Source organism: Anarhichas minor, unplaced genomic scaffold (genome assembly GCF_050575085.1).
Source record: "Anarhichas minor isolate MPS153535 unplaced genomic scaffold, ASM5057508v1 ptg000058l, whole genome shotgun sequence".
NCBI classification, from domain to species: Eukaryota; Metazoa; Chordata; class Actinopteri; order Perciformes; family Anarhichadidae; genus Anarhichas; species Anarhichas minor.
This window is the reverse complement of record NW_027466504.1, coordinates 7467873-7539961: the sequence shown is the minus strand read 5'-3', so window position 1 is coordinate 7539961 and position 72089 is coordinate 7467873. Positions and strand designations below refer to the sequence as shown.

The 72089-nt window shown below is 42.6% G+C and overlaps 1 protein-coding gene across 1 annotated transcript; it reads right to left on the bottom strand.

Moving 5' to 3' along the window:
- Window positions 1-17556: 17556 nt before the first annotated feature.
- plpp4 (phospholipid phosphatase 4) lies at window positions 17557-53858 on the bottom strand. Its single transcript, XM_076077142.1, has 7 exons — window positions 53648-53858; window positions 36429-36537; window positions 30998-31088; window positions 27927-27990; window positions 27650-27774; window positions 19386-19556; window positions 17557-17765 (listed from the first exon to the last, which is right to left on the bottom strand). The coding sequence occupies exons 1-7, from the start codon at window positions 53734-53736 to the stop codon at window positions 17557-17559; spliced, it is 858 nt and encodes a 285-aa protein (XP_075933257.1). The 5' UTR covers window positions 53737-53858.
- Between the last annotated feature and the right edge of the window lie 18231 nt (window positions 53859-72089).

Below are 72089 nucleotides of genomic sequence, written 5' to 3'. Positions count from 1 at the left end.
TAAGTTACTGTCGTGTTATAACGTGTTATTACGCCAGCATCGCGGGCCACGGAGTCCCGTTATATTGTGTATTTTCTGCTGTAACCGTTCGCATTTGATCCGTCGCTGTTAGTGGAGGTGGAGCTTGTGATTCTATCACTTTAAAAACTAAAACTACGGTGGCCGACTCTCGTCTGGCGGACCGGGTTTCGGGGTGATAGGGAGACAAACTCGCATTTCACCGCAGTGACAAAGATCTGTTTGTTTTGGGGATTCTTTTATTTGTTTTTGGTTTTATTCTCTCCTCTTTAAATCGGCTCTGCGAGTGAGATCTAGAACCGCAACTATCACCGTAAAAGCGTGCTGTTCCTCACTGCCTCACTACTGCGCAGAGCACCGCGCTCAGCTCGATTTTCTCTCTCTCTCTACTAACCCGCACACATACGTAGTTAGCGCTACTGATTTTGGGTGAACCTCTCAGACCCGTGATTACGTAATCTCTGACCCCAACCCACATGGTACACCGTCCCACGTGGTTATAGTAGCCACCTCTGCGCCATTTTGGTCGCCGGTCTCTAGACGCCGCCATCTTGGCCTGTAGGCTCACACGCCCCTATTGAGATTACCCACCATTACTGTTAAGTAGGCCTCCCCCCCCTTTCTTTACACACACACACACACACACACACACATACCTACATGTACATATATCGATACACATATCCTTACCCCACTTTATTCATTTGAGTTTAGGTATTAGGCACATAATTGTATGATAGCGTTTGTTGATTGTGATATTACTTGATTTGATCATTTATTATTTTGATTTAATAAACTCTGTTATATTTTAAAGAGCAGTCGTCTGTGATTACTTGTGCATAAGTGTGTAATAACAACTGGATGTAGTGGCCTGTGCTCGAACTTAACCCTTCACTCGCACTCCAAACGTGTAATAGTATTCAGACTGTTAACATCGTGAGTGACCACTAATTATGAGACTTAGTTTATAGTTTTGTTATTGGTCCCTGTCCGCAGGGTGGTGCCCCGTTATTATTAGTAATTACTAATTAACTTATTGATATTAATAACTCCATTGATGTTGACAATTAAGTTTCATATTTGCTGATAACCAAACACGCTCCTTTACGTTCCCAACAATTCTGTATTTCAATCGCTACTGAATTAGTTAAAGTATTATTTTAAAAAAGAGACTGAAAGCCAAAACCAACACAAATCTGACTATTATATCTATATTATATCACCAAGTGAAGAGCAGACATGTGGCTGCGTCGTCATTAACTGCTAATGCACTTTGGATCTTACTTGGTTTTTAACATTTTGTGGTAGCGTGCGTTTGTCTTAAAGTTTTAAATGTCACTCCATGCACTTTACTTTCAAAGTTTGCTTAATGGCTCAGTATATTTCATCTTGCAAACCAAAACATTGAAAACTTCCTTTTTCTTTCTATCGCCAACAACAATCTTTTCTTACTATATATTATGTTACTAACAGCAACAAAACAATCCTTTGATAGTTAAAACACAGGTTTACAGGTTGATGATATGACGGTTAACCGGACTGCAGCTATAGATGACAACACTCACTGCAGCTCCATCTGTGAGCTGCTGAGACCTGAGAGTCAGCGCAATCGAAATAAATCAAGAGCAGATTACCTTACAGAGCAGTTGTCCGCAATAGTGTTGTTAACGTAGTGGCCGCGACCACACTGACGCACAATACCTCAAAAACCAAACACATTATTAGTCTACACAGTAACCTTCTTAAAGGTTAAGCACGGTGGAAGTGGTCTTTTCTCTGAACAGTATTGTGAGGGTTTCCATTATAGCAGAGCAACAACAGCGAGGCTGCTGGAGTGGATCTGCAGCTCATTAACACTGATAGAGTAGTAACCAAGGCAACAAGTAGACATGCTCCCCTAACAATTAAAGCACAGTTATTCTGTAATAATGCATTTTCTCCGTAATTTGTACGAGTGCTTTTAACGGTGGTGTAAAAAGCTGGAGAAACTATTTCATTCAAATGAAATCCAATCATAGAGCGAGTACAGCTTATGAAGAGCACCGGCCGTCATGCCAGTCGACCTCGCTGTGTGGGAGGCATAGCTGGTCAAAAGTTTGTATATATTCACTTATTGTATGATTGAAGTGCTGTAACTTTCTGCACGTAGAGCAGTTCCAACTAACTTTGACACCTTTTCCCTTCCAGGAGAACATATCGAACATGAACTGCCGACTTTATTCCAGCGCTTTCTCAGGCTCATAGCTCATGCCCGGAAGCTGCCCAGTACGAGCACAGGACCTCCCGTAATGACACTTATAGGTGATGAATTAGGGGAGACATGTTTCCATCATCCAAATGCACACGGCGGTCACAGGCTTTCTGTTTTATAACCTCTATGATCATACTCACACTAAGGAGAGAACTTTGCTGGTTAACAACCAACAACCACAATTTCTGCCACAGAGGAGTCAGGGCTATCTGCTGTATTTATTTAAACAGCTATAATCAATAGTTTTAGTATTACAGTAAGAGTGGATTACATCACTACTTGCATGTGAAAGCTGTCGCCTGTAGTGGTAATCATTACCCGACTCTGCAGTTACTCAGCTCTGTAGAGCGTTTTAATGTTTCACCTTATTGTTTGGGTTTTACGGCGTGTAACTTTACTGTTTATGCATGCAGGTTTATGTAAAACCTGCATGCATAAACAGTAAAGTTGCTGACTATTGTCATTTCATGACCTCTTGTAAGCGGGCGGGCAAGTGAGTCTGAGTGGGGACTTGCATTGTCTTAGAGCCTTATCTATGACCATGGCTCTGGAAGAGCAGCACTTCTAAGAGTACCTCACATCCGCAACAAACAGCACAGGAATAAGAATCGAAACAGACTCATTGTGGTGTTCATATCGCTTTAACAGAGAGAATAAAGGCAGTACAAAGAGTTGGCAAAATAGAGGAGTACACGTCCCAAATGCAACATCTGGAATCTTGGGGCAGATGATGAGACATTCACAATTGTAACTGACTTTAAAAAGCAAACGCATCAGGCAAAAGAACCTTTTACACCAATCTTTTCACACTAAATGAGAAAGCAGGGTGACTTTTTGTGATATAGTAATACTGAAAAATCCTGCTGTGTTCTTCAACATTCACATTCTTTAACCCTTTGCACAGTATAGCCATAGGGACATGAGTAGAACAAAAAGCTGAGACGGATTCAGCTAACTGTGAAGTCATCTCTCATTGTTTTTTCCCCGTTCTTTGCACGAATCTGACATTCCCACACACCACGTGAGTGGTTCTGACGTTGCATTATCATCACAGTATCAGATTGGCTCAGATGTCTGCAAATGTATTTTTTTACAGTGTTTCACAGAGTGGAAAACAACAGCATCATCAGTATTCTCCAAGTGTCCCTGGATGGCCCAAGTATTCATATTCCCATTGAAGCCAGGTTGCTGTTGGTCTTGACTGAGGATCCAATCCAGGGCAGCTGTAGTCCTCTCCTCATGCTGGGCACCTCATGGGTTTGCCAGAGTAGCGGTGCCAATGCCCCATCAGCGCTGAACATCAGTCAGTTCATGCCCCAGATTCACACTTCATCTCCACTTCAGAGGGCCGGTCGACTGCTTGTGCGTGTGTCTGTGTGTGTACATAGAATGAATAAACCAAGGCAATTAGAGATTTCATGAATATCATTTTTCTGTGAGAAGGGCCCAACACAAACAAAGTCGATACAATTCTGCCATCTGATTGATGCAGAGGAGATGCAGTTATCTGTGTTGAGGATTGATTTTTAATCACAGTTTGCATATTATTTAAACGTTGTTTAATAATGGGAATCTGATATCTATCGCAGTTGCTCCCAAAATGACATGAAAAGTTTTTGAAAATACCCACTGACAATTGGAGAGAACTATTGCTTTCTTCGTGGGAGGAAATCCTCAAAATTCTTTCACAAACTCACCTTCACCGGCTCTTCAGGGGAAGAAAAAAAAAACAGGCTGCAGTTCATCTGTGATTCATCAACTGGAACCAGGCAAAAGGACTGAAAGCCAATTAAACAGTGAATATATAAGGAGGGAGACAGGTAAATATTCATGCAGTCTGTTGAGTCCCTTTGCTCAACACGTCTCTGTTTTGAAGTGATGTGCTGCATTCACTCGGAGATCTTAAAATATATTTCTTGAATGCCAATTTTTGCTTTTTGTCTTTCGCTGCTTTGTTTTGAAAGGTATCACCGGCAACATCGACTGAAAAAAAAAACAGCACCATCGTTCATAATTCATCGTTCAATGTTTTTTTTTTTTTTTTAAATGTACAGGTGCATTCATGTGTGGTATTTACCTTTACCTGTGAAGTCTGATGTTTCCTGAGAGAAAGCGTGAGAGAGCGAGCTTCGGGGCGCCTCGGGGCAGTGGAGCTGCCAGGCTGAAATGAGGCACTTTTCTTTGAGGGACAGGTATTTTTGAGACCATTTTATTTTGTGCCTCGGGCAAGATGAGTCTTTGTCGTTTGCACAAGATTTTTTGGGTTTATTTAAATACAGTACAAATCAAAAGTAATCCAATTTACGGTGTTTTTCAGTCATGCTTCTTGAATGAGGACCAATACATTTTTTTTATAACCTCTCAGCTCAACCGTTTCCGAGGTCGACTGCCTTGTCCAACTTTTTTTTATTTTTTTTTATCTTATAATAAATGGTGCATAAACCTGAATGACTTTGGTGTAAGAAGTTGCGGCAATCATCCTAATTCTAAATGTGTGAGAGGACTCATTGTTGCTTTGGGTGTGCACGAATCAGTTGTTCAAATAAAGATGCAGTTGTTTCTGCTGCCTCCCTGGAGTTTAGCAGCTTTACACACGATTTGCACCCATCAAAGCGGTGTCATACCAACCAGTGCATGTTGTATTGTGTTCAGTGACTGAAAACAGTTTAAAGCCTTTCTACAGGGCCAAAGTCTCATCTCAAACCCATTATCAGCGCACTGATGAAGTCTGACATGAAGGTTATTTCACCGTCTCAACCCCACTTGTGTAGGAGCAGGCTAAGTGCAGGGTTTTTAAACACAGCAAGAGTATGTTAACCTGCCTTTCACTGCACATATTATATGAGCATATTATATTCTTTTAAGATGTAGCAGACACCAAAGTGCAATATAGTACATTTTGGAAACAAACAGTGAGGCAACAATCAAGATAAATCCACAGTATTTTATTCAGCAACACGCAGTAGGAGGTAACAGCCAGCAGCGTAACATAATTGTGATTGTCCCCTGTGGAAATTATTTTCTTAGGCCCTTTCCCCTAAACACAAACACATACTTGTGTGCGTACACGCAGGCACACACAACCACTCCAGTACAATTGCAAAGCAGACAATTGCTATGCCGCCGTGATGAGGCTCACCATCCAACTCCCATCCTGCAAACCAGCCGTAGATCAGCACCACGGACAGCAGCCGAAATGCCACATTTTTTCAACACTAATTTCACAGCCTGCCCTGCTCAGCGGCCAAATGTTGTAACAACAGACAAAGATTACAGGTGGTCATTTTTCACCATGTGAGAAGCAAACGATTAAATTGCTATAGATTTAAATCCCCGATCACACTCCATGATAACATGGAGAAATCCCTGCTCCCCCTTTAGAAGTTCAGCCATACGGGCCCACGCTCAGCACAGTCATCAGCAACATCGCTCAAGAACCAGGTGCTTTTCTTTTAGAACGGACAAAGAATGGCAAGAAGTTGCAATGAGGAGTTATCTTTGCAATGCCACCTCATTTTACCATGAAAAAGTAAATAAGGTGGCAGCTGCTTGGAGGGACATCGACAGGGAGCTGAAAGTTTCCAAATTGCTGTTGGTTGTCATACCAAGTAGATATCACATTATAAACTGTGTTTCCTCTTTAAAAAGAACAAATGTGGGAAGAAACGTGGTTACATCTCCAGTCCAAATGTGGTTAGTTTACAGTACATGACATATTAGTGCTAACAGATTCAGTGAGGGTCCGATGTTAAAGGACGCTCACTTGCTGACGCTCACTTTTCCAAACAGTTTCCAATGACGGCTTCCTGACTCGCCAGATGGTCTGTTACACAGAACCATCTGGCGGGTCAGGTTAGCTTCCGGGCCCCTGTGCAGCTGTGCAGCTGCACCAGTTGCACTGTCGATATTTACGCCGTTGGTGACGGCATCCATCCCACGAGCCGTGACTAGGGTTATGATACCAGAAAATATCTGCTAGAATTAGCAGAAGTATCTTTGTCAGATCTCAGAGCTCCGTGTGATAGTGAAAAACACAGCGGCAGGATGTTGTAAAGCGGAGATACGACCAGACACTCAGGTTTGTAATCCGCGGTGAACAATTGTACTTGTTGAATTATTGATGTTTCTCTGCTTTTAAGAGGCAGGTGGTGCTACTCATGACACACTAGTTATTCTCTTTACGTCCGTCCTGCACACAGGCAGACTGGCTTGTGATGGAAAGACACAGATATACATGGGTGTGCACTCACCCAAATAAGTGCATGGGCTACTGTGTCTGTGAATCCTGTGGTTTCTAATGCTCCTCCAGTCATTCAGCAGGGAAAGAATGAATTTCAGGGCTTTTGGCATGAAGCTTCACACAGACAGGCAGCTGCATATTTTGGGGGGGATCTGTAATTTTACTTTGCACTTGTGAATGTCGTACATTAATAAATAAAAAAGGTGGATTTTAGATGTCCCATGAATATATAAGTCGATGTGTGACGGTAGCTAACACTGTGCCAGGGCGAGGACTGTGGGTTTTGTCCCCCGTCTTTATAGGGCCAGTATGAGCATGAAGAACATTTACAGCAACCAATAACTCTCTCCGTGAAGATATGGAAATGTGAGCATTTTTTTTATTTTATTTTTTTATTGTGAACTTTGCCTTTTACATCAACCCAAAAAATCACAGAAGTCGTACAACTTTAAGTAGTGGCACATAATGAAAATCCAATTATTTCATTATGAGCTGATATTTTAAAGGTATGATTTCTTTTCCAATTTCCCCACCGTGCATGCGGCAAAAGTGAATGACTGCAGATGTCGTCTCAGCTGGTGTGCTGAATGTAAAAAAGATAAATCTGACAACCGATGCTTGCCAACATGTGCTTCTATGGGGATTTGAATTTTGATTCAACATAGAATATCTCTCACAATAGCTTTAGATGTTTGCGATTGGATTTCCTGTATGGGTCAGTGTGGACTCCTGGATTCCACTTCAGCATTAGCAGTCATGTCCACCAGCCTGCTTCATGTTGGTCCATAACATTTGGTGATCATGAAATATAAATTTATTCCACTCTAGGCTTTTCTACTGCTCACTTCATCTCTTTCGATTCTAGTTGTACAAACACACGTATTCTGTTGGAGCACGCTGGAGATTTCGAAAGACCTGCCGCGTCGCTTCATTGTGAAAACCTACAATCTGGCGTTTCATCTTTACATGAAAGCATACAGGAGTCATCCGTCATGATGCTGGAGAGGTTGGTGGAGCTGAGATAAACCCGTCATCCTCTCCGGGGCACCTTCATCCCACAGGTCTGCAGATAGCAGATAAGTCCATATTTCACTTGAGTCGATTAAACTTTTACTCTCAGCACAGATTTAAAGAAACTGATCAAGAGATCATGGCCATAAAAATGACTCATCGTACGAAATTATCCATTCTGAAAATAAGTGCCCTGGTGCCCATCACTCAGCCCGTAAAGGTGCCAACCATGTGGCTACTGCAGATAGAAATGACCTGCTATCATTTCCCCCCCCTAGACTCATAATTTACAATATTGTGCTATCAGCTGAGCTGGTGTCACTTTGGCAGACATGTCGTTTTGAAATGCAACTCCTGAGATGAATCATCAATGTTGGCAAAATGCAACTGTTACCAAAAAACGTAAATCATTTATTTATCAGCAAAGTGTTGTTGAGGAGCAGAGAAAGAGGGGAAATGTAGGCCTGCAACTCAAAACATGCTGTTTGGGTTTTGAGGATCTCAGGGTCATGAAAATAGAAATGTTGATCTTTCATGACTTTTCCTTAAGAAATGCACAAAATCTCTAAAAATCCCAAAATGTTTCAGGTGCATTGCTCTATAACTGCTACTGAGACAAATACAAGTCAATGTGACCTGAACACGGCAGAAGAGAGTTTAAACACAAACGATTGCTTAATAGTCTCATATACGTGTGACTTTTATGCATCTGACCGATATGGTGGCATGTAGGTAGAATGATCGGTTCCAAAAATGAGCATGGTTATGATCAACATGAAAATAAAGTTTATAACTTTAAAGTTGCTATTTGTATGATTGGGAGCTTTTCTATTCTTTTCATTTCCATATCCAATTTTCGTCGCACACCGTTTTCTCAGTGTAACAGGCTTTTCAGTGATGTCAGGAGGTTATTTCCAGTTTCTTTATACACAGTACAGGCAATTAAACATGAGAACAACTTTACAATGACCGTTTCAAAAAACAGTTTAATTAATATTATACTTAATTGCCTTAATAATAGACAAGGAAAGGGAAATATATCTGCCATAAATAATAGATTTACATTATAAACAACATTCATATATTTTCTTTGGGAGGTTGAAGGCCCATTTTTCAACACAAAGTAGCAGATTCTGTACTCAAAACACAGTATTCTAAAATCTGTCTTTTAAAAATTCCACAGCACTTCAAATCCAGGTTTTTAGTATTTAATTTAAACCCGAGAGGATTATATGCCTGGGAAAGCCAAAATCTCTCATGTTCTCCTCTGCTCCGTTTTAGGAGCAACTTCTCCACATCTCCCTCTCTGTTTAATAAAGATATCTTTGCAAGTGTGATATATTTAAAAGGAAGACACCGTGTCACGGAGTGCGGTGGCGGACCCAAACGCAGACACAGACCAGGGAGTATGAGAGTGTAAGGGTTTTATTTCTGGGAGGACACAAAGGAAAAACTGTCAGGGAACAGCGGGGGAATCCGAGGACGAGAGGGTGAGGGTGGAAACCAGGCAGGACGAGGCAGGGCAGGCAGACTGGGGAACCGGGAGGCTGATCCAAACTGCAGGCACAGGAAGACAAGGTCAAAACAATGAAAAAAAAACACTTGGATAAACTCTGAAATAGAATCTACACATGAAGAACCGGGGTAGATATACTGTTGAGTGATGAGTTGATGGAATATATATACAGTATATATATATATATATATATATATATATATGAGGCAGGCTGAGCCGCTCTTCTGGTCCTCCACTTCTTAAAAGTTCTCACAACTAGGTCAGAAGCTTTTAGCATAATGCAATTCACCTGTGGCTGCTGCACCTGGAGCAGAGCAGATTCTTTTTTTGTAATCCTTTAGCGCTCCTCCAGGAACGCTGCCAGTCACTTCAGCTGCGGGAGGGAACGCTGTCTGTGGTGTTGACAGTATTGGCTCACTGCAGTAGTGCATCACAGTGTTACCACAGAGATTACATTTATTGATTTACACTATTTCTAACGGCTGACTCCTGTTCTTGAGCAGCCCACTGCACACTGACGTCTTTGTAGAGGGAGCTTGATGTCTTTTGTTTGGTCTGTCATATGGCCTTGTCCATGGGTGAAAAACTCATTTAACACAGCTTACAGTGTGAAAAAAAGATTTTTCCATTAAGTCTAGATGATTTATCTTTCCATTATATCAATGGTTATCAACCACATTGAAGCATTTACTACGTAACGAATAAAGCTCTAAATGACACCAGTTTGTGAAACCTTGCGTTGGTGTTTTGTGGTTTGTGAAAGGTTTCGAAGTAGAGACTGGGTTTGTTCTCTCAGTGTGTCACGTAGCTCTTCTCCCACCTCAGCCATCAATAACAGCCACAGCAGAAGAAGAGGATATAACAGTGTCATCCATTGTCATTGTATAACAGGGTTACACAACAAAATCCCATTTTGCTACACAACAAAACACAAAGACACACAGAAAAATCTCAGCTGAGATTGAAACTTCTGAACTCCAGGAGCTTAAACATTCACTGTTTACGCAATAACACAGAGGTCCGTGTTCCCGCTGTGTGGGAGTAAACTCAACAACAGAATACAGTGGAAGTTCAGCAGACAGAGGGGAGGCAATGTGAAAGTAATAGAATCATATAGGATCACAGAATAAAAGTGTGTTTCTTCTGATAATAGTTCGAGCAGATTAGGCAACGAATAGCAATGTCTAAGGGGAAGGCAGAGAGGGCAAGGATTGCAATTTTATGCGGGAGTTATACAAGCTTATATTCAGATCTTACCTTGGCTTTTTGTTGGTTAGGGTATAAAGAACGAGCATAATGGGTGTAGAGCCTAATGACTAGAGAGAGCACGAGACCCCGTGCCTCTAAATAAAGGATAAATAGAAAAGATAATATCGAATAAACACCAGAATGGCAATAGGTCTCCCCAACTTATACAAGTCCAGACCTTTCTTACTGATAACGGATGTAACAAAACAGCATTTTAAGGGTTTTAGTTCCCATGATTTTTTACCACAGAACCAGAATAGGAGCACAACAGACATTCCTATTCAAATCAATGAGGCTGAATTGATCTGAGCGCCAGCCGTTGCGTATAAACTAAACCGTCTTATGGCAAGTTCTAACTCACTGAGGGGAGGTTTTGCAGTAAGGACCAAAACAAGCAGGGGAGCATTAACGTTACAAAGCATAGAAACCCAGAGTAATGTAGTAATATAACAACCTAAGCTTCATCAGAAATATGCGAAATGACCACGACCTCTGGCTAGTGTATTAAGTTGTGGAAACATATTTAGGCAGCAAAACCACTTAGTTTGGTTTCGGGAAAACACCATAAACGTAACTTTACAATTATTCAACTTTGGGACACAAGCACTAGTCTTGAATACCACCATGTCACCATAAACAACAAACGCCATTTTTTTGTACTCGTGAAATGACCACAGAAAACATGTCAGTTCATCTCCTTTTCTATTTCTATGTTGGACACGCAGTCATCTCACTGACCAGCCTTCAATAAGAAGCAAAAGTACAGGAACGTGGCCTTCTCGGCATACAAATTGATTTTGCCTGACATTTGCAAAGATTTGAGCAGATATTTCTCAGATGACGTGTCAACCAATCAAACCATACAGCAGATGTAAAGGAATCGAGGCCTATTTATACATAGAAGAGCATGAGGAAGTTACTTTTAAGTATTGCTGAAAGTGAGTTCAAGTTGACTGTGCACCAAAAAAGAATAGTTGATAAAGTTTCTCATAATTAATTGACAAGATTGAAAAAAAAAAGCCGCTTTTCTTCCATTCAAGTATGTTTGTGGTTTGTTAACTTGTATGCCACGTTTCTGAACGATATAATAATAGCTAGATGCTGATTAGGCTGCTCTGAGTGTGAGTCAAAACACAGACTTAACGAGAGCAAGTCAGCCACTCACTTTCCCCACACCCTTCCTTGAGGGTTTATACTGAATGTTGCACTTGACAGAATTGTGGTTTTGTGTATTAATGAGGCAGACATGACAGAAATCACTGAGTTGTGCGATATAGCACAGTACCCTCAGGAATTTACAGGAGTATGAAAGGTACAACTACAGCTGTCTGTTCATTGCTATTGATCTATTATGAATGTTAGCTTCTACTTCCGCTATGATTCATGCTGAGTCGATTGTGCGTGCTACCTTACTTAAATACAGTTTTTGTAATAATATTAAATAGTAACCGGGAGGAAGAGCTTTTTCAACCCAGATGATATTGAATACAATATGAACGGGTTTGTTAATGCTGTCAGCACTTATCCTAAAGCTGCAGACCTGTAGAGAACCTCATTTCATATCATTAATGTGCCTTGTGTCCACTCATATCCACTTTACAAGATGTTTTTTTTCTATTTTGTTTAAAACTTTTGACTTCTGGGGAGCCCCAGCAACACGGAAAGTTTTTTTTCCCAATATCAGTTACAACTCCACAGAAGAGACTTCTAACATATGAGTCTCACATTCCTCGGCTGAGCCATTAATTATGAGCCAATCTGATGATGCCACATTCTTCCGAATCCAGATCCATTCATTATTCAGACATGCAGCATATCGTCAACAAAGCAACACCAAATTATAGAGTAGGGAAGGAAAAAAAAGCATTCATTATTTAAAGCTTAAGTTGTAATGAAACACTTCCTTACAATGGGCATCACTTACTTCACAACCAAAAAAGAAAACTCTAACTCCAAATGAGTCCGAGGTTGATTGTTTCGAAAAAAGCTAAAAATGCATCTTTGTTTACACGGTTTAGCTGAAATAAAAACACGTAGCAGAAAAACTTCAAAACCCAAAGGTGCTCTCCTCTAATTTAACACATTAAGATCCGGCATGAGGAGCACAAACGCCCAATGACTACTTCCGACTATGGAAGTGCAAATTAATGTACACCAAGACCTTTACCAGCAAAACAGTTGTAAACACGGATTAACCATTGCAACAAAGCAGCAGCTTTGTTCACCTTAAAATGTACATATTTATTTATTTTAGTTATTTAAAAATGTACAATATCTAATTACCATGCTACCGACCCCTGTTTCTGAATGGTGTCAACGATGCAGGTCCATGAAATCTCTTTTTACATACCCCTTTGAGTGTGATGAAGTATGCAGCATTTTGAAGGGTACTGCAATGTTAAGTGGTATTAGGCTGTTGGTGCCTTAGATCCAGGTTGATTTGACTGCCACAATGGCGCTGCTCATCCAGAGGCGGGGAGCTGTCCTTGACAGGAAAACAATATGGATGTTTTGAGGGACGACACACTTGCCTTTCATTGAGCACTCTAATCATTATCATACTGAAAGACTACCATCTCTTCTACTGTTCAAAGGCAAGCAAATACTGCTATATCAAATATTAGTCTTCTGCAATGCTGAACTGTATTTTCTGCATTATATACCTCAATAGAGCACATGATCTCTAAACACGTGGGTTCTCGTAAGGTTTCACTGTGAGGGTTGCTCAGGAGATACAATGGCTGTCTGCGCAATTGCTGCTACGTGTGTGTTTTACTGTGCAACTATAATACCAAGCAGGAGCCCAGACTCTCAGGAAAATATTGTGCCATTTTAACAATTCACTGTCAACTCCTAATAAAGTAAAGTAACATTTGCCAGATGCAGAAAGACTTTGGGGCAATTATTTAGAAACGCGGTCCAAATTGCCGATTCGTTTGGAGTGTGAGGAGAAGCCAGGATATTTCAAGTTGTGCAAGGCTCTCCCCGCACTGCAACTTTCTCCACTTGTGACAGAAGTGGCTGCTGCTGCAGCACTCCTGGGTCTGATTGAATGGGTTGTTACCCAACATCACACAGATTTCTATCAACCGAAGAGGGCAAATGTCTGAGAGTAACAACGCTATTGATCTGTGGTGTCTTGCTGTTCAGCAGGAATCATTTGTATGAGTGACAAGGCCGCAAGGGTTAAAAGCCTGCACGAAAACTTTCGGGGATTCAATTTTCAGCTCCTTTACTTTAAATTACTGAATTTATTTCAAACTAAAGGCTATAACCTGCAGTTTTGAAAGTAATGCATTGGAAGGATGATCATTTTGGCGTACAATTACCAAAATCAAGTTCAAATCAAGTTCAAAAAGTTCTTAAAGTGCGGAAGGCCACTTGTTAACGTACAAGAGGTCTGATGCTGATTTTAGAGACAGACATGTCTTAAGCTGAGTGCTAACGTCAGCATGCTAACATAACGACAATGCCAACATACTGATGTTTAGCAGCTATACGGTAATGCTAACTATCATAGTTTTGCTTTAGCATGCTAATATCTTCTAAATAGCACCGAACACAAAGTACCACAGAGGCTGATAGTTATTGGAAACGTTTAAACTTTGACAACATGCTGCTGCTAACATGCTTTCAGTGGCAGCTAGTATTTACCAGCTTGACCAGCTTAATTCGTTTTCTTTTAATGTTTAATTGACACGAAAGAGGCTAGGGCTGTCCTCGACCAAATCAATTCTTAGTCGATTAACACTCACACGATTTTGCCAACTGATCAAGTAGTGGATTTAATCAAAAAAGCCCTAAAACTGAGGTTCTCCACAAAGAATAACACAACAGCAGCACTGGGAATCTTGTGTTTACCAGAGATGTGCTCATTAGTTTCTTGGAAATAAGTCATTTCAATTTATTCTAGGGACAGTGAGTCGGGACCAAAAGGATGGAGAGCGAGATACATTGCCGTTGGCTAAAAAAACCCTAAACTCAACAACAAAGTTATTGACAGCAGCCTGATTCCACAGCGATATGAAAGGCAACAGGCAGTCTTAAGCATAAACACGTTTATTGGAAACTCTCGAAACAAAGTGCAACACAACCGATTCAGTAAAGCACAACACACACTTAGCACAGAGTTACATTCATACACACACACACACACACACACACACACACTCTCGACTGCCTCAGTAGCACATCTGGCCGCAGGCCCGTTGAAGCATAAATCCATTGAACTGAACTTGGGATTTAGCTCATTCAAACATCTGTGGATGCATAATGTCACATTGTTCATTTGCATGTGATAAGAATAACATCGTGATACCTGTGTTTCTGATTACAGGGTGCACATTTTTCACATAAACGTCCTCAAACCTTGATTTGTTTCCCATTAGTGCGTTGAATCCCAGTGAAGAGGGAGGCTCAGAGTTCCCGTCACAGCAACGAACGTAGGCTCCCACGACCACACTTAGACAAGGTACATTAGGCTTCTTTGTTTTCTGCATGGACACATTTCCCACAGCTGTAGTCCTTTATTGTACATAAACTATATAAACAGCAAAACACAGCTCAAAGAGTTCTCAAGGCCAGACATGCTTATTCATAGAAAACACTCTTTTCTCACATATGGAACTGGCATGCCATGAACAAAGATTCTTCAGACATCTATTCATTATAATTTTAAAATCATTTCATTATTCTTATTTTTTTTGTGACTTTTATCCCTTGAGTCCTTGGGAAGGTGAAATGATTGAATATTCACAGAATTACACACACTGGTTGCCCTTGTGCATCTGATTTGAAAAAGAGAAAAAAGGAAACATGGACTGTATTATCATCTTTTTTTCGGTCTCCGTAGAAAAGTACTGAACTTTCATTTCAAAATGACACATTCACCATTTGAAAAGACTGACACCTACTGCTACAACAGTATCCATAGCACCAAATGATAACAAATCGTGGAATGATTTGAAGTGGGAAAGTGAAAATACTGTTACAGACATGACCTCTGAACAACATTGTTTTTTTTCTCCAATACACACTGCACCATCTAATAGAATAATACTAAAATGACAAAATACAAACGTCAGGCTGCCAAGTCAGGCGAATGCAGGTCTATGGAACATAACGAATCCGTGTCACGATCATTTCATCCCCAAATCTGCCTCAAGATGTCAAACTCTCGCAGTCACAGATCTTCAGGTGCGAGAACCAGCGAGGAGGGTACAAGTTTCTCTCCAGTCAACTCTCAGAGTCTCGTCAAGTCCCGTCACAGAGTCTGGTGTGCAGAGTCGAGCACCTTTTTCCTCTCTGGGGAGGAGTTCATTCTGTGGAAAGTTTTTATTTTGTATCGCATCCGTGCGGGATTGGCCTCGTCAAAAAGCCGCACGCACGCGCACGCACGCACACGCACACCCGCAGTTTGAAGAAGCTGCCGATGGGGTTGCTTTAGTGATGGAGGCTTGATTGTGGCTGATTTGAGTAAATAATGTTTAAAATAATATCAATCAGAGAAAAGCTCTCCTTGTCTCTTTTAAACAATTAAGCAGCTGTTTCAGCTGTTACTGTCTACATAAAAACGCACACGTCTTTCGATAGTGGACACAAACGTACAAACAGGCTCCACCAACATTCTGCAACATAATACATGCAAGATAATAAAATTACAAATCAACCTCCTACATTTGGCTTGCTGCTCGTTTCGTATCACTGGGCCATCTCCTGATGTTAACACTTCAGCTTTCAGTGCTATATAGAATCGTTGCCTTCCAACAGCATGAAGTCTGGTTGGGTTAGAGGTTGGGCTGAGATTGCACCTTCCCATTAATGTCACAGCAATGGGAAAAAATGACATAGTAACCAAGGCAACAAAATGACCCATCCTCCCTAACAAAACTTGTAAGAGGCTACTAATTGCTTCGTGCATGATAGGGAATGTGTAATCTCGTTTAATAACGCATTGCAGGGTGCATGCAACCCAAGCAGGAAATAAAGACGTTGGTGTTTGTTTGGACGTGCTGTACCTCAATTAAGGCTGGACATATTAATATGGATGTGGATGAATAATACATCCCAATCGCTGCCGCGGGTTCAGGCCTGTCGAGACCTGAATGCTAGATTGTCTATTTGTGGGGCCACAGTAGAGCTGAAAGTCAGTTGCAATGCCAGTGGGGCACCTCATATAGTCCTAATGTGCTCATGAGCTGCAGTGGCGGAGCGCCCTTAATGAGCATTAGTGCAGAATTACATAGGAGCTTGTGCCTGTCCCGACACACTTCCACCTGCTGGTTTCCGATTGGACTCATTGAGCTACAATTTGGGTTCATGTCCCCGTGAAACCTCTGAGGGAACACGCGTCAAATGCAGGGATTGTGAAAAATATAGTTGGATGGTGACAAGGAGGGGAAGAGAATTGAGAATGGGCCGATATGCAGGACTGCACTGGAAAACTATACAAACCCCGAGAGAACAGGGAGGAATGGAACGATAATAAATGGGTGAATGTAGAAGAGAAAAGTTTGGGAACATTGGATCCTCTCTTTTTCATAGAGCAGTGCTTTTCTCCAAGAGTTGTTTGTTCTATATATATTTATGTTGCAATGGCACAACCAAAAATAACTGTAAGCAGTGTCCCATGTCCTTGTGTTTTAAATGAACATGCATCTAAAAGTCTAACTGAAACGCACAGAATGTCAGTGGATTTCTGGCGCTACAGTTACTGACAAATATCCCATAATTTCGTTCTTAGTGTCACATATAACAAACAGTATTCTAATCGTTACACTGGTTTGATTTCACGGTTTGATTGCTGTGACATTTCATGGGGCTTGCGGTCCCCATTCTTTAACAGCCAAACATAGTTAAATGTATCCCAGCATGAAACAAGCTGACAACATTTCTCATTAATTAAGCAATAATCCAGCAAAAACCGGCGATATTTTCATCTTCCTTCCCAGCCATTAGCAAGACGTGTTTCCTCAGGTTTCCAACATGTTTTTCTCTCTTCCCTCTCTGCGGTGATGTCCCATATTCGTAGGTTCCTCTCACACATCACATCTAAATATAGACTTTCAAGGCTGCTGCGCGAGAGCCAGATATTTAAAAAAATAAATTAATGAATGCAGGTGTCACCGAGACGGGGTGCAACAGCATGGAGATGGGTGGGGTGTATTATTGTCCACTGGAATGTGTACGAAAGCCAGTCAATCACTGGGCACGAGGAGGTGGGCTCGCTGGCTTGGTGAGGGTGTTGGGGGGAGTCTCGGTGGCAGCCACTAGTCATACTGGCCCTTCAGTCAAGCCCTCCAGGGGAAGGGTGGTGGCATTGTCTGTGGGCTGCGGGTCGTCCTGGGGATGCGAGGGCGTGTGGGCGGCGGCAGCCAGACTGGCGTAAGGCAGGTGGCAGTCCATGTGCAGGAAGGGGGGGTAGTGCTGGCGATAGCAGAAGTACGCAAACAGCAACCCGATCACTCCTCCGACAAAGGCGTCTGCAAAGTCACAAAAACACATATATCTTAAGATACGCAGTCAGAGTTAAATAGGGCCCATGTGGAGGAAGAAAAAACAACAACACCTGCTCTTAGAAAGAGCACAATCGATTAGGCATTACTCTAGGCTGCTGTATGTGCAACAGTGTTCCAGTGAGCATTCATCACGCCTGACTAGTTTATAGAGCGTGATGAAAGTAAACTGAAAGGCAAAGCGATGGATCTGTTCTACTGAGGCTCAGCTGCCTCTGGACAGGCTGTCTCTGTCATTTTGTCATCTGCGCTGAGCACTTGCGTATTATACCTTCTCCCCTTTAAGCTACGATATGTCATGTATTATCACGCTGCCACGGTGGAAATTAAGCCTATATTGCTGGGTATAGATCAAAATGACTCGACCAGCTGGTGGCTGGAACAGCTGAAGTAGAGGATTCCATAATATCAAAACCATATTTCTCCACAGGGCGCAACATGCTCCCTTTATTTTCTCCTACTGTGTGAAAAGGAAATATAAAACGAAATCGATTTCCCCCGTTCATAAACTAAGCAATGCATGAGCTTGCTGTGAATGTCCCATCGACTCCCGTATGAATTTAACAGACTGTGACTTGATGCAATATATTAGTCTGGTGGCCTCATCGAGACAGCGATTGGAAGCAGAGCCCCCCCCCCCAGCCCCCCCACCTGCTGGAGGACAGTGCGCACCTCCAAGGTACAAAGGGATGGTGGGGATATTAGAATCCATGGCTCAGCAGCCAGGCTAATGGTGGCTCTCAGCTCGTGTTTGCACTGGGTGCAGACGGGGGCCCCTCCAGTTTAAGGGGCTGCACCATTGCTGCTTACTTACAGTCTGCCGGGGAGAGGGAGGAGAAACCGTTTTCATGAAATACTAAGAGGACTCAGAGAGTGGTCGGCTTGCCTGTAACTCCTGCATGTGTTGCATTTTTAATGTAAATAAATCCTGGCTGTTAAAAGAGTTGCCTGTTCTGTAGCTGCCCTGCTCCCCGGGAACATATGGCTCCCTAAAACTAATCAACACCATATGACAGAGCTGCCATCATATTACCACAAATTCTCTCCCACACCACACCCACGTAGGCATGCCCCCCCCCCCCCCCCCCCCCCCCCCCCCCCCTACTTCTTCCAGACCATATGCAAAACTAAGACTTGTAATTATAATTTTCCTCCCAGGCTGCTGAGTTAAATGCCACCTCGCTGTCATCTGAAGCATGTTTCAGTCATTATGCTGCAGCAAACAGAAAACAGCCTTATACGACAACATGTTCAGTGTGTTGGACAAATAAGCTTAAGCTGCCCAGTCGGATCTACTGTACAGTTTCTAGCCTTTCCTTGATTTTCCAGCCATGCTGATTAAGGTAAAAATGTGATTACAGCAGTACAGCTGTTTAAAATGGGCATCACCCCGGGTTTGCCTTCTAAATTATGTATATTATAATTATAAAAGCGCCTTGAGCCAGGCGGGATTGAAACAGACTTCTGCACAACAACCCTTTCTCAGGCTGACACAAGCAGATTTAACACTATGTTAGTGTAAAAGAAAGATAGTAAATCTGATTAACGCAGTGTCCCTGTGTCCCGTGTCTGAGCTGTTTTGCGGACCTTGCCAGTGGTGTTTGTAGTCGCAAGTCCGGGACAACGCGATCATCATGGCGCTGTAGAGGGGCAGCACCATGGCGCAGAGACGCCAGCTACGCCCTCGACCTTGATCCGTAAAACACTGCAGCTTCCCCGCCAGGTAGAAGGAGGTGAAGCCAAGGCCGGAAAATGCAACTATAGCAGGCAGAGAAGTGGGCAGACAAAGAGAAAGAGGAGGGGGGAGGGGGGGGTCAGGATTGAACATAAAATGCAGCGTCCAGATTATAAATAATATTGTGTATCAGCAAAAACATAAACCGTGACCATTTCTCAAGAGACTTTCTTGTAAAAGTCAATTACACTGCATGATGGAAAAGTGTGCAACAGTTAGAGTGCAAAATAAGAAATCAGAGATGAAACAAACAGCTATATTGTGATGACAAAGCGTTTTAGGCTGAACAAGGTAATGAAGAAGGCAGATGGGAGACTTGCAGTTTGTCCACTGCCACCCGCTGGCGGGTAAACTCACTGAGGGATGAAACTTCAGTCTGTTAGGAAAATTCCTCCAAACTAAATCCCTGTGTGCGACACGACATCCACATCTACACGGCCACACTCGTCACGACCCAAACGCTGATGGAGACTTTCTTAGCGCATGGAGTGTGTCTCTCAGTGTGCATCCCTGAGCCAATACAGAGAACAAAATGAGATTCATAATGACCCATTTCTATGCAAACACTGCCGTACTGAGATAAGACAGGAGGCCCTGCCAGTCCCAAATTACATCACATCAGATCAGTATGGGGCTGATGCATTAATACATAGCTGATGCAAAATGCTCATTTCGTCCAGCAGCTCCTTCGCACAGGCCCACCAACGGCCGGAGAGTCTGAGGTCACAGTGAAAGCTAAAGCTCTGTAGCAGAAACAAATGCGACTGAGCCGCTGGACCAAGCTGTGTGGAGTTGATGGTGGTTGGTGGAAGAAAAACAGCGGGGCTCTAATTATATGAATCATAAGCTGTGGGGAGCTTTAAAAAAAAAGGTGGTGCTGAGGCAGGGTCATTACTTTACTGCTGCAAACAGCACATGTGTCCCTCAACCCACAAACTGGTCAAGAATACTGGTCGTAATGCAGGACACATGTGTAGCCTGAGGAGAATGAACGAGGCAGAGGTCCAGCCGTCTCAGTGGCTGTCCTGCTGTCAGGGAGTAAGAGTTGGCTCCATTAAGAACTCAGCATTTGTCCATTAGGCAATTTAGCCCCATATATTGGATGGCTGGTACAGGCTGATAATGGGTTTTGAATAAAGAATGGTTATACAGTGTCACACACCTCGGAAATGATGGCTATAATGTTGTTCGCTTGATTGCATTTTTACTTTAAAGTTGACTCCTATATTGAACACTTAAACAGCAATGAATCTCATGTGGGTTGGATTCCACAAAGGTATGCATGGTGTCCTGAATGTGTTCCTGTCGCTGCTACTCAGCCAACATACAGTTTCCATGTAAGCTCTCAAGCTGGACACACTGTCCAAAAATATGGTCCACAATCCACAAAGAAAAACCACTAAAGTGCAAAGCACACACTGGACAAGTTAAGACAGATTTTAGCCCGGGATTGGTCGCCAATTGGTCCGTTTAAAACTTTACTGGACATGTCACTGGACAAAACCCATTATCAATAAGTACCAGCCATCTCTGAACGACACCCGTATTTTTAACATCTCCTGGAAGAGGCCCAACTGACGTGAATCAAATGGATCCTGTATTGCTGACTGTACGGGCCAGTTGGGTGGGCTATACAATCTCACTTACTGGTAGTGGTTTAAGTGGCAACATTACATTTGGCCAATTGGTCCCTTTTAATAGTTTAAGCTTTAAAGTGCACCAGTAGTTCAAAGCTTCATGGAGACATAATGCACCCTGGGCTAGATTAACCAAGTTAATACATTCTACCAGTTTAATCAATCTACATGGAGAGCAGGGACATTATAAAATATGCAAAAAACGAATTGACACACTGTAGTATACGGTATAACCCTATCCTGCACAGAGACGTCATTATCAACCCCCACAAAGTGTGCCACAGGGGTTTAACAGACAACAAAAAAGCACGTTACTTCCATGCTTGCTGGCTCAGTTCATCAGTCCAGTCCTTCTGTTCAGAGGTCGTGAACAAGCCATCTGAGGTCCTGAGCATCCCTCAGTGCCCATACATCTCGCGTCTGGGCAACCTCTCCACATTTCCAATCACACAGCAGCTCACACCATTCATTTTAATAGCTCTCGAACCATAGCTAAGAAGATTACAATGCTCATTTGGATAGACAGAGCAAAATTATCCGTGAACCAGTGACTCAGTGTGAAGAACACTTCAACTGTGGAAAACTCACAGCAGTTACACATGGGAAAATCCCACGTTTCCATACCACCCGGTCTCCCTTTCAGTTTCCCTACAGATCTAACTGCAATTTTATAATGCTGACAAACATGTATTTGTTTATCTTAAAGTGCAATGCCATCTGTATTATTTTAACATTAATACAGTGCTTATTGTTGTTTTCTTACTTTGTTTTTGGTTATTCATTGTTGGTTTCACGATCTAAAACATGCTCATGGGCCATTTAAACCTATGTGCTTCTGTTTTTTTTTTTCTTTGAGTGTGGGGCTTTTATATAAAGTGGTAAGCTGGCGACAACTTCCGGTTCTGACGAGTGAAGCCATTGCGGAAGTGTCTTAAAACTTGCATTCGCTCTACTAACCAGCAGTGGCAGTGGAAGTCTCTGAGAAAAATACCCTACCTCTCACTTGATTTATTACCTCAGTTAACATTATAAAGATACGTTTATGGTCACTAGATCGCTAGATTCAAGTCTTCTTCAATACAGCATGATGTTCATTTAGTAAATGATGGTCCCATTCAGAGTCAAACAGACCATAAAGCGGAGTATGCTTTAGGGCGGGCTTAAGTATGCTTTAGGGCGGGCTTACTGTGATTGACAGGTTGCTACCAGAGCCGTATACGGCATCTCTACGTCACTCCTCCGCATTCCAAAGATCGTAACTTCTGTTCATTGGTTGCAAAAAAACAACACGGCGACGGCCATATTCCAAGATGGCGAAGGCTTTATAACGGCAGTCCACTGACCAATGGATGACGTCCCGATGACTACGTCCACTTCTTATACACAGTCTATAGTGTTAATTGGTACGAGTACTAAATATTCTGTTGGCTTCTCTAATGGTCTGTTTACTAGTTTTAGAATTGAGCACAGATATGAAGATATTTAATTAAACTCAGCAAAATCGCATTGTATTTTTAAAGGTCTCATAGGGAGGAATTGTTTACTGTAGCAGCAAACGTGCATGCTTCATTTCCGCATTGCACACAAACAATATGTTTGCAGACGGTGAGTCAACATCTTGAGGATTATCCTAGAATTGCTTTGGGGATATGCATAAAACATGAGTGAGGACATTAAGTGTGTGTCCCTCACTCGCATCTAAAACACAATTCTATGAGTAAAATTAGCATAATTAACATTTGCTGCGGCAGGGTGCGCAGTGAGTACTAGGTGTGCCCAGTAGACTGCTGAAGGATGCTTCCCAAGAGGCAGCAGGACTCTCTGAAAGGCCAGAGGACAGAGAGGAGGCCAACAAAGGGGAAAAAACATCTCGGTAATGAATAAGCTTCGTGCGTTTAAAAAGCCTTGACGAGTAATTCCCCCGAGACAAAACAAAGATGCCTAATGAGAGTGATGAGTGCAGTGCGATTGCTTTTTTTCATCTTCAAACGAGCACAAGGTTTGTTCAGAAGATGCAAGTGAAGAAGTCTGAATGGGGGATTTCTGTAAACATGGTGGAATTGAGGCACATAAGTGTCTATATGAAGAATTTCCAATCAGTAATTCCATGTGTGTAGATATATTATGAAGGCATATAAAAACCAGTATGAAAAGAATAACAATCCTCCCTGTGACAGTGGAGGCATGTGTAGCATTGTGTATGAATCCTACTGAGCATCGTAATAGCTTTGAGGGAGCTACACTACTTCCCACAAATGATTGTTGGGAACATACCAAGCTTGCAGAGGTCCTATAAAACAGCCCGGTATTCCTTTCGGGAGATGCATGCGGCAGCTAACGGTGGTGGTAGAGCAGCACGATGAATTGAAATGGCAATAACTGAGTCGTCAGGAGTCTTACGCACATAACACGGCTTACATTTCCTGCGACAGTGAAATATTTCAACAGCTGGTGTTCCACTAATGATAAATTACAAACACTTTGGTGATCCTCTGAATATTCTTCCATCGCCATCATCAGGTCAAAATTTGAATTTGTCCAATAGGCTGCTTTGGTTTTTTGGCTTTTGTTTACTTGTTTTTTTGTGACTGGGGGGGGGGGGGGGACACGAGCTAAGTAGCCTACAGCCAAATGATGAATACGATATTTTTAAGAGACCAAAAATGTTGAAGTTAACTTTCATGAACTTGTAAGACGAAAACACGGAGACGAAAACACGGAGACGAAAACACGGAGACGAAAACACAGAGACTGTCACGAGGTAGCCACGCCCTAAAGCATACCCTGCTTTATAGTCCATTTTGCTCTAAACAGGACCATCATTTACTAAATGAACATCATGCTGTATTGAAGAAGACTTGAAACTACAGATTGAGACCATAAACTCATGTTTAAAATGTCTACTGATGTGATAAATCAAGTGAGGGTCATTTTCTCATAGATATACAAAGACTTATTTTTGCAACCAGGGGAGTCGCCCCCTGATGGCCGTTTAAAGTTTAAGACGCTTCCAAACTGGCTTCACTATTCAGAACTGGCGGTTGCTGCCTGCTGAAACAAATGACGTTCCCATCAGCCCCAGCTACTTTGTGCTTACTGTTATTAAGCAAATGTAAGCATGCTAAAAAACTGAACAAAGGGAGCGAGCATGGTAACCATTATACCAGCTAAACAGTTAGCATCGTCACCGAGAGCATGTACTGTTAGCATGCTGACTTTAGCATTTAGCTTAAAGTATCACTGCGCCTAAGTAAATCCTCGCAGGGATGCTAACATGGCTGAAGACTCTAAAAGCACACATTTTCACTATTTTCAAGTTGCTGTTAGCTTCATAATTATCATTATGTGGGACAATAGGCTCCATCAACACCACACCACATGAACATGCATATTCTAAGTAGACTTCATTTTGTATATTTCCCACTGTTAAAGTATACATCTGAGCAGAATATGATTTAATTTTGTGTGTGAGTACAACCGGGCAGACCTTATCGTAAAAAGTTCTAAATGAAATGAAGCATGAAAGAATGGCTGACAAGAGGACAAGTACCGCAGACTGTGTAGTGAAAAAAGAAGGTGATGTCTTGGACCTGTTAAGGTTTTTGTCAAGTGAACACAGAGGACACATTTTAAAGGTAAGTGCTCTTTAAAGTACAGGGTTTGGCCCTACTCAAAGAGTGGAGTCAAGCTCTGGTCAAAGCCTCTGCAAAGTCTAGTTATTGTGGTAATATCAGTCTCTTTACCTTTCCCCCCGGGCATTCTGTTGAAATGTCTGTCATTGACCACACACAGACACAAAGTGTCTCACCAACCTCTGGCAGGAGCGGTTCTGTTTTTTTTAATCTCCCTTCACTCTCATTTCTATTTTGACATTTGACCCCTGCAGGAACCCGTAGGGCACCCCTCTGTCTCCCGTCACAAGCCATGCATATTAACCAACCACTTGAGCTCTGAATTTGTCACAACCATTAACATGCAAAAGCCCAACAGGAACTCGTTATTAGCGCTGCATAATTGCTCCAACACGAGCTGTTCCTCAAACTCTTCGGACACTCAAGGCGGCCTGAAGTGTTCCTCAGCGGGTAACAGTAAATGTACGAGCGCACACTTTGCAGAAGTCTAACTCTCTTTAGCTGCTGAACTAATTGGATGGGACATCCCAAGCTGCGGTTCATTTAATGTAGATCGTTGTGTGCAAGTGAAAGAAGCAATGTGGAGATTCAGAGATGTGATTAGGTCCGTCTCGCGGGATGCATTATTTTTTAAAAGGGCATATTAATTGATCATATCTAATATAATTTATTTATGATAATATGCACAGTGGGGATGATGGAATGAATATGATTAAGAGGGAGATAACCTACAGCTAATGCTTTTGGGCCGGCTTGATTCACAGCCGTCTATAATGGTGCAGTGGGTTCAGGGGAGTTTGTTTTTCTCTTTCTGAGACCTGTCTCCTCCAATTTGGGTTACTCTGTTATTTTGCTATCAGGTGAAGAAAATAAATCAAATCACAGAGGACCTGAGTGGCTTTAAAAACTTTGAAATGCAATAATAGTTTTTGTGCTTTAGAACAAAGCTATCAAACACTGAAGCCTAAGTGCATATTTATATCTTTGTCCTGGCTGATTCTAAAGGATAATCCAGCATGGTTTTGAATTTATTTTACCGATAGTCCGCGTCTAGGGCTTCATACCGGTCACAAGAGGTGTTGCATTACGTCCAGATGCCACTTTGATTAAGGCTACATTCACTCTCGCTATCAGCCTGCCCCTATTCCCTGTCCGTTCACACATCCGTCTGGGCATAAAGCTCTGTAACGTCTGCGTGGTCCAACAACCGTGGTCCAGCTGAAAGGGGACACAGACAGGAAATTGGATTTCTTCTGCTCTCTAGACGTGCTGGCATGCGGGTGTCCTCGCTGTGTCCCCGTCGCACAATTCTCTCAATCACTTTCTCACTCTCAGCGCAACAACACAAGGCCATTAGAGCTGCCGCGAGGGATGGATGTAATCCATACACAGCGCTGCAGTGACGTACAGAGAATGGTCCCTCTCCGCTTTTAATGGGACACAGCCAGGACTTCAAAGCAGTTATATTTAAAGCAGGTGTCTGAGAAGCTGTAAGTGTGCAACTTTAACATTATGTCAAGGCATCGATTTGGAATCAGACTTGGACCATGAAATTACAACAGCGGTGAAGTCTCATTGTTGTAAAAACACAGAAAAGGCCGATTCATCCCGGGTTTTAATTTTTCCGTCCTGCTACGGGGTAGTTCAAGGCAGTCACACCCACAGCAGGATTTCAATTTAACACGTTCACAAACCATTTCACAAGTGTTTCTTGCACACACACATGCGCCCTCCACCTGCCGAGTGCACTTCTTCTTCCTGAACTTACATGAAACATTTTAAGTTTAATTGGAATATGAAATTCAAAAGTTCAAAATGTTCACGGTGCCAGGGATTTTCATATCTTTTTTAAATTGTGAGAATTAAAATGCTTCAGTTGGATGCAACCATTTCCATTTTAACACATATTGCTGCAATACTTGGGAATTCTACATAATGACCTGGTTAAATGTGAATGTGCATCCAGAGTGGAAATGCAATAAGGGTTTTGAACAAAAGTAAACAAGATAGATATAAAGGGTGCAACAGTCCGGGCACAGCTCGCTGGAGGATATGAAGATTTTCATTTCTTTTTCATGATGCATAATAGATAGCAGGAGGTTCGATGTAATTCCAGTGGAAGCATTTAACTCCTGGTTGACTTTTCTGAGTCGCAGGAGCACTTTGTTTTTATCAAAGACGTGTGTCTTCTTGAACGTCGTCTTTACATGCCCGGTGCGCCACACAGCGCTGAGCAAGCTATGCAACATCTGTGCGGCCGCCCACAGCAAACACTCCATGAACGCCACGTAACATTCATCTGCTGGACAACAGAACAACATGTGAATTATTTAACACGCTGCTGGAGTGAAAAACAGCTTGGAAAGCAATATGGTCGAAAAAATATGTCCAGCGTCCCGCATTGCTCTGCACAGCTGAACACAGCGGGGAGTCTCATGAAGCTGAAACGGTGGGTGTGCATTCAACTCTCATGCGATCACCAAATGAGCCGGATTGAATGCGCTTCACTCAATCAATCAACCCGAGAGCGTCTCGACAAGGCGCCTCGGGATGCGTAAATTGAATGATAACTCATTGCTTACATGTTGTAATTACCTTTGAAGAGAGGCAGCAGCGAGATCATCACTTGTGAAATGTGAGCTAAATGCCTCGTGAACAACCAGTCAGCACTCATAGACGTGATCTATACTTGGTGACATGTTGCTCAGAGCAATGAGATTTCAAACTGTGTGAATAGCCACAGTTGCATGCAGTTTTAATGAGCCAGCGTGTGATTTCGGATATTTTTTGGCACTGTGCGTTGCGAGCGCTGGCGGGCATCTGCCTTGACTGAAAGCTGGTACTCACAGGAGGAGTGGCTGCTGGGGAAGCTCTTGCGTCCCTCGGAGACTAGATCTGGCTCCCCGGTGCACAGCATCTTCGCATTTACTTGTCCGTCTGGGAAGCAACGTTGGAAATAGTCGGGCCTGGGTCTGAAAGTGGAAAAACAACCCCAAAAAGATGGTTGACAAACAATTTATTGTCTATCAATCTAGTGAGTCACAGCTGAAAAAAAAAGAAGTGATCTTCAGAGATGTAGCGTTACTAAAGGAGCCGGAGAAATGCGTCATGATGTTAAGCGTACCTGCCAACAATCAACTTGATGGTGTTTGTGAAGACTCCATTCAGGGCGAGGGCCAGGGACACAGCTGGAGGAGGAAGATTGACACACACACACACACACAGTCAAATCACCATCAAGGAGCATTCACAGAAACAGCGAGGCTGCAGTGATACAATTGATTTAACTGTCATGTTCTGGCAGGTTGCCCACTCTTCTGATGTAATGTACTAATAAAAGAGGCAATTAGGTTCACGGGAATTTCCCTTGCCGCTGGACAGATGGTTGTCAGGATTTATGCGTTCAGCCTTTCAGAATTTTTAAGCAGCAACCTTAGCGAGCAGATTCATAAACACACGCAGAGAAATAGACAAATATATAAATTCATGGTAAGTTTCATCTATAGCGGAATCACGTTCTTTGTGTAGCCAAATGAAATGAAGCCCGAGGCCACTAGGCCCCGTCGTAATAGTGTACCCTCGGGGCCCACTGTAACTACTGCTACAGAGAGCCAGATATTTAATTGGGAGAAAAAGTATCCCTGCAGTGGTGGTGGCAAAATGAATGCACCTACTTAGAGCCAATCTAACTGTAAAGCAATTAGTGCTTCAGTTCAACTTTGGTAATGGGAAACAGGAGGACTGCTGTTGGTCGACAGGTAGGCAATAGGCATTGCACTGTAACTGTACGCTCATTTAATTAGCTGTGAGGCAAACCGCTGGGGCTCATCATTAGTCAGAGTCGCTGCCCTCTCAGGTTAATCCCAGCAGTCTGCGGGGTCAATTGAATGCACCCCACGTCGCCGGAGCTCAAGCAGTATTATCTTCCTGAACTGCTGAGACGGGCGCAGTGTCAATGTTATATTTAACAGCTCGTTAATTTGGGCAAACTCTGTGCAGATCAGATGAAAGCCCAAAATGAAACATGTTCCGTTTGACAAGTTGAAAAATTGGGACATTAAATTGCAATGTGTTCCCCTCGTCGGATATCTCATGGGATGAGGCGGCGCTTATTGATTACATCTATTGCTCCCGCTCATATATAGCTTAGTCTGGGGAAGTACGCTGATTGTCGTTAAAGTATTCATTCTTTTTTTGTTTTTTTGCAGACCCAAAGCCAACAGTAGCTCTAACACAGTTTTGGCAGTCCATTTTTTTTCTTTTTGTATTGACGTCTATTTGTAAAACTCCGAGCTGAAGGAGACTGGATGCTGTAAACTGATGTGGTATAATGTGCTGTATATTCCTGCTTTGTGACTGCGTGCATCAAGTTCAGCCTGGCATCTGTTCTTTTTAAAGGGTATGAAAGGAACCGATGTGATCGGTCTTTCTTGAAGCTCGCAACAAGTGCACCTGCTGATATTGCATTCCTCCTCAAAATAATGAAGTCCCCCAGCTACAGCCTTTTGCCAAATTGGTCTGTGCAGGACTGAGTCACTTACCCCAGAGTTTGCTCTAGTGATTGCACTATACAGGAGGTAGAGGAAATTGAAGACCTATTCAGTAAAGACTTGCGCACCTGCCATCACTTTACAAAGGTCCCTCGCATTCAGCTCATATAGACGACCAATCTGATTTGCTGTTGAGGCTGATTGGAATAAAATCTGTCAGTCAAACAATATGACATCCTAAAGCAACAGCCACTGTCTAAATCTTCCAAATGTTCTTGATTATTGACATTCATCCCCAAAACTCCGGTTGAAGTTTAGACCCATACACATTAGACCAAATATGCAGACACCACACAAACTCCTGCTATTGGTGACGCCCTCATTGTCTCAGTAACTGGAAGATTAGTCCCTCTACACACGTCAAACAACAACACCTCTGCCTGCCATGAGATCTCACGTTCGGATGATGAACAACATCATTCATGCTTCGCAAACCAAAATTAAAAATAATCACTGCAGAATCATCCCCGTGCCGTTCTCAGAGTGTCGTCTTTTGGCAAATACGATCAAATTTCCAAAATGACTGCATTATATCTTGACTGAGGGATGATTACACAATTAAGCCGCAGGAGTTTGGGAATGACAAAGGGTTATTAGACGACTCTAACAAAGGGAACACTGTGTTCTGTTTACTCCAAAGAAAGATAAAGAGGAGCGGATGTGAGTGCACAGTTTAATAAATGCACAATATTAGAAAAGTCCCCTCGGTATTACAGGGGTGAGCATCTAACTCTTAAAACCCTGAAATTATGCCAGCACAAATAGGTCTGTTTGAAATTTTAATTTGTGAATTCAGAATTAGAGGACCCTCGGGGGCAACTTTGAACTCAATAACTTTGCAGAAATAAAGGGATAGCTACTTTTCTATGATTTAAACTTGCGATGGCAAAATGAGTGGGTCTGTATCGCTACTTCTTGACTGCACACCCAGCCCAAAAAACTGCTTCTGTGATCCGTCTTTCTTATTAGGTCTAGAGCTAGCCTTGATTCCAAGCCATGTTCAAAACTGTGACCATGTCAGAGTAATGGGCTCCCTTTTTATTCTTTGTTCTTCAGCGGGATGTTGATTTGTACGACTATAAAGCCGAGTAGAAGTGCTTCTCTGCAGGCGATAACGGGCCTGTTCAATTCTACAGAGGCCTGTAATCCCCGCACCGATGCACCGAGCCACCCGCTCGCCACCAGATCCATCTCTGTGTCTCTTTAATTCGATTTGCGTTAAACTTCCTTCATGCTCTCTGATGTCCTCTGCCGTCGCCTCGACCCAAAGGAGGGCAAATGGCAAACAGGGGGGCAGAAATCAGCGCGAGAGAAATGCCCAGATGCTGTGAGAAATAGCATGAAATCTAAAATGTGTGTAAATACTCGTGGCGTCTGTGATTAAGATGAACTCGTGTGGTGGCATATCGACTGTAACACTAGGTCACAGAATTGAAAGATCGGCCCCATTAAGCACAATGAAGTAGTTTGTGGTGACCATTTAGCCCATGCTTTCTGGCAGAACAGGGGAAAGAAGATCATTTGTATTAAAAGAAACTCCAACAATATGTGCGTCAACTGTAAATAGAGAAGCTTGATGACTTCTCTTATGATTGTGACTAACAACAACACATTTGTGACATTTGAAGTAATTGGCGTCACGTACCCAAACATGCCTCTTTGAGCTCCGTCTTGTCCGTCCGCTGAATTATCTTCACCACGAATATCACCGCCAGTGGGGTAAGGAATGAAATTGCCTGGGAGGACATAAGAGACGAGAAACGGACAGTTATTGTGACGTTAGAGATGCGCCGCAGCGTTCCACGGGATCTGATTTGCAGGTTAATCGTTAAATGACTTTTGCCTCGGGGAATGACAGAACCTATCCATTACTCAGAGTATATTTTAACAAGGCAAACCCGAGGGCCAAAAAGGCTTCTTTGTTGTTCAGTGGGGTCTCTTTTTGTCTGCACAGAGAAGAATGTTGTCCCTCACTTGATAAGAGATGTGGGCCTCCCCGGCACATCGGTAATTATTCATGCCTCACAAAGGATTCATTACGTTTCGGCCAAATTCAAGTATATTTTCTTTGCCTTAAGCAACAGAGATAGTAAAAACAAAGGCAGAGCTCCAGTTACATTATCATAACACACATACTGGATTTCCCTCGAGTGCTCGAGTTCATCAGTTCAGAGGAGTGTACATCAGTGTAGCTCTGCCAACTCATCTTGTTCCTCACTTTCCTCTTTGAAGGAGCTGGATTCAAATATGTAATCACATACAATATGATCAGAATTAGAAATTAAACCAGCTACAGTTTATTTATGTCGTCATGACATGGGCACAGAGGTGCGTCGCCGTTCAAAAGTTTGGAGTCAGCTGTTATATTATTGTTTCTCTTCTTTCCTTGAATGATGGCTATTTTAACAGAGATGAAAATACTACAGATCCGACACAAATAGTGTTTACATTTGAAATAGTTTCGGCCCCAAAAGAAGAAGAATTCAATGATTAAAATTTCCATTTGAATCGATGTCCCCATAGTGTCGCATGACAGGGGAGACTACAGTTGGAACTTCAATTTTGAATTTGTTTCCCGTTCCAGAAGAGCGCAGGCGACCCGAGATCATAATTGAACCACAACGCTGCAATTGCGCTCTTAATATTTTTGGAAGCTGCTTTTCTCCGGGCCCTCTGCGGTTTCTGCTGCGGTTAGATCGAATAGGTTTAAGCTGTGATCGGCAAGTGTTGTGGTGTTACCAGGCGCAGGATCACTGACACAGAGGTAGATGAAGTTTGAGGAGGTTCGCTGCCGGACAACAAGGGAAGGATGGTGGGTGAGTGGAGGGAAGAAGATGGCTGAGGGGCGATGGCGGATGGCAGACTAGGCTGGACGGGCAGGAAGGAGGGAAGATGACCGGCAGGTGTGATAAGGTTCTAGCAGAAGGTGTGCTGGTTGAATGGGGAGCCAGGAGCTAGGAGAGTGAGAGCCACACACACACACACAGACACAGACGCAGAGACAGATGTGAAGAGGACAGGAGACACAGGGGATGTGGGAAACATGAGGGAAAATACATACCATAGTATGTTCAGCTGGTATTCCCTGAACCAGTTCCAACACTAGACTAACCTTCTGTTTCTATTGTGACGTTTTAGGAATAGCTTTTGCCCCGGCCCGTATCTGTTAAGTCCTCTCAGTCACCTGACTGTCAACGTTTTTGAACGGCAGTGTGTAGGTAGAGTCAAAATGTCACTCATATTGTAGCAATGAACGACAAAGTGCTTAAGCTGAGCCTTATTCAGTACATGCAAGACATACTGTATCATGGACAATAGTCCATTGTATACAGTGTGATACAGTGGGGGTTGCACCTGCAGATGGAAACCCATTTAACAGTGTCCGATGAGGCGTTCACTGTTCGCCACATAGTGAGTAGAATGAGCAGCTATTATATGTCCAGGTGGCTAAACACACCTACACCCACCTACAAAGAGACAGACACAGATTCATATACCGTATGTACTTAAATGTTACCTGGCAAAACTGGACCACAGCAACGAAGCTGTGGCAACTCAGCAGTCAGTGACATCCGTCATGTTTGCCAACAAAATGCAGTGTCAGTGCCCTTTCAGTCACAGCAGCTCCCATCACTGTATCGCTGTGAGGGAATCCAGGGAAGGGGGGGGGCAGCTATTTTTAGACAGTATTTCAGTCCTGTCCTGCCAGTATTTTACTTTCAGATGCTCTCTTGATAACCTAAAATGATACATTGGCACTCCTGGGAGTATGTAGCAGTTAATCAAAGATATGAAGAGTCATATGTAGATAAGGAAAGCAGCAGTAGGCTTATGAGGGTTTGAGTTGCCAGACACATTAAAGCATCCATAAACATCATGTGGTCATTTAAAGACACTCATAAATACACATTCATGTCTTTTCATTGACAAAGAGATGCATTTTATAGCACATGGTCTTAAATAATGTTCATTGTCTTTTTCACATTTCTAGATGCTCTTGAAGGTGACATTAAAGGTTCACTTTATTCAGTGCATGTGCTCATACATTTAGGTATCTGGAGTCACTACCAGCCCACAAACTGTGAAAGAAGACGACCCAGTCAGTTTTTCGTGCGTTGCTCAGATCACAAAACATGTGATTCAAGCCAAACCATTCAGATTTGGCTCCCCTTCCTATGTCACTTGAAGGTTCTTTAGATTACACCGCCCCCCCCTTCTTTATTTTTTTACTTTCAAGCTTGTAAACATGTTCTAGTAGAAACCCGAATTACAAGTATGAACATGAAAATGAACAGGATATGTCCCCTTTAACACCCCTATATGCATCTGTTTAACCATGAAATCCTTGTTCAAAGTTATGTAAGTGTAACTGGAAACATTTGTTATAAAGGTCATACTTCCCTTGGTCTGTGAATAACTGTAGCCTAGTTAACTCCGCCTGAAGGGAAGACTCACATACAGTATGCAGCTCTCAGGGAGATCCCCAGTAAAAGAAAATCATTCTCAACCAATTTTCTGTTATTTTAACACTCTGAATATCTTTTCTGGAAATGGACATTGTTTGTTCTACCTGTGAATTACATGAACGTTTTCATAAAATGGAAACAAAGCAAAGATGAGATTTGCATTCTGGCACTGATTTGAGGTCTGTATGCTACAGTATTACCCATTTGCATAGACAACAGCCAGAAATACAACCTTTGGCTTCACTGATCAGAGGATATCTAAGATCATTGTGTCGAACAAATTACGAGCACTAGAGAATATTCCTGCCCCTTCCATAATGAGAGAGTGACTCTTAAGGCTGCGTGCACGCTAACGGCATATATCTAAATGAAGGTTGCAGTGAGTCACAGCGTAGCTTCATGTAAATCCCCTCCATGGGCTATTTTTAATGGCCAGATTCCCCACACCTTCAGGGCTACTGTCAGCACAATGACGTTGAAGAAGCCTGACAGTTGGGTCTCGGCACCGGGAGCATTTTACCCTATAAGAGGCACGTGGGCTGGGGTTTTGGTGGGGGAGATGGGGCCTTGTCTCCCATTCATTATTTAGGGGCCTGCCATTAGCAAAGATCTATGGACGTTGAAGCTAATATGAACTGTCAACATCTTTTAAAAAACATGTTGAAAAAGGAAACAAGAAATAATAGAGTTCAGATGAGCTGGAGATAAGCTCACGGGTTTGTCTGTTGCTGGACGCTCAGCACCACAGACGAGTGGCGGAGGAAGTATATAGGCGTTTTTTGTGTTTTCTGCTTGATTGGAGGAGGCTTTCTATAATAAATTCACTCAAGAGTTTGTTATAACAAATGATTTAATGATGAGCAATTTAAACTCAGTGTTTTATTTAAGTGCAAATCCACTTCTGTTGCTGTTTAAACTCCTTTATAATTGGTTAAATTGATCTGTCACCAAGGCCTCTTAACGCCATTAGAGCCTCAACGTACAGTACCTACTGTTGATACAGACAAAGTTCAGAGGGGCTGCCATCATGTGTAATGAATGACAGTTAGTGCTCACCGCCTCTGCAGCTGTTTCTGCACATAATGAGATGACTGACGTGTGTGGGGGGGGGGAACACAGGACGGAGCGGTGCGCCAGTCAAAGAAGCGCTGTCAGTTAGCAAAGAGGTGAGTTAAATAAGCAATCGGCAGAGACCACTTTCCCTGTTAAGTTGATTTAATTATTTAATTTAAGAGTGAGTGCCTACTACGAGTTCTTCTGACAAGACAGCATGCAGAAATAGACATCCAGCTGTACGGAATTAAACATGTCAGCCTGTCAGAGAAGTGATTAACTGTAACTGTGCACTATTCAGCTAAAAGTCACAACCCCATTTAAACAGGGCGGCAGCCATGAGAAGCCTGAAAAAAGAGTTTATCATATAAGAGAACAGGGTACATAATGCAATCATCATCGGGACTGAGCACCAATATGGAAAACACATTTAGAAGGTATTGATTCGAGCAAAAATGTAAAATTTCGCATTAAAACTATTCGTACCAGCAGCGATGCAAACTTGGGACAGTTGCAACCACTGTTTGAGGTAAATTGCATAGCCAGCTGTAAGCTTTTTTTATTGAGTGAATTTAAGTTATATGTCTAGGGCTTTTATTGTGAAAGGTAAGAACAGAAGGAGTGGATCTGGTCTGCACTGCCTTTGTCAAAGTTGAAAGGAGAAATCAAATTTGCTGTCTTGGTTCGGTCCACAGAGCTCTTGTGTTGTGCAATATAAGTCGAATATGTGCACGCTCTGCACAACGTGTTTCGTTCCTTTATTCAAGGTACAAACGCTCAGAAAAATTGTCCTTGCTCTGGATGCTCTTTATGCTAAGCTAATCGCCTCCTGGCTCTCTAGCTTCATACTTTCGTACAGACATGAGAGTGGTATAAATCCTTTCATCAATTTAATGGCAGGAGAGCAAATAAGCACATTTCGTCAATTGTTGATTTTCTTTTCCTTTTGAACTCAGAAATGATTTTATTAAAATTGCCTCCCAAACATGTCATGTCATTAGATCTGTCTACGTTGGAGGCAGATGGAAATAGTGCCGTATTATCAGGTCTATAACAACAGCTTGTTTGTTTTGGCATTGTGGGTGTTGTCATATTTCACCATAATCACACTTTGAAAATTGGACCATCTAGTGTCCGCCATCCGAGTCTGAAGACAATGTATGACTCACAACAGCATTGGAATGAGCTCTGTATTTCAAGTCTATTGAAGCCAAAAATGTGTTTTCCATGAGATTCTTTAGGTTATTTTGCTCAGCATTTACAGCGTGAGCCAGAGAAAGAAATCGTAACCTTTCACCGCCCACTTCTTGTCCGAGAGAAGATTATATTTACATTGGAAGCACTAATCACCGCAGTTTGCATAGAGCCCTTCTTGTATCTATCGACACGATTCAAGCCTCGACTCGAGAGAAGAGGCTTTGCAGTATTTCTGCACCACCACGATCACTAAGAATTAAGCAGAGGATGCACGTCATGTAGACCGCAACAATGACCACCTATTTAGTGGCAATCAAGTCTGTCAGAAGAGGAATGCATGAATAGAAAGCAGGTACTTACGAACATGACCCTCTTGGGAATGTGGTCTGACTCAACCAGAGGATTCTTGTAGAGCCAAAGCTCCTCTGGTTGAATCACTCTCTCAAAGGGCTCCAGAAACTCTGTAAATCTGCAGCAAGGAACAAATGAACACTGATCAGTTACTCATTTTTAGGCGTTTAAGTAGATGCTTTTTACACAGAGCAACATGCGTTGAAGATGCACAGCCCGATTAGGCTTAAATGTCTGCATTTTGCAGGGAACAAGAGAAGAGGAGGCCGGTTCTTTCACAAGGATTAACACATCTGAGGCCATGTAAGTTGGGCGACTTCATCCGAGATCACCGATACACTCGGCTGTACAAATCAGCACGCTCCTGCTGCCTCCAGCCCTCCGAGGCCTCTCGGTGATCCGTCAGAGACGACCTTGTTCTTGTTAGAGATTTTGGGAAAATTTGTAATTAAAATAGGGCAATGATGGAGGCACTGCTAGCGATACAGGCCAGTGTAAGTTTCAAAATGAAATAAATAAAAGTATAGCTGAAGTTTCCTAAAATTTCTTGGGTTTTGTTTGCTCCCCAGATGAGCTGCTTCACTGCAGGTGGAAATAGAGATTGAGTGATGCTCTCCCGAATAACTACATGCCCTTCAGCAAGGCATTCATCACGCGTCTGCTCCAGCAGAGCTGAGGAGCGTGGAGATCCTGGATCCTGTGCGTCTCCTCCTCAGTGTGAAACTGTGGCAGCGTGAAGCGCTACAAGGCTTTACACATGTTCTGCAAACCTCTTCTGGATTAAAATGGATTCACGTAGAAACAAAAATGTCTCTACGTGACCCTGACCCCCCCCCCCCCCCTCTCTCTTCAAGTACCAGGAAAACCAATTATCTGTTTTTAATCCCTCTGAAAGACGTGCGCCGTATTACACCCCGTGGAAAGTCAATTTGTTGGTCCGCATGATAACTGTGTCATGATAACTGAACATTACATTAACGGTATGCGCCTGCACAAAAAACCCTGACTGCGCTAATGACACACAATACACTCCACCAACTACTCCCAGCTCGTCCTCTTGCCCAGACACCAGTTACAAGGAATGTTATTGCAGTCCGCAGGGACAGAAACGCAGAGGGATAGGCACACACCTCCTCGCTTATGAGCGCACACACACACACACACACACACACACACACACACACACACACACACACACACACACACAGAGCTCTCAGGTCATTAAACAAAGCAGTGGTCTATCTGTCACTCTGCAAGGTTTATCGTAGGCTACTGCTTGTGGTGCATCCTACCCCTGACGTCTTAATGAGTTTAAGGCACACGCTCCCCCAGGGTAACTACCGAGATAAAAATTCATCTTCACAATATTTCCTTTCACATTAGAATGCACGTAGCACGCACAAAACTGCTGCAGAGGGAAACATTATTATTTAAAAGCCATGGGGCCGTTCGTGCATTGCTGAAGATTTCCATGAAATCAAACCCCATGTTTGCTTCAGGTGAGATATTTGATAAGAGGATGCAGCTACAGATGGCAAATGAACTCCTGAAGTTTCACTATTTTCAGATATTTTCACCATCTCCGTGTTCGCTGGGGATGATCCCTTTCATAAGGTCAAAATTAAAATGCCTGTTGGACATGTAATGATATTCCTCCTACTTTTGGAGAATTTGTATCCAATCTCCTGCAACAAATCAATACCGCCCTCAAAGGATTTGCCTTGGCTCGAGTTTCTTTTTGCCTCATCTCCTCTCTTCCGGGCGTGGACTTTATTAAAAGAAATACTCCAGTGGGGGGTTTCGGTGCACTTTGAGGGCTCCAGGCTCCGAACGTATAGTTGGAATTAATCAAGGCTTTCATCCGTGGATAGAAGGGCCTGGCCTTTGTGGAAACAAATTTTACTATCATTGTATTTTACAGGCTGAGATGAAAGCGGTGGGGGAGTGCAGCATTTACAGGCTGGTGACAGAGGATGCGTTGGACTGAGCGGGGAAGGAAGGACAATGTGGATTACAGTCACATTAGTGCAGCTAATGTCAGAGCTCGGAGAGGTAACGACATACACAGCGTGAACCCCAATTTATCCGGCTGGGATGTAATCACATTGATTCAAAGAGAGAGAGACGAGGAAATAAAGCATTCAACACCCACCATGTCTCTCCAAAATGCAGAGTAAGAAGTGTGTAAACAATTCTACAAAGGCAAACTCTAATCAGTACTCCAGTGAGACCTAAGGCCCTCTCACCTGCTCTCTGGCCAGAAGAGATGAGCGCTCTAAGTGCTCATAAAAACGGAGGCGCACAAAAAGCCCTGAACTCAGCACCGCCTGCTGGCTGTCTGGGGAGCACCTCATTCTGTTTTATCTGCTTCTGTTTGCTCTGTGTAGAGACATTATTGAGCGATGGTATAACGGCTTCTATAGGGGCCACAACTTTCTGGATTAACCAGCATCCTAGCGGCTCTGTGGGTGAGTATGTGAAGATGTTGAGATAGCCGCTGATAGCGCACAGTACATTCACATCCATCCCCATGACTGTGCTTTAGTCTAGGCTTTAAATCTTTACATCTGACCCCTTTTCTAACTCAGGAAGGTTTGAGATTTTTGCCTCTTCCCTCGTTCCTTTTCATCAAAAAGCTCTGCAATTGGGCCAATTCATCATCACCAATTCCAATCCATCTCTGCAAGATGCACGTTCTAAATCTGTTGAGCGCAGCCACGGCCAAGGAAATAAAACTGAATCGCTGAAACACTTTGGAGATTCAGCACACAACAGCGTGGAGACCAGTGCGAGCATCTGATTGGAGAGCTCTTGATATGCAATGCACTGTGGGCAGAATCTGTGGCTCTGTCCTTGGGAATACATTTCCTCTGCTGTGCCAGCGTGACAAGAGAAGGAAAAAAAACAAAAGTCAAGAAATTCCTCCTTAATTAGTTGGATATGCTGTGGAGCAATGATGCACACAGAAGAGTGGAATAGCTTAGCTGGATTAACTTCAGGCAAGCTCCCGTTTTCACAAATCTAAGTTTGGAAGTAATCTTTTGGCTCACTGGCTGTGTGTGTGTGTGTGTGTGTGTGTGTGTGTGTGTGTGTGTGTGTGTGTGTGCGTGTGTGTGTGTGTGTGTGTGTGTGTGCGTGTGTGCGTGTGTTTGTTTTCAGCCTATCACAGAGATATCCAAACAGAAGCTGAGCATTCATCAATATTGATGGCATTATATCTGCTAGCGGTCTGAGCCAAACTCAGAGAGCCACTTATTAAACTGCAGTCACGCAGCATTTATCTACAGGTGCAGGAGGCCACAAAGCAGCTTGAACACTGCGTAGCTCACTTAGCAGACGGTGCGCGTGACCTTCACCTCTCAAGAGAAATTAAAAACACCGGGGGAGCTTTGCCACGTCCGACGGCACGGGGGCGCAGAGCCCCACACGTGGAACAAGAGGTCCATTGGAATGTCTCAATAGTCGGCTCGGGGCTAGTCCTGTCCCTCCTAAATGGTGAGGTTAAGCCGTTTTCCTCGCCTTGTTGCACTTCCCACCAGCGCGGTTCACAGGTTGTGACTGCCACGGTGCCTGACGCAACCCAGAGACACATTCAGAAGGGATTGCAGGCCGGCATTGTGCGCGTTCACATTTGATTGCATTTGCTCTCTCCCTAGTCGCACATTTGGCAATCCAGGAGCGAGCTGCGTGCGTTCAGCTAAGGGACCGAGGGGAGAAGACTTGGAGCCGACCATCTGCCAGATTATTGGACAGAATGTGAAAATAAATTTTTTTTTTCCCTCCAGATCGGAGGTGGGCAGTCATCACTGCCATGTCACCCCCCCCCCCCCCCCCCCCCCCACCTCCCCTTATTACTCCAGTCATTAAATCATCGAGCAGGGCGCTATTGAAAAAGTGACTCATGAGATTTACAAGCCATTAGGATGAGAGGATGTGTAGAGCCCTGAGGGAAATTCCCATCCTCCTCTGTTCACTGCATCTTCTGGTTCGTTTACCACTGGTAAATTCCCATTCCTCCTCTTACCCGCCATTAAATCCAGCTGGAGAATTGAGCTGGTCAATAAAAGCTAAAGGGTCAGTGGTGGATGTTGAGAGCTTGGGCCTCGATATGTCTAAAAAAAACAAATATATATCGGAAGAAATGTGAGGAGGAGAGATGTAAGCGGAAATAATAAGTGATGAAGAGAGAGAATGGTGGAGCGGACTGTTGGCCGGCTGTGTGGACAAATTATAAACACTGATGTTTAGTGTTAACGGTGCTATGGTATGAAGATCATAACACAGTGCATATATTAATGTTTGCATGAAGAAGCAGAGGGGCAGGATGGCCTTCAGGAGTAGTACTAAGATACTATGAGTCAACATCATTCTAATGGAATGTTAGTAAAAGGTATTAATAAAGGAGCAGGTTGACGTTTTGGGAAATAAGCTTGTTCTCTTTCTAGAGGAAAGCTAACAAGTGGTCTGTTAGCTTAGCATAAAAACAAGGGTGAAACATTTCGCCTGGCTCTGTCCAAAGGTAACAAAATCTGCACCAGCACCTTTAAAAAACACCTTATGGAGAGTGGTATTGATCTTCTTAACTAACAAGAAAAGCCAATAAGCATATTCCCCAAGTACACTTTCTGGAATACTTTGTTCTGTGTTGTACTAACCTAGTAAAGTGAATCAGAAACACATTTTTTTACCCAAGTCCATTAGGCATATATAAATGGGTACATTTTCACGGAGCACATCAGCTCACGTCAGCTTTTACGGAGTTCTGCGTTCTGAGAAATGTGCTGTCCCAAAGTCTCAACCTCAAAAAGAGAAATTCATAATAATTGGTGGATGGGAGTCGCGGCAGGTGAGCCGAGGTTTCTCACAAATCCCTATCTTACACAGTCAACACTGCTGGAAGGGGAAAAGTAGCACAGCACAGGTTTCTGCTTAAGTTTCCCCTTTCTTACTCCACACAGAAAAAAATACTTTTCCTGCAAAATCAAATTGAACTCCTCTGGCACGGCTGGATTAAAACAAAGACAACTGGGCATCTGTGATTTAATAAAGAGGTGCTGCGATTCGATTAGAGGTGGGTCACAGTGGAGAAAGAGGGGAGCCGACCGATCGACGATACGTTCTTGATTTAATTATGTCGCTTTATTTCATTCATATCGGACCCGAAGACCAGAGCACAGCACTGCTGCCTTGACAACTAATGTGCACTCATGTGTGGTGTTGATTGCGGGGGGGGGGGGGGGCCTGGGGATAAGAGCGCTTTTTAGGAACGGCGGTTTCAATCAGTAACAATCTACTGGAGGATTCCCATTGGATTACAGAGACCTATAAAATCATGACATTTGAGGGTTTGTTTCTGATGGAATTGGACCACCCTGCAGGGGTATTTTGTGGAAACAGAAGTTATTGAGCCTGGAGGTCAGGTTGAGTTATGGGTGATGGGTTTGAAGGCTGAAGTTTGGAGACAGTACTGAGACCGGAGGACTGAGGTCTTTGGGCTAGAAAAAAAAGGAAACGGATGGGTAAATTAAATTGTTAGCCAACAAATGAAGTCACACACCTACGCTCTTTATACTAATATCCTCATCTGAACTCCCCATACAGCAAACTGCATAGCGAATGTAATCATATTCGATCCACATAATTAATGCGAGGTGTTCAAGAAGACATTATGTGTTTTCCGAGAGGCGTCTCGTACTGTACTGTCAGGTCGCCTCTCTCTCCGTCTCTGTTTGTGTTGGCGGTTACAGTCCCGGCCTCTGCCGAACGTGTGAGGAATGCACAGCACCGGTCCTGTCAGACGCAGGGGAGAGGGGAGAGGGGAGAGGGGAGAGGGGGCTGGATAGAAGCTGAGTGACACTCAGCTAGCGCCGGCCTCCCTGGAGATATCCCTTCTGAAATTTGGCAAAATGGGCGAGAAAAATAAGGAAAAAGCCATCCTTTCGTTTGTCACGCTGTACACTCTGGTGGAAAAGGCAGGGTCATTTCGATTTTAATTACCCATTCACACCGGATAATTTCAAGAATGTGTATTAAAGAAGCCAGTATGAGAATGAAACGAGGGCTGGCTTGGTCAGACTACGGGTGTCTGTCCGCGATAAAGGTCCTGGAGACACGTGGAGAAAGGTCAGAGGCTCATATTGGAGACCGGCATTAGGAAACGCAGTGGTCTGAAGCTGGCAGGACATGGCCGAGGGGACACAGATGCATTGGGGGAATTAAGGAAGCATGGTGGTGGTGTGTGGGGTGTCGTGGTGAGATAAGTTTCCAGCCCACAGCAGGAGAGAACCGAGCCAGGTCTGCTAAGAGCAGATGATTTGCCAGCAGGCTTGTCAAACGCTCCGCAGGTCCGAGGCTCATTTTCATTGAGCCTGCTGAGTAAAATCATCGACTTTAACGGCCCATTGGAGTCGGCTCATCAGATCTGGTGAGCTTTCTCTCTCTCTCTCTCTCTCTTTCTTTTGTACAGTGGAGGAAACTGTCACCCTTGGGTGCTCATATAAAGCACTGCGGTGCACAGGAGTCGTTCTGTAATGACGTGTTGTAGTTCAGTGTTCTGCTGTACCTGACTTTGCATCTCATATACATGAAGCCATTCATTTCATATATTTTCCCTCTAGGACTGGTGGTGATGATCAATCTCATCATCTAACTCTCTGGAAGAAAGCAAATAAGACTTCTTACCAAGATTGCTGAACTACTGCTTTCACTATGAATTACAGTATAGGTCATATATTCCACAGCTTTCTTAAAATGCCTCTGGTTTTGGCAACATTTCATTTTATTGAGGCAACCATTTATTAAAAACGATGTCATCTCAGTCTATTCATGTGAGTTAAAGATTAGCTTCTCTATAGAAGCCACATTCTTAGTAACTGCCAGTAATACTTGATGTTTCATTAATGTTTTAGATCGACACTCTGCAGTCAAACTCCACTGTTGCACAAACAAGATGCATTATCAGGCTGATTAACAGTGCTGATTTGTTGTATGGTCGATTGTTCCTTTAATAACTGGGATATAATCAAACAATGTGCACCTGCTCTATCTAATTTTATTCCAGCTACGCTTACTCTGTAATTATCCCGCAACCTTTCGATAAACCGCACTCACCGGAGGGTGAATACACAAGGGAGTTGTGTGTGAATCAGTTAACTTTGAAATGTTTAAATCTACAGGACAAATCGTTTGTTTGTCACTTCATTCGCTTTGCTTTGAAATTGATGATTATAAAAACATAAAAGAAACAGACCTGCTCCGGTGCGCATAACGAATCCTGCAGGCTGAATAATTGACATCTGTGGTATCACCTAAAGGTGCACTGAGCACGGCGAAAAACCGTCATACCATGACAGTAAAAGAGCGTATACTCAAATAAGGTAGAATACAGTTTCTGTAACAGTGAAACACTGTAAATATATCAGCCAAAATAAAAAAAATGCATTTATGTTTTGTAAAAAATACATTTTACCACTGTTAAATGTACTAACCATTTTGCTGATTACGGAAATATACCGTAACATATATACCAGCAAACACTATCGTTTTCTTTTTACAGAGAGTGTTTTCAAATCTCAGCAAAAGGTACTGTACTTTGAGCATGTGGGTGCCTTTGCTTGTGTGTGTAGTTTATTAAGTTAAGGCATAGGCTAACTGTGTTTGGAGTGTTGGAGAAAAGACAGAGGAAGGGAGGGAGGTAGCGAGATTTACTCATGGACACCCTGATCCCTCACACTGGCAGGCAGTGGTGTTGGACACAAATATGGGCCTGGGACACAACGGCGACATTTATCAGTGCTGTCATGCTCATTGCTCATCCCAGCGAAATGTCAGAGTCGACAGCAACGGGAGAGAGAGAGAGAGATTCCAGCCTCGTGGTCTTTATTTGTCCAAAGCCAGGGTGAACATACACAACCCTCAACAGCGTCTGCAGAGTGCTGAAGCTAGTCATTAGCAGCATCAGCAGCCAGGGTGCACTAATAGATGCACACACACACACACACACAGAAACAGGTAACCGTGTATGCATTTTGTGCACACACACAACAAAATTACACAGAAAATTCGATACACAAATAGTGGCTTTTCCTCAGAAACGTGAACAAACACAAAAACACAGTGATGTTATACTTTCATGGATCTATAATGACTTACAATACATCTGCTGATCTAGAACGTGTATATATTGAATGTTCTCTCTCTCTGACACTCTCACTTTTCTATCCTCGGGCTGTTTGAGTTTCTTTGGCCACGGCTTGAATTATTTTTCTTCCTCTTAGTTGTTTGATTTCTGTCAAGCACTCTTCTCTGGGATGAGTCTGGCTACCATTTGGATTTTCTCTCCAGAAAATCCCCATGTCATCTTGATCTTTTTTTACTCATTATCTTGAGGATGGTGATGTTGTTTTAGAAGCCGCAGGGCTTTTTGCACAATTCGGCATGAGCAAATAAACAATGCCCGCTGATGTAAAAATATTCCCACTGCACATGCAAGTACAGTGATGTAAGCATGAATCACTGCCCTGCAAGTGCTTTCTTTATATTCTTTTAGGGAACAGCTGGGTGGAGCCACGTGGGACTTGTAGCCCCCTATTTTATCGTCAGACACATGCAGAATATTGTCTCCCAATGGACAGACGTGTGCTGTCGGCTAAAAAAAATGAAAGTATTGACCTTTGACCTTGGCTTTAAACCAGGTGTTTTCAAACTGTGAGGGGGGGTTGCACTAAGGACGTGGAGGGAAAAGGTGAGATAAAAGATAGTTTGCAAGGTGAAAGGGACAGGTGCATGCTGGTGTTCTAAAAACAGCAGGATGTTAGTTCTTGTAGGTGTGCCGCAGAGTCATCATGACTCAGTTGAATCTGAACACACAGACAGGATACGCATATATTGGGATTCAGCGCGACTTGCACTTTCTGAGGATTTAATCATCACCACAAATAAACGTCAATCAGAAAGAGAAACTTCTTATAACCCCAGAACTTGCTTGGGAATCATGTTTTAACATTTTCTTCAGTATCAGTGACAGCTGTCTGTACATCCAAGAAGGCCACACTGCAGAAAGGAACCGCAATTAAATAATGCAGCATGTTGTTAATGGTACCAATTTGTCAAAATGTAAGCTAAAAACCCTTTGGTGCATGTATTGTACAGCTTATACGTAGTCACCTTGAGAATTTGGAGTTTGCCTTTATTACACAACCATAATCATAGTCGAGCTGTTATCCGGTGTGCCGTCCGCTGATCAAGCTTCCTCCTGCTGCTGTCAAGACTAAAAACCTCTGTACGCGGGTCGAAATATAACGAGCTGTTGCACCTGGAGGGTCTCGTCTTTCCATTTGTCAATAACGCCCGCGTCTGTTCCCAGCGTTCGGCAAACGTTGTGAAGCTGATTTCAATTTAATGAACTCAAAACACAACGGCTGGTGACCTCTAAGTTATACAAGTTGCCAGAGATGTGTCTCTACCTCTTCCCTCTAGGCGACTGTAACATAAAGTGTTTGCTGCATGTTATTCACCTTGCTGTGTCGGAAAAAAAGTGAGCTATGACTACACCGTCTAAGCTTAGGAAACCACGGAAAGAGTCTGGTCTGACAGCAAAACCCAGGGGCCTGAGAAGGACACACACTAACACACACACACACAGATGAAATAAAGGCTTTTCCAGGAGGAAAGAGGCATGCTTGTTATATATTTTGAGATTTGGGCCAGAAGACTTGTGTGTGTGTGTGTGTGTGTTGGACAAAGGCTCTTTCATCTCCTCAGCCCCTCGTCTGTCTTTTTACAGATAAGAGTATGAAGCTGGAAATGACAGTAATGGGGCAGATCTAAGGGAAATACCTGAGAAAGGGGCAATGGAGGGAGGAGGTGACAGACAGAGAAAGAGAGAGAGAGAGAGACGGAGAATGGATAAGAATAGAAATATCCCGACGGTAGGAAGTGTAAAGCAGAGCGGGAACTGTCCCTTTCACACTCCGTCCACACCTCCGAGGGCTACGACATTCCCCCCTCAGCTCAGCCTCCACCTGCTGAGCACCAGCTGCGGTTTAAATATCTCATCATAATTGGGGACATTTTTCACAGGACTGGATTGGCTACAGCACATAATATCGGACAGTAGGTCTATATAATATTATTGCCATCATTCACATCTTCTGGGCTTGGAGTTGTTAAAGCGATATCTATTATTCTTAACATAATTTCTGCCAAAGGATCAGTATTGTAAAATTTGATTGTATGATGGTAACAGTTAAATTCCAGCATATCATTTTCCAGCTGAAAATGCCATTTAAGTTAAAGGCCAACAGCCTGAGCACAAGCCTCACTGTGACTGTTGTGTGAATGACTGGATTCTTGATGAATGCCCCCTGTAAACATGGCGGCGTCTGATTCATTATGTTCATTTCAGCTCTGTGGGCAGGCCATTCGGATAGATTTGCCACAAATAATAATTCTATGCCTCACTGATGACTACGCCACACAAATGAGGGAATTGGTTGTGATTTCTTCCACAACTCTTTGCGATACGAGAGCAAACTGGATGTAACAGAAGAGAAAACCAGGGAAATATTCTTCAGATGTGATGTTATGAACTCACAGCAAAAATTATGCAAAAATGTTTGCTTTGATTAATTTCATATTGACCCAAATCTGTCTTTTGACCAAACATGTTATTTTCTGCGAGTCTATACTCTCAGTTGCCAGATCATTAGGTACACTCAGGTAAAACTAATGCAGTCTACAACAGCTGCACCATCATGCAGCTTATAAACTGGCACCTGAGTGTACAGTTGCAACTAGACGAGCAGTGGTGATAACTAAGTACATTTACTGTACTCATGTACTGTCCTTTTAAAGTTTTGAGGTACAGTACATTATTTGAGTTTTTCTATTTCATTCCACTATATACTTCTACTCCAAACATTTATGAGGGAAATTCTGCACTGCTCACTTTATTTCATTTGACAGCTGTAGTTATTAGTTACTTTGAAGACTCAGATTAATAATAAAATAATTACTTTTGCCGCCAGGAGGATCATGCGATCAGTGTGTGCATCGGTGAGTGAGTGACTGTGCAACTCATCGTCTGTCCATGGCTAATCTCGCATTCTGCTGCAGCAAACTGCATAATGTTTTGGGTGATCAATTGGCTGCATGCTCAAGTACCTCTCATAGTCGCCGTGACTCACACTTTCTCAAGACACCTTCTATTACCTGTTCCATACTCATGGACAGCTTGGTTAATTTAAATTTTGCAAGATTGTACGAAATGTCTTCCACGATGGCTTTGAGCTGACGGCCTGCATGCATTGCCGCTTGTTTTTGAGTTTGAACGAAGTTTGTTTTACTTCACCTTATAGCCTCTGGCTGTCTTAACTCAATCACATAATACAGCCGTGGTTGTTGGCAGACACAACTGGCGGAGATCTGCAGTCTACTAAGCGCATCTTTCTAGTTTACATATGAATTATAGTATATTATTATGGAAAGAGCAACCCGGCATGAATATAGAGCATATGCTATTATGCGTAAGACGTTAACATATGCTAATTCGCACTTAACACAAAGCACAGCTCAGCCTGCAGTGAAAGTCAGTTACTCTTTATTTAGTTACGGACCAAAGTATTGACGATCACATCAGGCACATGAACATCTGAACATAATCTCAAGGCTATGCATCCAATGATCGTGGAGGAATTGTCTGTCCTATTATTTTTCTTCCTACGGTAAAATTTCACCATCTAATGGATAAGTTGACCTACAGGGCAACCGCAGTAAACACAGTTTCCCTTTAAGATGAAATGGTAAAAAGAAGACACGGAGAGTAACTGAGCGATCAGATGCCCATGGAGGGATAAAGAGATGGGGTTGGATAGATGACAGCAGGGACAGCGAGACATAATGAGCTGATCAAACGATTGCGGGGAATGAAATGCCAGAGTAGCTTAGGGCGGTGACAGACTGGGCTGTTAGGAAACCCTTGCTGTCTTGCTGTGATAGTCGGCTGCCTCTGCTCTCAATGGAATAATGGTTATTTCTACCACAGCACCTGCAGAGTTTGCTGATCCACGCTCTCCTTCTGCTAAACACAAACAGCTCGGTCCATCCTTTCTTCACATAAATATTCTTCTCTCTCTGCCCTGGCCTTTTTCTGTTTCTGCATTTTTTTCTCATTTATTCTCCATTACTTATTTTTTCCACAGACGTCACTAAACAAATCATTTTTGTATTTTCCCCTCATGCTTTCACCTGTACTCGAATTATTCTTTTGTTTGGTTTAATTGGATGTACCTGAACAGACTGCCGCTTTTCAAAGGCTACTAATTAATTAATCAGGTTGATTTTGCAAAAACGAAGTACAGCAATGAATGCTCGCTCTGTGCCCTTTCAGACGAAGATCAAATGAATGGGCATTCCTGGAGGCCGCAGTCTTTATGGTCATTGTTACCCCTCCGTCTCTGGTCAATTTGTGTCAACGGCATCCGATCCCAAAAGTGTTTCCACGTCGCTCCAGCCACAGTCGAGCCTGTTATCTCAATTTTTACTTCATCTCCGAGATAATGAGGGTTACAGAGTGGATGACCTGTGATTCAGTGCCTCAGATGTTGGCTGCCAAAATTAAGAAACGCAGCGGGAGAATGCACTGGAATAGTCAAACAAACAAGCAGCAGATTACTCTCGTCATTTCTGACCGCAACAGACCAGCAGAATCAAAGCGACAGAGGTGTGTGAGCAACACAAGTATACATTGGAGTCCTTATTCTCACCACCTGATGCTTGATGTTGTACTTTCTTCCTCAGCAGCTCATTTTCAGCTCTTTCTATTAACGTAATCTTGTTTGCCCATGGGTATGGGAGCCATTTGGAACTAAACCATATAGACCTGGGAGATAAAATAAAAAGCTAAAAGCTTTAGGGCTGCAGAGTGGAGTGCCTATTTTGGGAGATGGTGATTGTAAGTATTAGCAACCCCTTTTTCAGGGATTCATATTAAACACTGTTTAATAGAGCTTTAAAGTGGCACTCACAACTGTGGCCTATGGCTGAACATTTTCTCTCAGGGAAATGTCTTTACTAACATCCTATCTTAAAAACCACTGGAATTTGTTCAAAACTGCTGTGAGTGAAGTTTGGGTAAATGTATAACAATACTTTTTTTTAAGTTAGAATCATTAAGGTCTTTATGAAATCAAACAGGTTGCATGTTTCCTGCAATAGTTGTTCAATGCATTAATAATATTCTGTAATTATTTCTCGATATATTGCAGTTTTTATTGACAGTGGCGGAGTCCGCCATTCCCGCACTGAATTCAGATTGTCCACCTAAGCACTAGGGATTTACTTGAACAGGTAAAACTCACTGTTTCCTGTTTGCTTTCTTTACAGGCTATCAAAGACGCATTGCGCTACTGCAAACACAACATCCTGCTGCTGCTGCTTCACATTAAAAGCGTTCAACTGGCAAGCCACAGGGTGGCTCTTATTGTGAAGCAGTCACAGAAAACACAATGTATTTGTCACTGTGGTTAGCACTGAACACGTTTCATTTTCTACATTATTTCGTCAGCCGATCGTTTTAAAATTTTGCAAACGGGGGTATAGGCTAGCTAATGGAACAAGAGGGAGCAGCCACAGTGAGCTGTTTGATGAAGGGCGTGAAGGCATTTATTTAATGAAAACATCAGTAGTTTGGCTGCACAGTGAACAGACAGACCAGTTGCCCTTCTGTTGTATTTCTGACTAAGTAGCTGCTCCACGAGTGCTTGTTGTGCCATTAAAACTGTCACCACGATAACCACGACTGTCGCCAAATCCACCGCTGAAATCGTAAGCATTTCAACGTTAACTTTGTTCATCACTAATCCAATAACAATAGCAGAAATGACTGCAACATTCTCCTTGATCAGAAATACCTTTTTAAGTTCATATCAGACACTGTGACCGATCCTTTACAAAGAGACTTTCTCCTTGAAACCAGAATGCCCCCATCCTTAACATGCATTCTAAACAATCCGCTTAGTCTTAAACAGCCTGAGGCCTTGACATTCTACTCTTCCCCAACATCTCACAGGGCTTTCTGAGGCTTGCCAAGGCTCTGGGCCGTATCCCAGGGCTGCTCCTAAGCCGTCCTCTGAGAGGAGGGGATGATTCGCAGTGTTTTGAGGGATGACCAGTGTTGTTTCAGAGCGCACAACTCGTTTGACGACGACTAGATCCTTATCCTTAAAATTCCAAGAACATGTCAATGTCGGAGTGTATCTAGCTCGTCTCACGTTGGACATTTTTGGCATGCTTCAATGCAAATACATGTAATAAACAAAATTCCTCCTCGGTCACCATAATTCTCTGCGATAAAAGAGTCCAAACTGTGACCCTGTAACCCTTTGGCACAAATGAATCTATTCTATCCAGTTATTCTTCTCAGACTCTTCTCTGGCCAATCGCTCCATCATGCTTTTAGATGGCACTGATTAAGAGTTCCCAGAGTGGTTTTAATCTATCAAATCTTAAAACAATCCGGATCCTGCTAACGCCCTCTGTCTTATCTATCACCTACGTCTGTTTCCTTTCGTCCCTGCGTCCACTTGTTTTGTCTCCTGTTCTCCCTTTAGACAGTATTCTAATATGTACTGGCTAATTCAAGGGTCCACCCACGTGCTGAGGCACAAACACTTGCGTTGATTGATTTAGGACATGAGCTCAGCCACACAACCACATAAGGGAGAAATGACTTCTTGGGTATTTTGCCTAAGCTCTGGCTTGTTTTGCTCCGGCTTACAAGTAAAGTGAAATAGCACCCATCTCATTATCCTCGCTTTCTGTGTTGAGAAGAAAAATAACTTTTTCTTTTTCTCATGCAGTTTTCAGCTTTTGTTGTTTTTTTTCTCCACCATTTTGTTAAATGTCAAAGATCTATTTCCATTTAGATTGAACTTTTTTGCTTTGCTACGGGGAGATATGTGACTCCTGGAGTGCCCACCAAGCTATGATGACTGCATGGCGTTAGCTGTTTGATGGCACAGGGTCGACCTCACGTCACACACTTGGCCCGTTGCTTTAAGGTCAGTGCACCTCCTGAGGCCTGGAACAGCCAGGCAGCTTGGCAAGCAAGGCCAAATAAAAAGTGATATTCCCTCAAAGGCTAGTCATCTTTGACGAAATGTGTCTGTGAATAATGCAGGGAATTCAGGGCACTTTGGTTTATACGGAAACGGTGGTGCAGAGAGAAACAAGAACAGTTTGTGTGACCAACGAGAATTATTTCATCAGAAGCAAAGATCAAAAAAAATGGCAGAACTTGCACATATCTCTTGTTGAAGACGCCTTTCTGATGCCTCCATATCTGCTCGTGAGCCCAAACTAAAGGATTAAGGAACTCAATTTCAACAACCCTTACTTGTCCACAAATATGAAGGAATATGAACAGCGAATGAAAAATAGGTTCCTTCTTTTTCTTCCAAATTTAATACTGAGCTGCAGAGGTAGAAAGCAATAAGATGAATTTCTAACGGTAGAAGCAGGATTTTAAATGAGCATTGGCGCAAGGAAAGACAAGGGAAACAGGGATATTACATATATACTGAGCAGCGGACACAAAACTCTCCTTTACACCTCCAGTGAAGAAAAAAATCAAATCTGATTCTGGTTGACCCCAATTATCCTGCCTTCACCTCGGGCTACTAGGTGTAACAAGAACAGGGGACAGCTGCCCCACATGGCCAGAGAGCAGCTCTCTCTCTCTGATGCCTCAGGCAAAAAGCTATAGCTCAACAATCACTGCCGGTCCCACAGAAATCTATTAGACCAACCACTCCCTCTGTCAAAACATATGATAGCTATTTTGCTATCAAAGATAGAAAGCCCCTCAATCTTGAGCACAGAGGCCAAAAATACAATTAGCCACAAAATCAAATTTGGAATTCGTGGCTCTGTGTTTCACCAGTATGTCTGTGTCACGCTGAGGAAGTGGAACCACAATCAGTTCATTTAATGAGGGCATACTGTACAGTTCGTACAAAGCAGATCAGGTTTACTCAAGATGCCCCTTTGCAAACTTCGGTTTAGGAGCCTTCAGCGTGCTTTCATGAGTAAAACTCAATTCATTACAGCGATCAAGGACTTTGTGACAGGGGCTTCTGTGGCAGCACAGCAGCGAGTTGATGATGATGATGATGATATTGTGTGAAATTTCTTCTTTTTTTTCTGGCTTGGAGCACTCCGTAACGCAATAACAAATCAGCCACAAAGAGAGTCTCGCAGAGGGGTCTGCATCAGTGAGGCACGGTTCATGCTTTGGTCTGATCCCTCCAGGTGAGCCCCCCCTCCGTGTCTAACACCGTGCACCATGCAGCATCAATGCTCTTCTTGGCTCTGCGATCCTTTTAAAGGGTGACAGCACCGCACACATACAGCTGGACCACGGAGCCCGAGGACAGATTTTAACGACAGTGTGAACACAGACTATGCAGACAGCGTTGCTGGTTTTTTGACTTCTTTCTTCTTCTTCTTCTTCTTCTTCTTTTTCTTTTTCTTTTTTTCTCCCACAGATAGAATGAAAGAGCAGCGATGTGTGAGTCAGTTCAGACAACAGGGACCCGGGGCTTTTTCTTAAATCAGATCACATGAAGCAGAGAATAAATAAATATGACACAATCGTGATGCAACAATGCTTAGCGCCCTCAGGCTAGATAAACAAATTAATAATTTATATTTCTGTTCGTTTTTGAAGGGTGCGTCTGAGAGGCGCAACCTTCTCGCAAGGTGTATGCTGCCAACAAACAAAAAAAAGTACTGTACACTGTACATCTCAATGTGTCTGCGTTGGGCTGCTTCAATTAGATCTATTTGTTGTGGAGTGAAGTGGTCGGAGAAGCCGCCTCTGTCCCTCTAACCATCTCTAATCAGCCTCTGTGAGATAATCTGGGCTGTAATGTGAGTCATCAAATAATAGTGTCACGCTGATTCGTGACGTGAAGTGAAACTTGTTTTGTTTTTTTGCAACCTGTTACCGCAGCGTCCGTCTACTGTCCTGGTCGTTTAGCAGCGATGTGCCAGCTCCGCGGCTCAACACGGGGGACCGGCCAGCGCCACAAACCGCCGCAAACGACCCTGAACGCAGCAGTTCGGTGTCTCAAGCACGTTAAAAAGGCACACAGATAACGACAGTCACATCAACCGAATGACATCGCCAGGGCGCACAATGCCAGATTTTCGAGACTTTGCATACTTACACAAAAACTCCGAAAAGCATGACGCGGATGCCGATCTCCAAAGCCAGCTCCCGCACGTTTTTCCTGCGGTCCGGGGGCGACACGTTCATGGTTCTAAGGTAATCCAGCCACGTGAAGTAGACAGCTAGACAAAGGCGTTTTATTTTTTGTTTTTTTCACTTTGTAATCCACATTAACAAAGCGAGTGCTTTCCAGAAGCGGTGAGCTCCCCTCTAATCACGCACGCCGCGCGCCTCCATCGCGACTCGTACGACACCTGAAGCAGTCTCCTCGCCTTCTCCTCGCCTTCTCCTCGTCTCCGCTGCTGCTCTCCCGTGTCTGCTTCGATCCCCCTCGGGCGACGTTTCCTTATTGCAACCCTGTTGGCTGACAGCTGCTGCTCTACCAAGTGAAAGTCTCCTTCCTCCACTCCATCAATTACTTAAACTGGGTTGGAGTTTGGAGTAGCCTAGATATGGGGAAAAAACATGAGAGGTGTGGGTGAATAGTGAGGGTGGGGAAAGGGATGGGAGATCTCTCTCTCTCTCTCGCTCTCTCTCTCTCTCTCTCTCTCTCTCTCTCTCGCTCTCGCTCTCTCATCCCTTGGCTTCATTTTGGAGAATCAGATGACTAGAAGTTTCTGGAACACACCACTGAGGACCTCACAGGACCAGCTCCCGTCCAGTTAATGCGATATGATGCCCTGAATGTCCTCTTGTCCAGTCTGAAGCCAACATACAATACACCTGAGCAAACAACTCATGAACAAATGAAGCACTCCCACTGGTGGGAGCAATGAACTCTCAGCCTGACACATGATTTTACATCACTGTGCCCAAAAGACGGCCTTGCTCCCCCCGCCCCCCCCCCCCACACACATAACCAATCATACCACTATGAATAATCCAGCCCCTCAGGGTCTATGCAGCCACACGTTGATAAAGGAGCACAGGCAGCAACGTATACCTGCGGGTCACGAATCCTGGCCAGCACTTCGTAGACTCCCATGAATATTTGATGCCTTCTAAAACTGGCCCTCCTGCATTACCTGCCAGTCCAAGAATCCTTTCTGCATGCTTACGTGAGAAAGGGGGGAGAGACCGTCGTGGAAAAAGCTCCTGACCCAAAAAACTTTGTTTTTTTGCCACCTTTTCTAGGTCACAAGCTTTGACAAGCTGGAAGCTGACTCTGTAGATGCAATTTAGAAATTGTGCATTGCTGCTGGCTAACAATGCACCCTGTTAGCCGTATGCGTATGACAAGGATAAACAAATGCACACACTCAGGTACGCAGCGGCGGTTTTGATGTATTCCTTTACTTAGTTCTGGCTGATGTGCCTGAAGTGTTTGCCGGCTCCCTAATAAGAACAAAACAAAACAGGAGGAGTTGTGAAATGGTGGTAGGTGAGATCTTACTTCAAAGCTCTCCGGCAGCCCTCAGACTTTTCAGCTTTTACAGAGTTTATTGCGAACCATCAACATGGTTTTACATCGCAGCATCAGAGTACTCGTGATTAGGATGATTCACTCCGGTCAGGGAGGCTTTTCCAGACCTTTTCCGAGGGACTACGTAAACACTCAATTATCTCACAAAAGAAATAGCACTCTGCTCACTCCTGTTAATGCCGGCTCATTCTTTGTTGTCGAAAAAGCAAACAGGCAAGAGCTATATGAAAAGGCTCATCTTTTGTTCATGATTTGAACATTTTGACGTTTCTCTTTCCTTCTTTCCTTCTTTTCCCTTCTCTGCAGTGTCGACCATGAGTCACATTTCCCGAGGTTGTGGTTACACTGTAAGGTCAGCCGTATGGCAAACTCTAAAATAGGTTCAATTTATGGTTACAAAGACATCCTAATCCCCTACATGGGTATATGGGTGCATGCACTTTCCACTGTTGAGGATAGTCTCTGCTGAGACGGAGTGACTCACCATGCGACATCCGGAATGGTCCATTGCTCCCTGAGATCAAGGCTTTATTGGACATCTCTCCTTATTACACTTTGGGCAAGTTTTTAGTGGAGAACATCCCTCATTCCTGAAGTGGAAAGCAACTCATTTTATTTTCTATTCTTGGGATTCTACAATTAGTCCCCAAAATTTAAATCAGCTCTTGAGCGAGAATTGCCAACTGTGTCTGTCGATCCAACTGCTCCCCGAAGTGGAAAGAGACATATTGCACCACTCAGAATGCTTGGCGTCATCTGTCAACAACATGGCATTCCCCCAGTAAAGGAATTAGTCCTTCTTAAATTCCCATGAACTTGGTGTTCTGTGTCCTTGGCAACTTCAGATTGCATGCAAGAACTGACCGTGAAATCACTTCAACGAGCGGCACGATTCAAGTGTTTTAAGGACAAGCAAATGCTGCTGAGTTCAGCAGTCTTACTCGTATTTGCTTCAGTATTTAACCAAACAGTCCCTATTATGTAGCCTAATTGGCATATGTTCATTCTCCGTCCAAAATGTGTACTGTTTCCACATTTTATATGAATTTTAATATGAATTAAAATGTATATGTTTCCAAACAACTGCACCTTTGACATTTGTTCTCATTTGAAAATCTGCTAAAACGAGACTATGTCACTTTTGCTGAACAGTTGCCACTGCAGCTACAAAGGAAAATGCTAAACTACGTCTTAGCATTTACCTAAAATGCTGTGCTATTGTAACACAAGCACAATGCTGGGAAATAGTCTGTTATTACTGAGTCATTAAGTCTGACTCAGTAATGTCCATCACACACCAATACTGACCTAAAATGTGCTAACGTATACATTAGCCAATGTTTGCTAACATTAGCCACCATGAGCTATGGGCACACCAGAACAAGTAAGGCTATGACAGTAAAATATCCAAGAGTACTGAAATCAGCAATGACGCATTCAATTATTTATGAATTCAAGTTTTCATTTGTAAAAGGACAATTGAGTTAGTTATTCTGTCAAAAGTTACAAAGTCTCACTTTATGCTAGTAGTAGGTGCGGGATGGGAGTCATTTGAAACAGGCTCCTTATGTTTGTGACTCAAAGTGTCACATACACAGAGACAACATAGTAGTGAGTACTACTCTACTAAATACAGGTTTGAAGGGCAACGGTTTGACTTCAGAACATGTAAGTTATGCTCCACAAGCTACAGTACAAAGTGAGAAAAAACAAAATTCTGCAAAACTAAATTGTGTCTTTTTAACCTTCCTTTTGTCTTTTCTACTCTTAAATAGTGCATAGTTTTACCCCTAGAGGCTTCTTAAACTAGTCAAAGGAACAAGAAGTCAGGGGAAATCACTCCTCGTTGAACTGCTCACATCATACAGTCTGGGATGAGTAGTCGAAAGTAGACAGCTCTTTATATTAAGGGATCAAAATTTAAAACGTCATTTAAAATGACACCGCTCTAAAGGAATTATTCTGAGCAAAGTTGTTTTGAAGTAGGCTGACATTGAGCTGCACCAGCTAATATCCTCTAGAGTGTTAAATATCATTTATGTGGGGATCTGGCAGTGTTGTAATAACAAACACTGTGCTGTTTATGGAAGAGATATTGGATCAATAGCATACAATTAACTTATCTATAATTAACAGATAAGATGGGTGACCGTGGCCAAGTGGAGAGCAGGGCAGTCCTGCAATCAGAGGATCGGTGGTTCGATCTCTGGCTCCACTAGTCGCATGTCAATGTGTCCTCGAACAAGACACTTAACCCCAAATTGCTCCCGTAGCTGTGCCATACCTGTGTATAGATCGATACTGAATTGTAAGTCGCTTTGGATAAAAGCGACTGTAATACATTACATTAAAACAGGTTTTGATTTTCCTTACAAATTGTCATAAGCGTATTAAATCTGTAAGTAAAATATAATGTTCCTCCTTTTTGTCTGACCAGAACTTTGATAGCCTGTAATGAGATGAGGTGGTTTGGTTCAAGATGAGGATCAGCTGCAGTGGACCCGACCGCTTTAAATGTCCGCTGTCAAAATTCTAACAGAGCTCTCATAAATTGTGCAGCCAGCCGTGGCCAGATTTTTACTCTGGGTCAGACATTCAAGTTTATTGATTGGCATCAGTAAGACAAAAAAATGTTGAGGCCCTGATCGGTTCCGACCATATTTTTTGTTGGTTGTCAGCTGTTAGTGAAAAATGAGATCATGGAGGTGTTTTCCAGATACTACTGCCAATCATGGATGTATTTGACCGACTGTACCATTTCTGGATAACCTGCCAAAACGTAGTGTGATGTTATGGTGAAAAGTGCATCTTCATTATCGTCTTTCTTTATGTGTTAAGGCACTACAGTCAAAGTGATCTTTTTTTCCTGAGAGTTTGGGCTATTTTGCTTCCATAACATGTCTACTGTCAAGCATCCAAAAAACAAACTTAGCGGCTTATTTTACTACTTTGTCTATTTGAGTTAGCATTATATAATGCCTCATTTGCATATTCAAACTAAAAATTGTAATACAAAAAAAAAAAACATTGTCTTAATCTACTATATTACCTTAAATACATTTTTTTTTTCAAACTGAGTCAAAATTTGGAGATACATAGATGATGCAAACATGTTTTAAATGCTGTACACATCATTTTGAGATGACAAAATCATATATTTTTTCAATTCCTTCAGTTTAACACTGTACCACTGTACCAACAGTTGTTCCCACATTTGTCACAGCTTGTGTGTGGGACAGTAATACATCTCAATAATTCATAATATTTCAGGTGATAGAATATCTTTCTTATTATTGCCTTTCAGGTTAAATGTAATATTTTAAAAACATCCATAAGCTTTCCAGCTGTATAATAAATTGGTGGTTAACATTACCCCCACTTTTATAAGGTGCAACATTAAAGTGATGAACAAGTTGATGCTTCAATGAGTATAATCCCATAATCTCATATACATCATTCTCCATAATGAGTGCTTTTACTTCTGGTACTTTAAGTACATTTTGATGCTAATGCTACTGTACTTTTACTTAAGTACAACTGCGAAAGCGTGGCTTTTACTTGTAACAGAGTGTTTCTACACTCTAGTATTGTTTTTACTGACATAGAAGATCTGAGTACTTCTCCCATCACTGCCCCCCATTTTTTGTAAACTCACGATCTTGCTCTGGGTCTTTAAGCATAATACAGCTTGACTAATCCGATCATCATCACACTTATCAGAGCTAATGCCATCAGTGAAATGAGTAATTAATGTCAGCAATTAGTTCTGCCTTTGAAAATGAGACGCGGTGATGAAATATTAAACTGCGACAAGAATAGGAATTACCATGCGGCTCGTTGTGTCTGTTGGGGGGGGGGGGGCATGCTGTGATTTGTAGCTCCTTCACAGTGTCATCCGTTTGCTTTATTGTAATGCAAGTTCTTGGATAGCTATTGCAGAGAGGGCTTTACCTCCGGGTGGTTAAATTACTTGTCTTAGAGGGAACGAGAGGAAATGAATCAAAGAAGAAATTACTCCACTTTTCAGAGAGCCAGATTACGGGTGTGCATGCGTACGCATACAAGCCTGTAATGTTTATATTTTCACAGCGGTCCGTGCACTTATTCACAGGCTACAGTTCTACACAGCACATCCTCTCTGCTTATCATTCCGTCAGATACTGCAGCTTCACTCATAAATCAAGAATTGCTTGGGATGAGATTCATTGATCAATCTCTTAAACGCCTAAAGCAAGAGTGGATTCAAAATACTTTCTTTAAATAAAGGCAAGAGAAAATATATTGATCCTGAGATGTACTGTCTTGTTTGGTAAGAAAATGTATTGATTTACCCAGGGCTGCACTTTGTCCTTGAGCACACAACCTCCACAACTCCATGGTAATTTCACCCAGCTCTCTATAGGACATATACGGTATACAGGATGTCTTATATACAGTAAACAACCACGTTCACTATTGACTATTGATACACGAGGACAACTTCGTCACACAATTTGCCCCACAATGCATCACGTGAAATGCACCTTGCATTAGCAAACCGGTGCGAGCTGACTGGTCGTGTACAATCATAAATATGATGAGTCGAGGTGTACAGCGTGGCCTTTAATACCTGAGTCGTTTCACTCTTACTCGACACATAAGTGCCCCTGACTGAACTATTGTACGTCTTAGAAGACTCTACACTGTCACTGTGCACCCACACCGGTGTTTTCTCTTAATCTGCGGTGTGATTGGTATGTCCCTGACCAACCCTCCTCCGTCTCCTAGCAACTCTGTCTCCTAGAAATTAGGTTTTTATATTACTAAAATAGTTTTTTCCGATTACATTGTGGTGATGAATGTAAAAGCTGCCCAGATTACATTCAAATGCAAGATTTATTTTTCTGTTACTGAAGAGCCACATTTATGTTCTATAACATAATGTAAAGGAGACAGGGTTGCTCCTAGAAAATACCTTTATTCACGACTGTAAAGCACTAAACACAACGCGTTTACTTCGTCAACTTTTAACCGAAACCACCATCATTACCACCTAAATCGAACCACACGGGGCTCAGGATGTGAATCCAAGTCTCTAATCTGGTGTCTTTTAATTTGTGCACCCACCATTTTTGCTACAGTACGATTTGTCGCAGCATGGAAATGCAGCACTTCCTACGCCACAACAAAACGTCGCCAGAGAACATAACAAAGGCAGCGATTAAGTTTGCATTAAATGTGTCTAGGAAAACAACGATATGTCGTATTTAAACATAAGTTTCTAGGAGACAGGGTTGTTTGCTCTCTTTGTTTCTTCTGCAAGGGGCGAGACAACTAACACCATTATCATTGTGGCCTAATTAGTGTGTAACTCCACCTAACATCCACCTAAGCAGATCTAATGCGACAGAATAACAAATACATAATCATTTAATTTACAGACAGTATGTAAAATGTAAAAAGTTGCATAGTATACTCACTATATGACACGTCTCCGTAACTTGTTTGGTTTTGATGTAATTTTCTTTCTTTTTCTGCATGAATGCATCATTTTGCCTCATCTTACGGCAGAATAAAGTTCAAGTTCCTGTTAATAAGAACAGATTGTGATATTTCTGAGAGCCTGTAGAGAAAAAGAAAAAGAAAACAGGATTTGGGGCAGAAAAGAGCATGAATTTAGAACAGAAGTGAAGTGCTTTGAGAAATGAGTGATTACAACTTGGCCATTGTCTCCCGTTCTCACACTTCTTTAGTTATTCACTGACAAATGTGTGAGAGCGAGAGCCGCTGGTGAAGAAGAAAAGATAAGATCCTTTAATTAAAAAACAAGTACATAATCCTACCGCAGTCCAATGATACTGTGCAACTTTCTGTTAAAGGTCACTAATGATTGTTATCGCCTTTCAGCTGCTCACCAGAGCCTGTTGGGAATATATCTGTATGCAGTAATGTCAGACACTTTCTGTAATATGTCATACTATGCAGTACATATGCCATGGCCTAATTAATGAAACAACTGTGAACATATTTCCACAGGGTGGTATAGGAACAGGGGCGGTTTCTGAGTTGGGGGACTAAAGGGAGCCAGTTCCCCCGTAATATTAAGCCTGCATGGACCCCCCTCTGGCCCCCCTAAGTTTGGTAAATGTTTTCATACATATCTCGTGTCGCATTTATCCCCAGAGAGGGGAAAGCACTCATTGAGTATTACTATGTTTATTGTTATATGTGTATCATTAGTCTTTTGGAGAACCAAACCAATGGGCCTGGTACATGGACTACATTTATACAGCGCTTTTCTAGTCTTTGCGACCACTCAAAGCGCTTTACAACACAGCATTCATCCATTCCCACACACATTCATACACTGATGGCAGATGCTACCATATAAGGTGCCATCTGTTCCTGCGCAGCAATACACATTCTCACACACACACACACACACACACACACACACACTTGGGGTCCAGTATCTTGCCCGAGGACACATTGATATGTATGCAGCAGGGGCCACCGGCGCTTAGATTTATGGACGACGGCTCTACCTCCTGAGGTATGTAATAGTTGTGATTCATATTTTCGGTAACCCTTAAATGGCATGTGGCCCCAGCCTCTTTATCAGGGACCTTTGCTGCAACACACACCCTCTATTATTCTACTACTTCCCTTTTGCTTTTGACTTGGTAATACAGGCCCCAAAAATCCATTAAAACTGATAAACAATGGGGCCAGTAGGGGAAAAAAATGTATAATAAAGAACAAGACAAAAGGCTAATAAAAACAGCATCGTGTTTGCAGAGATTTCGAGTTAAAGTTGTTGCAGAAGTGTATTTCTAATATGAACTCCATTAAGGGGGGGGGGGTGAAACTCCATTAGGAATAGGATCCCTGCACATGGGTAATTAAGTAAAAGAGAAAGAGGAGCAGGATGAGTATCAAACATAAACAGATATTATGCTCTCTCCTTTCATGCCAACTGCTCCCAGTAATTTCATTTGAATACGACTCTAAAGGGAAACAAGCCAGGGTCTGCTGTGCTCCCTGTTATTCATGAGAACCCGAGCGGCCGTCTGTCATCACAACTAAGTCTGTCAAAAAAACAACCAAGAGTTATTGCTGCCCTGTCTGCGTGGTATCAGGCACTTTTGTTTTAATGACGCAGTCATTGCATACAGTATCGTGTTGCATTATGCTTTTAAAGTTGTTTAACCTTGAAACACAAGAAGTGTTTTGATGATTTTGTGATATTATAAGCTCTTTGATGTCAGAAATGAGTTGTCCATGCATTGATATAGATTCATTCTTTCAACAATAAAAGTTTTGAGGATACATCAAAGTCATATCATCCTGCAAGCTTTCATACTTTCTTGCCGAGTGTTTTTGAATATTTGCATTTGGTTAAATCCTTGTCCAATATCTTTTATTTGTTTTTTAGCTAGAAAAGCAAATTGCTGGGTAATAATATACATAACAACACACATAAGTGAAAAACAATGCAGCTCAATATTGTTCCAGGTATTTATTATTCGTCACTAAAGAAATGAAATACTTTTCATAACTTTTCATGACATGTGAATGGCTTTGGAGACAGCAACAAGATCATAAGGGCATAAAGTTTAGTGTAACTTTGTAAAATCCCAGCATCTCCCCATGCCTCAGTCATGCTACACGACACACTTCCATGGTGTTGTTGTGTACCAGGGTGGTCTGCAAAGGTCATTCTCATGGTTCACTGCTGAAGCCAGAAATAAGTTTTGCAGCTCTGTCCGCCCAGTCTGCAAAAAACTAATCAGGGTGTTCTACCAAAAATGTAATAATGGTGGGTTTGTTTTTCTGGTGAAAAAGAATATATATATTTGTATAAAACATACATTTCTCTTGTATGTTATCCTATATTTTTCCTTCTACAAAATACATGAATGAATGGATAAATAAATGGCCATGATCCACACAGAGCTCTCATCTTGCCTACCTCCTGTCTAAGGTATGGCTGACAGAGTAGGCCTTTTTAACAGCAATTTGGGCTTTTCACCGGAAAGGCTTGTGTCACTGATAACATTAATGATGGCTCTGTTCTATGTTCATAGGTAAGCCATGACGGTGAGACAGCAAAGAATTCAGCCATCATTAATGTCATCATGTACACCTGTGCTTTTCCCCCGGGTGACATGTCACAATGTCTTCAATCAAAACAATCAATCTGTTGTGCTGAAATCAATATTCAACCATGCACTCTGTGAGCACCGTCTGCCTTTCCTTACAGTGTCATAATAGATGTAAACATGACATCTATTGCACTTCTGACCATCCTGGGGGAGGGATCCCTCCTCTGTTGCTCTTCCTAAGGTTTCTTCCTTTTTATTCTGCCTGTTAAAGGGGATTTTTTTAGGGAGTGTTCCCTGTACTGATGTGAGGGTCCCGGGACAGAGGATGTTGCATGTGTACAGATTAAAAAGCCCTCTGAGGCAAATTTGTGATTTGTGATTTTGGGCTATACCAAATAAATTGAATTGAATTGAAAAGAGTACAGCAGTGCATGTGATGTGCATGAGCAGCTCTGTGGAGAAGACGGAAGACAAGCGTCTTCAGCGGAGAAGAATGATGGGACGCTGGGAACAATGCTGGAACCCCAGCACTGTGAGTCCCTCCAAATGAGTTAGGTAACTGTCACTAACAGGGTTGAGCATTAACCTATAGGCCAGCATTGTCTAGGTATTCACGACTGCCAAGGGAAGCTGCCTCGGCAGTGCCAGCGTAATAGGCTGAGCTTTCTTCACCCTCCTGCCCATTTTGGCACCAGCTTCTTCCAGATGACAGCTGGGAAGTCATTAGCACACTACCACATTGCTCAAAACACAGAAGGAGCCCTCTCACTCGGCGTGTGAAGATACAACTGCTCGATGTCAGAACGAGTTTCAGGGGACAAATACTTGCCTCTAAGCTAAATGGAAAATGAGCTATTTTCTGCATGTCCATGCTAAGCCTTCTTATCTTATAGGGGAATGCTAATCAACTTAAAGGCTGGTGCAACATGTTCTAGTTAGTTCAGAGGTTTAGTACACGTCATGCTGTCTCACAAAAACTAAAATGTGACGCCCTGATCAGTAAAGTTTTAAATTCTTTTTTTTAAATGATAATTAAACGTAATGGTTGTCTGTCTCTAAATGTCAGACCTGTGATAGTCTGGCTACCTGTCCAAGGTGAACCTTTCGCCCAATGTCATCTGGGCCCGTCTCCCACTCCCCTGTGACCCTGAAGCGATAACAGAAGGACAGCAGCCATTTTTTACATGTTATTGCAGGGTAAACACAGGTGCAATTAAACACATTCATTATGGCCCGGTTCCATTAAGGTGGACCAGGACCTTGGTGATGTGCATTCTGACTCACTGTAATGTGTGACACACTAAATAGAATGGGATCAAAATCAATATTATCAATTGTACCTGTGGTTACCCTGCTATGTAATGGCTGCTATGAAAAATAAATCATGACTATTTTGCGGTTTGTGTGGCTATAAGTGGTATTATAAAAGGTTTTTGGCAGTGCCATTGAGTTTCATAAAAACGTCAATGCATTGGTGGACAGACAAAAGCAATACACTATACAGATTTGTGCAATTACAAGTGAGTCAGACTCATGACCATTATGGCTATGTCAATGTAGGCTAATGTAACACAGTATGAATGCTTTGTAAGGCATAGATAGTCCTCACTTTAGATGAGGTCACACAAAATACTTAATAAATGCTTTATAAGGCATAAATAGTCCTCACTTTAGATGAGGTCACATAAAACACTTTACTAACGAGTAGTAACTACCTTAATAAATCATGAATTAATCATGAATTGCAGTATTAATATGCGTTTATAAAGCATATATTAACATAGTCCCTAACCATTATATATATTAATGCAGGAATAATGTACATCTAAATAAGTTATTAATCATTTACTAACACTTTACAAATGATCTTATTAATCATCTACAACTCCATAATAATTGGTTTGTAAAATATATAATACTTCATTTACAAATGGGGAATCCATCATTTATAAAGTATGAAAACACAATAATGAAACACATAATAGACCGGCTTATTAATCAAGAATAAAACATTTACAACTGTTGTTATGAACTGCATACTAATGAATTATTAATGTAGGAACAATGCTTTATAAATGATGAATTAAGTGTTTACTCATACTTAACTAATGCTTCATAGTGTGTAGTTATTATAAAGTGCTACCTACTATTCTTGTGCCAAATAAACCAACATTATATTTAAGTTTAACTGAGCATCAGCTGAAATTACACACCCGGGAACCACACAGGAATATAAATGATTTTAAATGTAGTGGAGTAAAAATAATAGTGCATATCGGTGACTTTTACATATATTAAATGTGACCGTGAAAAGTAGGGCAGCTAAGTTACTTTATGAGGTTGTTGTGCTTGTACAGTAGTTACAACTAAATCCTGTCCACCCACTGTGTTAAAAAAACAACCTCACAGGGTATTGATAGCAATGTACTTGGAATGGCTTTCTTAACTCCAGAAGCTGTCTTAGAACAAGTGCTTGGGGGGACTTGGACTGGAAATTTTGTGTAGGAGGAGAAAAATAATGCATTTCCTACTGTTTTATGTGTATATGTTCCTGAAGTTTTGGTGCAAATTATGAGGGCAAAGGTCATGAAACCTGCTGGCTACTACTACTTTATATTCCTTGCATTCATATTTAATTATTCTTGAGATTGTAATTGAAACTGTGTGCTTCCTGCAACCTTTTCTCTTGGGGCTTTAATAAACAAAGTGCTATTTTAGATGCACCTCAGTGCTAAACACCTCTAAACTGCAGTTGAGTAAAATATCCACCAGAGAGCAGCACAATATCACTTTGAATCGTCATCATCATATCCTGTGCATCATATATACATAAAGGAGAACTTGACTTTACTTTAGGACTAATGTCAATCCACTTGAGTGACTTAAGGTAACCAAATATTCTGCTCATGAAGATTGATTGCATAAAATACAGCAGAGCTATAATAAAATACAATATTATGTGTTTTGCACAATAAATCATTGTTACTTGAACTTAAGTATATTGGCTGGTTGAAGACCTTTAGTAATAGCCTGTAAAAACACCATTTTTGTTCATCAAAAATCTATGCCCTCTAATAACAGTCATTTTCTGAAAACTGCTTCCATTGCCATGACACTATTATTTCTGCTTTTAGCTGTGCCGCTTCATGGAGGAAAAGCCATCAGCAGCGTTGTGAGTAAAAATACTTTATTTTTTTACTGTTTTCACAAAGGAAAATTCAACGCTGTCAGCGTTCAAAAGGTCTTGATTTGACAACACGTCTGCACAATCACCGCCTTTTATAGGGCTGCATTCACTTCCACATTAGCACAATGTCTTCTCTTTATCTCCCTTCATTGTCTCTGTTGTAGTGATGACAATGTAGCACACAAGAAGTGAGGCGTCTAGTCCTCAGCAAGGGATCAGAGTCAGAAACGGGAGGTTTGGTGGAGGTGCATTTCAGACCACTGGTAAAGGAAGAAATGCCTTTTCATATGCGAGATTGATATCTGGAGCTTTCTCAAGGCTTGAAAGTGAATGTGGGTGCAAGGCCATGCAGCTGTGATTTGTGTGGACATGGCTTTTCGGCAGCAAGTATCTGTGTATTGTTGAAACCCAGTGGCGGCTGGTGGAAAACTTTCTAGGTAGAGCTGTGCCACATCCAATCAATTTCAGCAAACATCCCAGTATGATTTAATGCAAAAAAATGAACGTATCAAACACACATTACTACTTTGCAGTTAAATATTTAACATTTATTCCAACATGAAAAAACCAGTAAATTACACTTAAACAAACACATCAGGACATCTTATTTTTGTCCCCCTCACAAGCAATTCTGTATAATATAATAATATATATATCATGTAATAATATTCACTATAATATAAAACAGACAGACATATATATATATATATATATATAATTATTTATTTATAACTATATATCCACTTCTCAGACAGGTGCTTCTTATCCCTTATGCTGCGTTCACACCAAACGCGTCGCGAATTATTCGCGCGAGTAGATTACATACAAAGTCTATGCACAGACGCGATGAGACTGGCGCGGCGCGAATTCGCGATGGCGCGATTGACGCGAATTCGCGGCGCAATTGGCGCGAATTCGCGTCAAACGCCAAATCGCCCCAAACGCGTGAGTTGACATTTTTCAACTTCTGCGAAATATTCGCGTTACGCCCGAGCGCAATAGCCTATCAGCGTTCAGATGCTCCTCCTGTCATCACTGACGTCCTGCCGTTGTTGAATCAGGAAATTAATACTGTAGCCGTCTGTGTTCACCCAGAGCTCTACGATCAAATCGGCATCATTACGTTGTTATTTCGGAGTCCCTTTTTGTCGGAGAAGACAAGTACAAATCGGCATCATTACGTAGTTATTTCGGAGTCCCTTTTTGTCGGTTTATTGCCGTTAAATCACAGCCAAATCAGTTTATTTTGTGTTCATACAGCTGTAGTAAACAGCGACGTGTGGCTTGCTAGACACAGTGAATACACCTCGATACTATGTTATGAACCCAGACATGACGGCGTTTAGTTTCCCGGGATATCTATGACTTCCACAACACGTACTAAGCAGAAATAGAGGTTATTTTTTTCATGGTTAATGGCGGACAGTTGAACGGCTTTCAGGGAGATAAGCCACGCCCCCTCTCTGGCGCGTCCAGCGCGATTCACGCGAATGAACACAAATAGTCCCCAGCGAGACCGGCGGCGCGAATACGTTTGGTGTGAACGCAGCATTAGACCGCTGTGCTCGTTGAAAATAACATGGAGTCTGGCGTAATAGTCTGCTACAGTTTCACCAGGCTTTTGCTTACATGATGTTATTTTTGTCATGTTGATCCTCGGCGGGAAAGCAATTGTCGAAGCTGTAACCAGTACGGTAATCATGCCTCTATATGCAGCGTTGTCAACGTGATCCCAGTTGGTTTGTACCTGTCTGGCATTTCCTTGACAGGCTGCTCGAACCTTGGCATAGTTGGCTGGGCCAAGTTTCTTCATGAGGAGGCGTCTGAGTTCTCCTTCAGTGGGGCTAAACTCACGGCAGAATACGATAACTTCATCACCAAACTTTGTGCCTGATACTTTGGGGGTCTGGCAGATGTGCCAGGGCGTCGGTCATGTCTCTGTCAGTCCAGGGTCTGTGGACCATCATTGCTCCATTTGGACCTGCCACTTGGACCATCGGGAATGAGAGTTCAAGTCTTTACTCGTCGTCGTCTGTTCTTGGTCCTCGTCCACTTCTGGTGTCACATGAGTGGTTGTAGGAACCTCTCACTGCGTCTCCAGTTGTTCCCAGGTCCTCATGTGACTTGGCTGGGCTGCCTAGTTGGGACATGGCGTGTGCGGCCTGCTGCATGAGGTTGGTGACGGAGGAGATCGTGCGGTTGCCGGCAGGAGTGCTGGTTGGAGATGGGTCGAAGTCAGGCTGTCTTGGTGTGGGTGGGCCTTGCTGTGCTGCTGGACCGGGTGGAGGGGCCACATATGGTGGAGGTGGGGGAGGACATGCGTCGAGTTCAGGATCCACCCTGTGCAGTGAGGGATAGAGAGAAGAAGATTTCTGAGAAGTTGTATCTGCCTCTTTCTCATTTGGTTTATCTACTTTAGAATTTCTTTCTTTCCCTACTTTCAGATTCATCCTTCCACATTTTCAAACTTCTATTGTGACTTTCTATCATTTCAGTAACTTTATTAATCTGATCTATGTTAAATGATCCTCCTTGAGGAAACCCACATTCATTAACCCATTCATTCAGATGTTGACAACTCATTTCACCATACTTTTTCTTCATGAAAATTACATTAGGCCCTTCAGGTGGAGGAACCTGGTTACTTCCCTGTGCACCCATTTTGAGGCACAGTCAGTGTACACTTATACTTTAAACACAGTCGTCACCGTGAGTCTTTGGATTTGTTTAGGGCACAATCAAAGTTAAGCAGTTACCTTGACAGATTTATCCTTACAGATTCAAAGTCTAAGTCTAATCTTTTTCTTTCCAGTCTCCTTACGGATTCTTCGTCTTAGCTTAAAGGACTTCAGTGTTTAATGTCTACCTGTAAGATATTCAACCTTTAAGGTATTTAACATGACTATCAAACACTCACCTTTTTCTCCCCGTCCTCCTTTACTCAGCAATATTCTTCGAACACTCCTAAAAGTAGTATCCTATATTACCGTATCTACCCAACTTTTTACGAACAACAGCATTTATATGAGATGTCAACAAATATCCACACATGCCTGTTAAATGCTAATATGAATATTGACAAAAATATTTAATTTCCTAAATCAGTGCACTTTTAAAATCCCAATTTGACATCAATTAAACAAAAAACCCAAAACAAACCTTCAGAGTCAATCTTCCAAATTTCAGTATCTCACCGGATGTTTAGAAGTCTATCTGGACTCAATCAGGTCCTTTAGGATCCCAGTGAAGATGCTCAGGAACCACTGAACGGTCCTCTCCAGAATGTGTGGCGGCACAGAGGAGAGGCCTCCTGGATGATCAGTCCCCGTCTGCAGTCGGTTCCCGATGATCTTTCAAGGGATCCTGTTCGTGACGCCAAGTTTGTGGTGGAAAAACTATTCAATAGTACCGAGTGAGTCCTATAATACTGAAACAAGAAACATTGAGAGAAGGAGTTGTTAAAGTATTTATTCTCTGCACAGAGAAGGCTTCACCGTCATACTGACTGCAACACAGTCCGCAGAGGATGAGCCAAGAGTTCAGTTTGTCTCCAGCTCTTAAACATCTCAGCACACAGCAGGGGGGAACATCAGGTATTTACATTACAACAATTGATCAGCAGTTTCAAGCTCCCCATTGACCCCTCCAGTCATCCCCTTCCTCTTAACTGATGCCCTGTCCATACTACTCCGTTTCTACTTGGATGCAGATTTGTCAAATAGAAACGATCTCTGTCCACACGGGAGTTTCAGCATCATTCTCGAGTTGATCGGCATCCACACGGCAGCCTTCGAAGGCGGACAGCACGTGACCATTAACGTACACTGGGCATGCGCGTGACGGTGTAAACAGGAAGTGGATTGCTTGCTTAGTTAAAAGAAATACGACAGAGTAATAAAGTAGTCTTTAATAATGAAAGGTTGTATTTGATACTTAAGATCTTCCTCTAAAATCTTCCTCTATAAACTCAAACACACAGTTCGTGGAAAGTTTTAGAAGTTTTATTTTTCAGACGTAGTTACAGCGCTGCGGGTCTATCTCTCTCTCTCTCACATCAGGGGATAAGCTGGGTCACCCAGTAGAAAAACAGGGACAGCATCTTCGCCCTCTATCAATTCTTTAGGGCATAGGGGAATTGCTCCATTTTTTTAGGGCACAACTCTAGCTCTGAACATCATGTAACATGTCTGAGTAGCTAGCTTCTAAGCTAATTTGAACATTACCGCCAATGAGGAAATGCTAACCGCGATTAGCATTAGTGAATATAATATATCTTCGTACATCTTTTCATGCTTCATACAGACATACTTACAGACTAAGGTCTCTCATGGCTACCAAACGGAAGAAGTAAGACGAAGCAGCGTGTCTTCTCATTATAATCTAAAAACAACGAGGCACTAACTGTTCTGAATAGCATTTACGGCTAACTGGCTTGGCCTCAATAGGGCTGATGGCGCCGCTGGTCACGGCGCTCGCTAATCGTTCCAATAACAGCTGCTTCCTCCACAGAAATGCAGACTTTTACTGCTTTTACTGCTAGCAGCAACGCTTGAAATTAGTTATCCATGTTGAAATGAATTACTGATCGCCCTGGCTGTTTGTTTTCTTCCGGGTATGGGTCACTTGATAGTGAGTGTGACAATCAGGGACGGAGACGTCATGGCTGCTAATAACCAATCCAGTAGCGAGCACGGGTGTGGGCTCATTTTTTCTAACGCATCCGTTTCCGACCGTCCACACGCAACCAAAACCCCGGAGTTTTCAAATACCTCCAACCTCGGGGGAGTTTTCAGACTCCTCCATTTAGGGTGCTCCAAAACTCCGGCGTAGTGTGGCCGCTCAGTGTAAACGTAGCAAATACGGAGTAAAAACGGAGTAATGTGGACAGGGCCTGAGCCTTGTCACACGAAGACATGTGTCTTTATTACCTTTGATTATCTCTGGGAATCTTCACACCTCAACATTCTCTGGTTAAACTGCAACCCCCATTTAGTTACTTCCCCTTATCAAAGCAAAGGCAGAGATAACCCATATGGTCCTGTTACCACTCTCCTCAGTACACAATCGTATGTCACATATAGTTTTGTTAGTGAGTAAGGCACATCAACTAAATCACAGTAGAAATGTTCTAGCACAACCACATTTCCTATCACACATTGCGTCTGCATTTCATGGTAAAGGGAAGAAGACAGCATGGCAGACTTGGAACATTTGTGATGAAGTTTCTGAAACCTTCACCAATCTCAGCCAGCATCCAACATAAATTAGTGACCTGGACCTGCAACAGTTAGAGAGATTTGTTGTCCTCATGTACGATAGATCAACACGCAGTTACTGGTGTGGATGAAGCAAGACTGGATCTCTGTGCCCGCAAATGAAGGCCCCACAACTCGATTCCACCAACTCAGGCAGCCCTGAGAGAACATGCAAAGCATGCTGCTTATCAGGCTGGGATCATCTGGGGCCAGACAACTATCTCCAGGCCAGACATCGGCAGTCCTACTGATTGGGGGTGGACACAGAAATGGCAGGTATGTTAGTCGACATTACCCCCCATCGCAGCCAGTTGTCAGGAACTGGCCTAGTGTTCCTGTAAGAAAAGTTGCCATGGGTGCTTTCAGTTCGGACTTCCATGTACAGCACTCTGCAGCTGCATATGTGAGCAGTAGCAGTTGGAAGATGAATGTGCCCGATGACCGTACCTTTGTGCAGAGTTACTGCAGACATTCAGATCGAAATGATACCC

What these genes read in the sequence shown, in the direction of transcription:
- plpp4 (XM_076077142.1), bottom strand. Translation starts at nt 53,736, where the DNA reads ATGAACGTGTCGCCCCCGGACCGCAGGAAAAACGTGCGGGAGCTGGCT. An exon ending in ATGCTTTTCGGAGTTTTTGT is followed by an intron (nt 36,538 to 53,647) that starts GTAAGTATGCAA and finishes TCCTTGCTGCAG; the next exon opens with ATTTACAGAGTTTCTGGAGC. An exon ending in TTCCCAAGAGGGTCATGTTC is followed by an intron (nt 31,089 to 36,428) that starts GTAAGTACCTGC and finishes ATGTCCTCCCAG; the next exon opens with GCAATTTCATTCCTTACCCC.